The following is a 72,089-nucleotide window of genomic DNA, read 5'->3' as shown; positions in this document are numbered from 1 at the left end:
GGAGAGATGGGCTGTCGGGAAAGGAAGGAGAAGAAGAAGAAGAAGAAAGGAAAAATCGGGGGGGGGGGGGGGGGGGGGGGGGGGGCGGCGCGCGGGAGGGGCTAGGGTTCCCTTCTTCTTTTTTTTTAAAGTAATAATATATATATATATATATATATATATATATAAATTAAACAATAATAATTATTATTAATAATAAAATATTAATATTAAATAATTATAATAATAATAAATATTAATATATATATTAAATAAAAATAATAATAATTTATAATAAATATTAATATTAAATAATTAAAATAATATTAAATAATAATGTTAGTATTAATATTAAATAAATAAGAAATAAAAAGTTATAAATATTGAAACTAAAATAATAAAATACCTAATAATAATAATATAATTACTATTATATTATTATTTTATCGTTTTACAAAAATCTTAAATTTCCGAAAATTCACATGATTTACTAAAATTTACCTCGATCTTCGGGGCGTTACAGTTTGACTTAAAGTATCATTGCTATGTTCTTGATTGATGTAAAGGTAACGCGACCGTTAGTTATAGCTTGTGTGCCATCGGGTGTAAGGAATAGCGTACGGATAGGCACCGATGTCGGATGTTCGGTATGTTGTAGTTATATTAATGAGCTACGTTGTAGAATGGAATTGTAGGTCGATGGGCCTTAAAGTTGTACGGATAGGTACGTGGTAGCCTTCGATCGGGACATTGATCCTGGAGTTTGGTCGGGGAAAAACGGTGAGTCCGATTTTGATTGATTAGTTGACTGGGTCTAGGGGTTATCACAATGGTGTGCGAATTGGAAATGCGTATAACATCTGAGGATGTAGTTGTTTAAACCTATACTTTCTGACAGGCAAAGCCTATGGCGGAATTGTAATACGAATGTTGTTGGGGTATGACTTTTGTAGACGGTTTAGTATGGACCGAGGGGTAACGGTTAGCTTCATCTATGGGGTAGTGTACCTTACGGAAATGTGCATCCTTCGGGAGCACTAGACTTATATGTGCATCCTTCGGGAGCACTAGACTGATATGTGCATCCTTCGGGAGTACTAGACTGATATGTGCATCCTTCGGGATCACTAGACTGATAGGTGTATCCTTCGGCATCACGAGACTGATATATGCGTTCTACGGAACCACTAGACTGTTTTGTAGGGTACCCCTGATTAGGAAGTTAACTGTTGTTCCCTAACGGGCCCAGTAGTGGGTCCCTTACTGGGTATGTTTATACTCACCCTTTTTTTCTCTTCTTAAACTTTTCAGGTAAGGGCATAGCGAGGGGCAGACCGACGAGAAGCAGGAAGGATGCGTGAAGGCCATATGGACGCGTCTAGTTTTCTTATTGCTTCCGCTGATGTATTTTGTTAGAATATTTGGTTTTGTGATTTTGAGTTGATGACCTGAGTTTTTATTTGAAACTTTTGTGACTGTGATTTAAAATAGGGCCCGAAACTGTTTTTGTAATATTTCTAACGTTTTAAGAAATCGTAACCGGTCCGTTATGAATTTTGTGTTGTGTGGCCGAGTCTTAGTACTGAGTAGTGACCTCAGCTTAGTCTGGAAAGTTGGGTCGTTACACATTGAGAATGACATAATTAGTGGGAGTTTGGAACCACGAAAAGTGGAAATTCAAGAAGTTAGGGTGGAAATTCCTTCATTTATAACTTCTTGTCAAGTTTTTGTTCCTATAGTTATTGACTCTGTTAACAATCTACAAGAACAACAAATTAATAGTCAAACACCACATAATGATGTTGTAACAAATGAACCTGTAACTGAGGGACCACAAGAAATAGAGTTAAGAAAATCTGTAAGATCAAGAAGATTAGCTATTTTTGATGACTATTTGGTTTATTTGCATGAGTCAGAATTTGATTTAAGCACTGATAATGATCTGGTTTCGTTTTCACAAGCCATTAAAGAAGATAATTCTACCAAATGGTTAGATGCCATGAAAGAAGAGTTAAAATCTATGAATGATAATGAAGTCTGGGATCTTGCATAATTGCCTAAAGAAAGTAAAAGAGTTGGGTCTAAATGGGTCTTTAAGACCAAAAATGACTCAAATGGCAATATCGAACGATACAAGGCTAGACTTGTTGGCAAAGGTTATACTCATAAAGATGGCATTGACTACAGAGAGACATTTTCTCATCCCTCGAAAAAGGACTCATTAAGAATTATTATGGCTGTGATAGCTCATTATGATTTAGAGCTTCATCAAATGGATGTGAAAATTGTCTTTCTAAATGCAAATTTAGATAAAAAAGTGTTCATGGATCAACCAAAAGGTTTTATGGTTGAAGGAAAGGAACATATGGTGTGTAAATTAAAGAGGTCAATATATGAACTTAAACAATCTTCCAAACGGTGGTATCTTAAGTTTAATGATACCATCACATCTTTTGGTTTTAAAGAAAGTATCGTTAATCAATGTATATACCTAAAGATCAGTGGGACTAAGTTTATAATTCTTGTTCTATATGTTGATGACATCTTGCTTGCTACAAATGACTTTGGTTTATTATGTTAAACCAAAGAATTTCTTTCTAAAAACTTTGAAATGAAAGATATGGTTGAGGCATCCTATGTGACTGGAATTGAAATATTTCGTGACCGAATACATGGATTGTTATGATTGTCTCAAAAGGCCTATATTAATAAAGTTTTAGAGAAATTTAAGATGGACAAATACTCTTCAAGTGTAGTTCCAATTCAGAAGGGAGATAAATTTAGTCTCATGTAATGTCCAAAAAATGAATTGGAATGAAATCACATGGAAACTATTCCTTATGCATCTATTGTTGGAAGCTTATTGTATGCACAGACTTGCACTAAACCAGACATCAATTTTGTTGTGGGTACGCTAGGCAGGTATCAAAGTAATCCAATAATCGATTATTGGAAAGTTGTAAAGAAAGTTTTAAGGTATCTGGAAGGAACAAAGGATTATATGCTTACTTACAAGAGATCTGATCATCTTGAGGTGATTGGATATTCAGATTCAGATTTTGCCGGATGTGTAGATACAAGAAAATTCACTTTTGGCTATTTGTTCCTGTTAACTGAAGGAGCAATTTCATGGAAAAGTGCAAAGCAGTCTATTATCGCTGCATCCACTATGGAAGCTGAATTTGTAGCATGCTTTGAGGCTACAGTTCATGGTTTATAGCTACGAAACTTTATCTCAGGACTTGGAATTGTCGACAGTATTGTCAAGCAGCTGAGAATTTATTGTGATAATTCTGCAGCAGTTTTCTTCTCAAAAAATGACAAGTTTTCTAAAGGTGTTAAACATATGGAATTAAAATACTTTGTCGTTAAAGAAGAAGTTCATAAACAGAGGGTGTCAATTGAACACATTAGCACTAAACTTATGATTGCAAATCCACTAACTAAAGGATTGCCACCAAAGACATTCTATGATCACGTTGAACGTATAGGCATCAGTAGATATCATCATTGAGATCAAGATTATGTTATTTGACAATTTGAGCTTATTTATTTATTGTTTCTGATTTTATCTTATGGTTCTGTTCTTATGATTAGTATATACATAAAAGAATTATGTAAACCAAACAGGACATCGTCTTTGGTAAAGACACTTATTGTTGGACCATTATTGATTATCTTTATTATAGATCATCTTAACAGAAGAACTATTTAAGTGATACATGAAAGGGTGTATGTTAATGTAATGATGTATGACCGCCATGATCCTTTAGTAGTTTCTTTGACTTGACACAATATGTTATAAAGTTTAATTTTGTGCATTATGTTTATGAACATATATGGTAAATAATGTCAATGAGCCAAGTGGGAGAATGTTAGATTTATTCTTAAATATAATATTATCATTAATGTGGCTCAATTGCATTATCTATTATTTATCCCTTTTGGGCTTAATATTTTATTAGACCCATTAGGTTAAAAGATAATGCCTCAATTCAACATCATGATGGGTGGTGTCTATAAATAGAACCTTAGAGATTAGTCCTCTCACTGCCTCATTAACTATTTTATTCTTCCCATCAAGAAACCTAAATTAAGTCCTAAAGGAAGGCAAGTGAGAGAAACACAATTCCTCAAGAAGATTATTCATGGATCAAGGTATGTTGATCTTTAACTAATTTTAATTTGTAAAGTTATCTAGTTCAAAGATCTTGACACTTATCCTTATCTACAATGTTAGGGTTTATTGTATAATCATGAAACTAAAGTTTACAATAAAGGATTAAGTTAGGTAGGTATACTGTAGCAGTTTCCTTTTCCAGCGGTTTAACAAATGTTGCAAAGACTTATACAATTGCTAACACATTTGTTTTGAGACAAATTTTCTCATGTAGCATATATTGCTTTCTAATTTTTGTGTTCTTTCTGTCTGCTTTAATTTATTAGTTGTTTATGTTTTTAGGTTATCCAAATATGTTAAAAAAAATTAAAAACTCTGATAGGACATCTACAAAATCTTGAATAGTGAATTAAATTTTCCATGATTGATTTTATTCTCTCTAACGCTCTTGAACATGGAGTATATGTACAAAAACCTTGAATTCTAAAACTTGGTGGACTCTTTGTTTCAAAATTGGTCTGATAAGAAAATGAACATTCTTATTTTATTATTATTATTTTGTGTGACAAGGCATGGTCGTGCCATCTATTGAACAGTGAATTAAACTGTTGTTTGCCTTTTAAATAAACGAAAAACCTGGTGGGCATCCCCAAGCCTTTCGATCATGGTTTAATCCCCAACAACGCAACGATCTTGCACCAATAAGCTTTAGAACTTGATCTCCCGCTCAATAGTTCTGATCATTTCTTCTTTTGGTAACTTGATTTGCATCTGAATCAAAGAAGTGTTATCTTCCTTCTTCTCTTCCTTCCATATCACTCTTTTCAATAAATTTACTTTAACAAGGTTTAACAGATCAAGAGGTTGAGGCCATAATCTTCTTCTTCTTTCTTTTTAATTTTGAAATCATCCAACTAATTGATCAACCACAGAGATTTTGTTAAGAATTAAAAAATTTCGATTTTTTTTTTTTTTTTTTGTTACTAGATTTAAAGAGATTTAATGTAAATGTGAATTTAAAAATTACATAAAAAATAAAAGAAAAAGAAAAAATATATAATACATTTTTCATGGAATACTGCTGGGATAGTGAAAGTTGAGAACACTGATTTCATTACATTTTTTTAAAATATTTGTTAAATAACAAATGACGGCTGCTAGAAAATAAGTTAGGGTTTTATCTTAGTTAGGTTTTTTTTCCTCTTATTAATAAATTATCTTCCTTTTATAACATTATTGAAATTTGTCAGTAAAATTGACATTTGGAGAAATAAAATTATTGAAATTTAGAAACATATTTGATATTTGGAAAAAGAAAATTAATGATGTTTGGAATAAAATATATTTTGTGACAATTTAGGAAGAAATTTGATATTTGGGGAAAGAAAATTAATGATATTTGAAATAAAAACTATTTTTTTTATGAAATAAAACTATTGAAATTTAGAAAGATATTTGATATTTGGGAAAAAAAATTAATGATGTTTGGAATAAAATATATTTTGTTCAATTTAGGAACAAATTTGATATTTGAGAAACAAAACTATTCCATGACTTGATGGATGAGGCCCATTGTGTAGTTAGTACAAACGATGTGATCCTAAATCGTTCATGTAGAGACATGGGAGTGGGGGAATCTTATGTAAAGAGTTTGCATAAGACTGGAACCATGAAATAGTCACTTTTAAGTTATAACACCGTTAACTATATAAACTGACTATTTCGATTATGATAACCTAGCCAACTTAATCTTAATCCTGAGCTAACTATGAACTTCTGTTCAAATGGTATTATCCTTAGATCTATATAGGTGAGGGCAGCTCAATGGCATTGGCCTAATAAGCCTCCCATTTTAGGGGTAAAACCGGGTGGATGGCTAGGGACATAAGGTGCAAGATGAAATTCACTCCTACCCGTTTTAGGGTCAGTGGATAGGTTATTCCCTTAAGGATTGAATCCAAGTCTTGAATTGGTCCAAAAGGGATTCGGTTTATAAGTTGTACTTTAAACCAAATGTTCAATAGTGGATTAGTGGGACTTAAGGAATAAGACGTAGTCTCGGGGGTAAAACGGTATTTTGACCCAGCCGAGGTTACAAACAACCTGTCAAGGATTAACTTACTGATCAGGGTTATATCAGATGGACACAAATATATCTATAGAAAAAGGAGTGCAACTGCGGATTTTAGTTGAATGACCCGTTAGTTAACGAATGTTGATTAACTAGGTCTAAAAGAGTTTAGCCAGTTAATCTCAGATCGTTGAAGTCCATGATCTATAGATCCATTAGGTTCTCCTACTAGCTCATATGAAATTAACTAAGAACAATATATTAGAATAATTCAAATTGTTCGAATTAGGTAGAGAGACAGAAATCGATGAATATATGTGATATAGTCATCGGTTATAGAGCTTTATAGTTTAAATGTGATTTAAATATTAAAAATATAAATATGGATTCATATTTGAAAGCTCGAAAATGGAGGAAAAAATCAAAGTTCTAAAAAGTCAAACTATTGACTTTTAACTTTGTAAAGTCAAACTTTGACCGACCTTATATTCAAATGTGATTTGAATTTCAGAAAAATGAATGTGGGTTCATGCTCGAGAGGTCAAAATTAGTCAAGACGAACAAAATGGTAAAAAGTCAAAATGTTAACTTTTGATTTGAAAAAGTCAAAGTTTGACTTTGACTTTAATGGTCAAATCACCAAAATGCCCTTGGGCCAAGTTAGTGGGAAAATCCAACATTTTTTTAGATAATCCCACTAGCACTTAGTTAGATAAGTGGCTACATGAGATGTAAACACCTAGGCCACTAAGTTTCATTAATTGTTAGTGGATTATTAGGTGTTGAGATTTAATAAACTAATTACATACAATTTTGCATGTAATTAGTCTATAAATAGAGTATTTTTCATATTGAAGCAAGATTTTGCCAATTTTATAATTTTGAATTACAAAATAAACTAATTTTTCTCTAAAATCTCAACCTAATCTACTCCTCAATATAATTTTCATCTCTTTCTCAAATTCCTTCCCTTAACGGGTCCCACAACCCGGTTCTTAGTCTGGAGGATAGCGGGTCAACACTAGTGGTAGTCCCGGTTCATGATCATGAGAAGTTTTGGAGAAGTTGGGAAAAGCTTTAAAGGTAAGAGAGAGTTTAGTTGCATAAGAGTAATTTTTTTATCATGTTTTCTAATGCGTTCATTTGCTTTCCATCATCTTGCAGTCCTCTATCCATAACGAAGTGCATTCTTTCGACATATCAATATCTTTTCCAAGTGTATTATTCAATAGTTTGTACGTAGAGGAATGATCGCACAACCTCTTCCAATAATGACTCCCAAGTGACTATTAGCTCTTGGATTTTGCTTTAGTACCTTGGGTCTAAAAGCTATGATAAGCCAACCACATGGAAGCAAAAGAAGACGTCGCGCTCCAAATCTACTCAAAACCTTGATGGTTCGAAGATTCAGGCTTAATAATGGTCCTCTAGGGAGAACATGTTATTTGTAGAACTTGGAATCAAGGACGATCTAAAGGATGAAACGTGTTTAGCTACCATTTTATCTTTCTGGTTGTGCCTTTTCGTATTTCCACAGAAAGGATCATTTCTTCGGCCCGAAGTATTTAGGATTGCAAGTTTAATGGTCATTGAAGCTATCTATAGTCTTGCAGTTACAGTTTTGGCAAACATATATTATGGGCTAAGTTTGATAGCCAAAGCCTCCAATTTAATAGGACGTATGGGCTTTCACTTTTTCATGCATTACGTCCATGGCTGGTTAGCCCATTATTTTGGCACGCATTATCCACTTCCTACAAAAGTTTGAGGTCTCAAGATGGCTAACTTTTCTGGGAAGGCGGGTTTATTTATTTTGGAGAATATGAGGCGTGAGAGCTGATCCATAATGGTGCAAGAATTTAGTGGCACGCTAGCCTTCAGAACAGGAATAAACATAAATGCATGGCCGATACCCATGATTCATCGTTTTTGCAGACTTCTTATTTCGTGAGCATGTGTTCCTGCTACTTGTCATCTCGCTATGGGAATACCTGGATCATAACATCATATAATCCATATCGATTTGGACTACAATTTGACTTTTACCAGCATATCCTTAATGATATAGGGGGCATGTCACCTCCAATCACACTAGATAATATATTACATCACGAGAGGATATGTACAATGCGCAACATTTTATTTGAGTTATACTTTCATGTTCGTTCGTTAGAGCCTTGCAAGCATATGACGCATCGATTTAAAAATTGGTATGCCACGAGGCACGAGACCTATTTTGAGAATAACAGACACCATTTGGTAAGCAGTGTCATTCCTCCACCTTCACAACTCAAACTACCGAAGAACCGAGGGAGCAATCTAGGTGGTAAACAAATTTGCTTGGTTGAGGCGATGGCTCCTACCCTCGAAGGAGAGGTGAAAGAGCATGAAAATAAGAGCGATAGTAGCAAAAGTGATCATCATTGGAAGAGACCTTTGAAGAAAGGGAAGGTATCAGGTGATGATCCTGACGAGAGGGGTTCAAGTGCTATAGGAGTCCTGATGTTCCACCACTGGTTTACACATTTTCCTTTCTAAAATTTTTGTTTTTGTTCATCTTCTTCATGAATGATTTATTCGTTGTTTACTTCTGCAGTCAACTTTGAACGATCATCTTGAAGGACTTATAGAGCTAGGTAGTGATGAATCTTTGACAGGGCCTCATGCAGTTAATCCATCGAGGCAAGATGAAAATGAGAGGAAAAGACATTGAGAGTCCTCCATCCAAAGGAGATGCTTTCCCTAAAGCGCATTTACCGAAGGTCAGATCGACACATGCTCCTCTTAAGATTTATGAGCTGCCTTTAGACACTTATAAGAGATAGACAACGGAAAACCCTAAGCCTTCTCAATGGATTGGTGAAAAGGTGGTTTCAAACTTCTTCTAGAAAAAAAATTCTTATGTATATGGGAGGATATTCAAGATAAGATCATGCGTACTCCTTTTGAATATATCCCAAGACTTAGGCCAGAAATAGCAACAGTTCTCTTGAGGATTGCGAAGATCCATGTTGACGACTTTACTCCTCTTGAAGAGTATCTAAATAGTTACCTTAAGAGGGTACACAATTTCAACGATGTACAATCTTCATATTTTGAATAGTTGTTGTCAACAGATAAAGCTCGTCAATTAGATAAGAAGACATCTGCCATTTTTAACGGACAAACTAAAAGGAGATTTTAAAGTCATTCATGAGAGAGTTGTGCAATTATCTTTAGAAAATAAGGAACTAGAGAGGAGACTTTAGAGCTTGAATGCCGAGTCTGAACAACTGTCGATCTTATCTTGTGAGAAAACAAAGGTCATAGACCAGTAAGAACTAGAAGTTGTCAACCTCCAAGATAAAGTCAATACCCTTGCAAGCACCACTGCTATTACTGAAGAAGTGATCGAGGCCCTAGCTATGGTTCGTAAGAGCATAGAAGCTACATATGAAGAATTGAAGAACTTCAAGTGGAAGTTTTGATTTTGCCCTCTTTGCCCCCTCCCCTCCCCCCCCCCCCTTCTTTTGTTGCAATCCTTTAAATGTAAAAGTTTTCTTGAATGATAATTTTATTATGGCTTGGAATATAAAGAGAAAGTTTGAACGGGTCCACAGTATTGTGTTTTGATGGAGTTCGCAATCATCTCTTGCAACTACTAAACAGAAAACGATGCAATTGAGATCGAATTTTGTGGTTGACTTTCTTGCATAATTTCCTTTCCTCTGTCAACATTCTTGATAGTGTGTACGACTTGATTTAGCAGCGTAACAACTCTCGATGTGATTTTTCAGCGATACAATCTCGAAATCCCTTTCTTCAACCACCTTCATGAGCACATTAACATTTTTTTCGAGCTTTGCCATTATGTCTTCGCTGGTATCCACGTAAGTCATCATAACTGATATTATATTTGGATGAGGCACCTCCTCATTTGAGCGCTCGGATGACGAGTTGTGTTCGTCAATTATAGGATTTTCTTTGATTACAATTCCACCTTTTGGTGGCTTAGAGATTTATTCCCAAATATTCCTAAATATTCTTTGCGACTTCAAAGGGTGGCATATCCTCAAATGATTGAATCTCCCTTCAGTTGCTACGAGTATTTGGCCGCTTGTTGATGTTGCTGAGAGCTTTGAAAGTGTTGTCTTGAGATGTCATGATTTCTTTAGATGTTCTTCAAAAAGAGAAAGAGATGAAAGGTAGAGATTGTCCCATTGGGCGTGCCAAACTGTTCACATGAGATTTTAGGAGAAATGTAATTCGTGGAATTTAAACTTTGTATTAATTGATATAGTGGATACAATAATCTTTAATGTTTACTCCTTTCATGCTTGCTCCCGAATACAAGATAAATCTTAGATTTCTTGGCTTCGATCTTTAGAAAGTTGCGGTCACAAGCCAATTCGAGCTTCAATCTTCTGGAATCAAAGGAAAGTTTAATCTTCTAAGTCTTCAATCTTTCAGAAGATGATGATCACGAGGTTGATAAGAACTTGCACGTCTTGAGAGCTTTCAGAAGTTTGAGTCGTCAATTCTTAAGAGCTTCAGTTCTTCCTTCAATCCAAAGATCCCAAAATGAATGGCAAAGCTCTCTATTTAAAGAAAAATTTCATGGGCTTTTGGTGGGCTTTGGCCCATTTGCCTAGTGGGCTCAGGCTCATTTGCTTAACGAGCTTAGCTCTATTATTTCTTTGATCCAACTTTTATATTTAGGGTCTGAATTGGGTTGAGTAGGAGAAAACTTAATTATTTAAACCCAATCAGAATATGACTACTTTAACGAGGTCGAAGAGGTTCCCGGGTTGAGTAGTACGGTTAAGTTTAAATATTAATCAATTTTCATGAATCATATTCTACAATTCCAAGTTATTTTTTCAATTTTCTTCAAACCTAATTTTTCTTTTCTTATTTAGTATAATTGAACTATTATTGCTCATTTGTTTTTATTTGATTGACATGCGATTGTTATCTTATGGTGGTACCTGATTTTTATCTAATTGCCAAGTGATTTACTTTAGATTTTATGTCTATTCGATTCATGAGATGTGATTAATATCTGACTATCATATTATTGTTATCATATTTTAATGTGATTTTTATTTTTATATTTGATGTCATGTGATTATTAGGAGTATTGATAACTAATTTCTATTTGACTACTATCATTCGTATTATTTGATTATCATGCGATTATTATAAGATTTGTATAGTTGTTTGTTGTTTTGACATAACTACAATTGTTACTATTTTAGTGTTTTTTTAGTTTATCAATGTATTTCTTTTTGAATTTTTTAGTGTATCACATGTCGATCAATTAGTAATCATGCAACAATCAAATAGCAATTACTATCATTATTGTAGACACTAATAAGTATGTGTCAAAAAATAAAAAGTAATTACATTGCAATTAGAAGATAATCAAGCAATATAAAAAAAATAATAGCTAATTGACAAATAAAAAAAAGTGATCAAGTAATAATTAGAAGGTAATTATCTAATGGTTATCAAAAACGTAAATTAATTGACAAAAAAAGATTAATAAACATACACCAATTAGATATAAATCATAGAAAAATCGTATCATAAACAATCAATATCAAAATAGTAATAAAAAGCAATTAGATTCAAGTAACAATCAGTTACATTGACAACCCATTTTAGATATTAACAAAATAATAATCAGATAACAATCATTATCATTGACAACCAGTATCATAAATTATTTGATAACAATCGATATTATTGATAATATATTACAATCAATATTAAGTAACAATTAGTATCATTAAGAATTAGATAGTAATCAAACAATAATAAGATAGTGATCAGCATAATTTGCAATTATATGGTACTCAGATAGCAATATGATAGTAATAAGTGGATAATTAAATCTAATCAAACTTTTTTTCACTCTAAGGAGCATTTTAATTGGATTAGGCTTAAGAAACTTTGCCGTTTTTGTAAAATCATTAAACTTTGTCAATGGACTTAATTTTATTCAAAGCTCACGAACCCACAATAGAAATATTCAAAATGCCACAGTCAAACACGCGATTAGTTAATCGACCACACGGGCATGTAATTCTTCTTCTAAACGATCGTGATCAACAATCGTACAGAAAATGGCACACTACCTTGTAGGAAATGTGATCGTGTAGGTAGTATCAACACTAGTCACATGAGTGCGTGTAATTCTTTCTCTGAACGATCATAAACTAAGATCATTTAGATATTGGTACACGATTGCATACCAAGAGCTAAACAATCGTGGACAAAATCTAAACAATCTTGGTTCACGATCTTGTACCAAGATCATTTAAATTTAGTACAGGATTGTGTACCAATATCATTTATATTTAGTACATGATCGTGTACCAAGATCTAAACAATTTTTATTCAAGATCGTGTACCAAGATCTTTTATATTTGGTACATGATTGTTTAGATTTGGTAAAGAAAATATATAAGAGATGACAAAGATCGTTTACCAAGTGGAAAATTGAAAAAGTGAGAAAAGAAAGAAGTGAAAAATCAAAGAATGAAGAAATTCTAGAAAAGGAGATGAATAAATCACAACCAGAAAGAAAAGGAAGTGAAAAATCATCCAAAATCGTCTGCAATATTCAAGGGAAAACTTGGAATTTATGAAAATATCATGGGCTTTTTGATTTTGTTACACAAGCCATAAATATTTTGGTGTTTTGTTATATTTATGAAAATTAACCAATTTTTTCATATAATCAAGAAAGAAAATAAAAAATCCAATTTTACACTAGAAGGTTTTGAGTCCCTAGTCCTTGTGGTTGTAGTTTTTGTTTATTGTTTTACCCTTAAAAAGAAGGGGAGTTGTCACACCCTATTTTAGGTTTTTCCTTCTAACCTAGATCATAGCATGAAAACTGTCATGTCCCGCACGCCAAATGCTACTTCATGCGACCAATATGGGCGTGCCGTCTCAACATCCACCGCGTACCTCACCAAGCGATGACGCATTGAACGCCTAGTAAGAGGAAGAACTTCTTTCACCTGTCTCATCGGGAAGCTCTTACTTTGAACTTTAGAGACTTTCACAACTTATCGCAGTGGAAACAAATCTCAAACTTAACTCTGTTTCCTAGTCTTCAATACTTAGCTCAAATTCGATTACTAGGGTACAAGTACAAATAATAATGCAACGGAATAAGCATAACTTCTCTTTATTAACTTAACACTTTACAATTACATTCCTTTTCTCGCAAGGCACTAAAGTAAAACCTAAGTTCTACGCTCCACGCCTTCCTTCATTTACTGGGATGCTACTTTTCACGTCAAGGTGTTCAATGATAAGAACCCCGTTTTCATCTTTCTCTCCTTAATCGCTCAGATCCTTTGAATGTTATTTAAGGTAAATGACATAAATGGATTGTGAAAAGTCCTTATTTGATGTTGCCTATTTATAGTGAAGTTTTGCACGAAAATGAATGACACATTCAGCTTCCTTAATCCACCTCTTAATTTCCATAATCCACCTCCACCTTGGCTGCAAAAATGCATGAAACATTGGTAAGACTTCTGGATTTTCTCTCAACCTAATGCCCTTAACTAGCCACGTACCATGATATAACGCATTGCTAACCTCCATGGCCTTCCTCACATGCAAGACTCCATTGCCTAGACCTCTCAACCGCCTAGTTTTCTCGCCTACTATCCCCATCACATGTACGTCACAAAATAAAACAATCTAATCTTAAGTTCAATGAACCTTACAAAAATCTAGTCAAACTTCTAGCAAAATAGGTAGAGATTTATTAGGCACCGGAACTGCGATCTCTACCTGTAAGGGAAATAAAACATTGAAAGAATGAGCTATAAAGTCTTATGAGTGACAACTTTTAAAACAAGCATGATAATGAAAACTTTGAGCAAAATATACATAAACATAGCAAAGAAAATTTTCTTTTCAAACTTAGTTTTTAACTTTCTCTTTTCTTTCTTTCTTGCTATACCTTGAACTCTTCGTACCTACAGGATGAAACTCTAGGGTGGAAGTCCTATCCTTAGATACAATACCTGCAAGATGAAACTCTAGGCACCAGTAGCACCTTTCTCTTTATAGTTATCATGAGATGGAAAATCTAGGCCTCCGTAGAGGCCCTCATCTCTTACCTAGCCTGTGTGATGGAAACTTTAGGAATCTACTAGATATCCTTATCACCCGATCTCTGTGCACAGGATAATTTCCCTCATAAGATTGCTATGAGATCAAGACATCTCGGTATACACTTATGCATGTTCAGAAATCTCATGTTAAAACTTTAACTTACTTAAGTTAGCATGCTTATGAAAACTCTTGCATTAGGCATGTTTCAAATCTAGCTTTGCTTTAAATGATCTCCTTACTCAGATATTTGCAACAACTTAGCATTCAAACACATTCTCATAAATCTCATGTTTTAAGAAACACTTCTCAATTTGAATGCTTTAGAAACTTAATTCAATCATGTTTTCTCATAACTCATTTTTAAACATGAAACTCATGCTTTATAAATAATTTCGTAAATTTAGCATATTCAAATGCTTAAATTCAAAGCATGCTTTAAAACATAAATTCTTAAATCAAGCCTAGAAATTCATTTCAAAATCATTTTAGTCACTCACAACTTTTGCTAGATTCTTGGTTTATAGATTAGCCCTATTTCCTCTTGCCTTGAAAATAACAACAAACATCAACAAAATCTTTGGTTCCAACTCAAGGAAGCTTCTTCAGCTTCTTACCTTCTTCGTTTCTACTAAAAAACTCTTTATTACTAACCTTGATTTTCTTTGAACTCCTTGGGTGGTCTTAGCTTGCTCAATACCGGTTCTTCAAGTTTTCCCTGACTCCACACAAGCTCCCAACAGATTTAGAGCTTAAAATAACAAGCCCTAACTTAGGAAACTTGCTCTTAAATTCTTAAACGAGGAAGAAGAAACTTAAACTTACTTGGATCTAACCTCAAGCTCTACTCTTCCTCTTTGGTTCAAACTTGCAAACACCCTTGTCTTCTCAGATGTCTCTTGAACGAACACCCAACTGAAACTTGGAACCAAACTACTCTCTTACTTTAACTTCACTCTCCCAAGGAAACTCAACTTCTTTATACGTTGCTCTTGAAGTGAAAATGGTGAGAAATGAGAGAAATGAGGGTCTTTTGCATTTAAAATGCCTCCTTGCATTTGATAAATAATAACCTCCCACAATAGAATTTGTTGGAAATCTATCTGTCACGTGTCTATAAGTGATCTCGACCAAGATCAGCTCGAGATCCCCCAAGATTTGTACTTTTCTCGACCGAACATGTCTGAAATCATGTCTAAGAATCCTAACAATTTCCTTTTTTGCTTCCAATCCCGACTGAACACAACCTCGAGATGGCTCAAGATCCATCTCTACAACCCTTTTATTTTTCATCTCGGTCTACCATAGCCCCAAGTTGGCCCGAGTGCATATCTCTAAACCTTACTATTTTTCAACTCGGTCAACAAGCATTGAGATGCTTCTAACTTAGCACTAGGATTTCTCTCTATTTTCCAATTTGCCCGAGTTCTCACTTCTGTCTTTCTCTGCCTTTTCTCTAGGTCGAGCAAGACCGAGTTTGAACATTCTGTCTTGAGATCTTGGACAAATCTCTTAGCCTCTTCTCAACTTTTTAGCAAGTAAATAGGATAGAAGATACAAGTATTACTATGAACTATTCCCACGCGTAGACTATTATGATAACGCATCATCCTCCGCATCTCCAGAGAATTTTACTGGTTCATTTTTCTTTGCTTAAGTTGTTGACTCAAACCCATTTGGCCAACTTCTCATTATCATGTGGTCCACAGCACCACCAAGGTTGCCTTTACTTATTATGTGCGCACAAATAATAGTAGCTCATTAATAGGAATAAGACTAATGGTTTACTCACATACAAGCATCACAATCATCAATCAAGAAACATTAGTTTTCTTCTTTCAAATAACGTCAATATCAACAACACAATATATAGATATATAGAACACGTTATACATTACAAGACTTCGAAAGAATGCTTTGAAACACACTTTTTTGTTTATAAAATCACTTGTAAAAGACTTGTTTTGCTTACGAAGGTCACTCACAAAACACTTGATTCCCTTCTACTCAAAACACCTACTTCACTTCTTCTTGCCTATCACTTCCTTAACAAGTAGCTCTATAGTTAGCACTGCCTCTGCAAATTATCAAAATAACAACACCTTCTTTAATTTTTTTCAATCCTATTTATACTAATCTTTAAATCCAATTAGATACCACCAAGCCTCTCTTAGCTTGCTACCTCACACTTTCACTTTACACGTGTTAGCTTTCTATTCATCAGACCATGCAACCAGCCTATGTTTAATACGTAGCCAAGTTAACTCACGATTAGATATTTCCATTGAAATGCTAAACCTATCTTCTTAAGTTACTAAACTCTTCCTCGTCTGCCTTCATCTTGCCTCAAACATCAAATGCAAACTCTTTTCGCCTGACATTACCTCGAGTTACCAAATCAGAATTCCTAACTCTTAGCATTGAACATGTACTTCTTATTGTGTTGCCATGCTTCAACGCCAACTACCACTCAAAACGCAACCTTCTTCGTGAAATGCCCTACTTTACACTCAGCCAAAATAACTCTTTTTAATTTAGGCACTTCTTCAACAGGACTCACCTATTCTAGATTTGAGCCTCACAACAATGCATAATATTAGATAACAAACAAATAGTTAATAACAAAGAACTATACAGTTCTCATAGATACATACCAGTTGAGGTTCTTCATTTACAAAGAAAATTAATGGTTGAACATCGTGAATTGTCAAAGGTTGTTCCTTACACGATGAAAATTGATGGCTAAACAATTTGAGGTCTTCGATTATGCTTGTTGGTTGTTGCTTACAAAGTGGAAGTGATTGGCATACCAATAAAAGATTTTCAACCATCATTGTCAGTTCATCTACTGTTCAGTACCGGTTGTCATCTTCTTAACCATTTCATTTATATTGAAGGGCAATTGTGCATCATTGTCATCTACATCAATGTCCCCTCCCCCCTTGACTTTTAATCTTTATGTGGTGCTAATGTTTCTTTTGGTTCTTCAGAATGTGACCCTTGAACAAATTGATCCTCATAAATGATTACATGATCTTCTTGAGTTTCAGTTGGAGTATTTTTGTTTATTTGATGGTCATCTTCCTTGTCCACATTGTCATGATCAACATCGTCATGATGATCTTCATCCATGTGATAAATATCATCATTTCCTTGATTTTGATTCTGATAAATAAAGAAAAAGGAAACAAAACAAATGTTAGTAAAGGATCGTGTACAAAATCTAAACAATCGTGTGTATAATTGATAAACGATCGTCTAGATGAGATAAGCGATTGCTTATCTAACATACACAATCGTTAAGCTAAACAATTAAAAAACAAAACACTTTTTAAATCAGACTTTACCTAAACCAAACTTTGGAGCATCTACTTGATTTCTGACAGCTCCAATGCCCACTTTCTAATTGTGTCATCCACCTTACAGACTCTGGAAGTTGATGTGCACATGTCCTTACGAACTTTCTTAATCTCATCCATTAGTCATCCATAAGATTTTGAATGACTGTGTTTCGACTTGCAATGTCTACTATCATCCTTTTGGTTGTTGCTAGAATGTTTGGTACGGAGCACTGTTGGTCAATAATTGTTTGTCCTTTTATTATTTATGGTGATCATTGCACAAAATAAGGAACCTCAACAACATTTGGATTGGACTGAAGTGCAGGAAGTAAGGATGATTCCATATTATTCAAGTCATCATGATTAGATGACTTATTCATCCTATTAGCAGAAGTATCATTGTCACTATTGCTACAATCTACTTTTGATCGATCCTTCTCAACATCCACGTTATCATCTCCTCAAATCAGGCTCTCCATAAAAGCTTTCTTCTGGGTGATAGCTTCAGTCTAGATACAACAACAGTCTACAACTATATAATCAATTAGCTGTTAATACATTAGTTATTTACCACAAGATACACGATCAATTACCATGTGATAGACGATTATGCATTAGTGATACACAATCGTGTAGGATGTATACACGATCGCTTAGAATTTACACCTGTAGGATGGAGCTTTTTTGTTATGAAATATTTTGTTATCCACTATTTTGTAGGATGGAGCTTATGTATGACTCCATCTCAATATTCTATAGATTTCTCCCTTTCTTATGTTTGTAGCTAGGTGCTCACTTGCAATTGAGAGTGTTTCATAAGCCTACACATACAACAGATAAGCAAATATGCTAATGTTAATGTTTAGTTTGCATTTAACCAAAATATATAAATAAACAAAAATCACCTAAAAAGAAAGTATATAACCCTTGATGTTATAGAATTGGAGTACATTGGGATTACTTGCCCTCTTTAACTCGTATGCATCCTTCTTTCCCGTAGAATTGTCTTCGAACTCTAGAGAAACGATAAAAGAAAAAGATTGATCAATCATAATTCTTATAAACCTCTTGGTCATCATCTCTTCCAAACATGTCCAAATCTAACAATGTTTTCTTATACTTTCTCACCATCACAGTTTCGATAAAGAGGGCCAAGGCAACCTTCACAGCATCTTCATTATTTGTAAAATCAAACTACTTGAAGGTTTCCTCCATGTCCAAACATGTCTTTTTCTTCTCCTTCGGACATTTGGTCTAAATAAGAGCTTTCGTAGTAGTTGACCATTATAATTTTTATCAACTTTTACACTGGTTGGCCACAAACTGGTTACAATGTTGAGTTCTCTTTAGGTGAAACAAACTTTCTTCCCCAATATATAGAACACATTTCCATTCACCCGCCTTCACTAGGTATCTCTCTCAACAAGAAATGATGGTTCAACTGGCCATTGAAGACCATGTCCACATTCAGTAATGGACCAAAATTTGTTTTACGTAACATTTAAAATTATTCTTTGGTTAGTTCTCCTTAATAAAAGTGTCAATCTTGTGGACTTGACACGATACAATGGCAAAAAAGTATTTCTCCTCAGGTATAGTCATCCTAAAAACAATTATCATAGAATATTTCAGTTATGTCCACGATCGTTTAGAAAATCCTAAACCCTAAACCATAAAAGTAAACTATAAACCCCAAACCCTAGAATATGTTCACGATCGTTTAGACACAACTAAACGATCGCTTAGACTAGGTTAAGATATTGTTTACTTTGGCATAACAGATCGTTTAATACAAAAAGTAACCACATGTGATAGATATATTAAACATACATGCGTAGATTAGAAGTCAACGAAAAAACCTATTTTAGCTTATTTTAACATGAAAATGAAGAAGAAAAGACAAAAATGTTTAATATATAAAGAAGACGAAGCATAATATGATAAAAAAATCAGTTATAACATAAATAATCAACAAAAAATCAACTTTGCACAAACATACATTTGATATTTAAGACAAAAATTGAAACATTTAAGAATTTGAGAGGAAAAGTTTAAGGGAATTGGAAACAATAAAGACGACAAGCGTAATGACATTACACGTTTGAATAAAGTGAGCGAAAATAAAGAAAACGATAAGAATTTGGGTCTTTGATACCAAAGGGAAAATGGTCAATTAGCATGTTTTTAAACTGTCAAATCAATTGTTATTAACATGTCAACGTGTTTTTATAAATGATAGATGTAAACGATCTTTTAATAATCTACACGATCTCATAATATATGTTAAACGATCGTGTAGTTGACTAAAAAAGATCTTGAACTACATCTAAACAATCTTGTCATTACATATAAATGATCTTCTAATAACGTACATCTAAACGATCATGCTGTTGAATCTAAACAATCTTGTAGTATACCATAAATGATTGTGTAGTTACATAAACGATATAGTAATTATATTTAAGCGATGTCCTAATTACATCAAAATGATCATGTTAATAAATCTAAATGATCGCGTTATTATATCTAAGTGATCTTGTTATATAGCTTAAACAATCATGTAATTAATTCAAAATGATCTTGTAATTACATCTTGATGATCTTCTAACTAAATCGAAACAATCTTCCAACTAAAACTAAACGATCATGTTATTAAATCTAAACAGTCTTGTTATACATTCTACACGATTGAGTAGGATATCAAAGGACAGATAATGATAGTATTCTATCTCTATCTATCTGAGACGCTAAAATTAAAATAGGAAATAGTTTGTAAGCACAAAGATCATATTTAATAAGAAACTTACAAACTACAATAGAAAGAAACTTACAAATTACTAAAGTATAAAACAAAGAAATGTTCAAAAGATAAAATTTACAAACTTGAAGCTTTACAAACAGTATAAATTGTTTCTTCCACTATTGAGAAATGTGTAGGTCAAAGAATGGAGCATAATCAAGGTATTCTTAAGTTGACATTCTTCTTTGTTTCTTCTTGTTTTGAGATTTATTGTCTCCATAGCGTGTTTGAAACTTTTAGCTTTTTTTGGTCCCCCCATTTTGTTCATTTTGATTTTCCTTTATTTTTCTTTTATTTTCTTTTGTTTCCATTTCTTCTTTTACATCTTCTTCACTACTACCACTAGTAATCTGTTCTTCAGCTTTATTATCATCATCAACAACTTGTTTTTCCTTTTGTCTTCTTTTCCACTACAAGAAGAAGAGGGCCTGTTAAGGCAAGGATGTGTCAGCAGAATTCAGGGTTGCGTTAAGAAAGTCTACGTCAACACAGAAAAGAAGAAAAGCACCTCAACTTACATTAACCACTGACGTCGCCAAGCACCTCAACGTGGTTATTACCGACGTCGCCAAGCACCTCAACTTACATTAACCACTGACGTGGCATCGACAAATCTTCTAATGATGACGCGTTGGTAGAACAACCATTTGCGACGCATAAGGTGCATCACGAAAACCTTATTATAATATTTTTAAAAAATTATTTAATTTATTTTTTCTTTTTGCAAATCAGAATCAAATTTGATTTAAATTTATTAAAATACTAAAAACAATTAACATAAATTTAATAAAATACCAAATGAAATTTATATTAAAGATAATTAAAAAATACACATTCGTCGCTCAGAAATTATATGAATAATGAAAACTAAAAACTAAATCTAAACACATAATCTAAAGTGTCGGTGTCCCATGAAAGTTCCACATGCCTTCGAACCTACAATGGTACGAAATTAAGTTTAAATATATATAATCAATAATATGAAATTAAAAAACATAAATTGAAAATTATGTACCTTAATGAAATCAAAGTCTTCCTGAAGCCCGGGAGAGTTCTTCAATCATTTTCCTCATTTCTTCCATTTGCCGAGTATGTGCTTGAATATGCCAAGTTTGTGCTTCTATCAAGGGAGCACTTTCTTCGTGCTTTCTGTTATTCTCTTGTTATACTACCTCAAGATGATTTTTTAGCTCGTTTACCTCCTTGGCATGTGTCAGCTCTCGCTCGAAAGATGTAGACGAAGAACTGCCAACAGAGTGTCAAGACTTTAGCCTAGGGTCTCAACCAAGACCTTTTAAGTAGTCCAATCATCTACCTAAAACTGTCTCGCATATCTCGTCCTTAGAGAGTGCTTGAGAACCCTCTGGGGTAGGTTCGGACTAGAGTTCCAGCATTTGATTTTGCAAATAAAATTTTTATTAATTAAGCAAAACGTGTAAATTAACTGTTGTGTGAAATAAGACAAATGACAGCTTATAAACTTACATGCACATCTGCAGCGACCTACAAAATGAACTGGCCACCTCGAGTACGTGTTTCCTTAAGTAACTCCATATGATCGACGATTGCTCATACATCCAAACAATCAAAATATTGCATAAAAAAATAAATGAAGTACCATTTAATCTAAGTGTGAGGTAGTGGTCACAGAGGAAGTGCCAATTTTGCAACTGATTCCTCAATTTAGAGGGTGGGTCACCACGAGCTTATTCAGGATCATCGAACTTCTCAAAATGGTGGTGGTTCTGCCCCCTGAACTCCTTCCACACAATGAGCATTTGATTCTTAACAGGTTAAGTGTTGGATCAGTGAAATTTAGCACGGACCATTACTGTAAAAGAAAAGTACACACAGATTAGGAATGAGTCTATTTATATACGTATAGGCAACATATATGTACGAGTGATTTAAAAACATATCTGTAAATCATCCTTAACAAGCTCGATGTATGCCAGTGTCACATCAGCCCATTTAAGAAAGCGAACTGGAAAAGTATCTCGTGTAAACACGTTAATTGTATTGCTAAAGCGAACGGCGTGTGGCGAGATAGGCTTATCCTTGCCTAGAGCGATAGATATGGGGATCTTCCCATTTTGTCAATATATCTATCCAACTCCAGGTTCATGGAATGCACACGTCTCCTAGGACTACGAGTAGTAGGTTGAGAGGCATCTACGAAAATAGAATAATTTCATAAACATAACAAAAAAGCTTATGCAAATAATTGTTTATGTAACGATGACTAACTTGATGTGTTACCAACCGATGATGTGCCTAAAACGACATTAAACTCCTCGGCGTTAAAATCAAAAAGATCATCGTTCCCATTAAAAACAGCAGGGAAGTTAGACATAGTACCTGAGAACATATAAACCAAAATTAATTAAACATATGAGAGTATTTGAAATTGAATATATAAAAAAACAAAAAAAAAAATCTATGAATATGTGATTCGTTAGTTATTGTTCTTCGTCATCGCGAGATTTACTTTGAACGGATAATTGTTTATGATCATCGTTTATAAAGTCGTCAACAACATGACGCACAACAATCTTTCCTCCACTGTAGGATCAATGTCGACTCTACACAGAGTGTCGTCCTCAATGTGATCAGCGACATGATGACCGACAACAATTTCGGGTACGTTCAATTATTGATCCTCAACATAATCCACTTCAGGTACGTTCCTCATACGTTTATTTTGGACTACCTAAATAACCTTCTAATTGGCACCATTTTTTGGGTTGTCAATGTAAGACTTAATGTGCTTGGATTGCGAGAATGACTGGTTCTTTGGGAAACAAAAAACAAAATATGTTGATAGATCTATACTCCAATTCCACGTGTGTTGTGCGTCGAAAATCATGATCTATCGTGTTAAATCGTACCCTACCCACGATGCATCCAATTTAGGATCAAAAGTCAAGTGAAGGTCTCATCGCAAGTGCGAAAAATCATGCGAAAGGTTTTCCCTCTCACGCATTTCGATGACCTAAAATTTTTTTGTTAATGAATATATAAGTTTGAAATAAGCCTAGGAAAATTCCAAATGGATTTATTGTAACGACCCAACTCTTTATACTAAGCTGAGGTCGTTACTAAAAAGAAACAATGACAAGAGGCACTTTTTGAAACGAGGGAAGAATAAATTTTCATTAAAAACGGAATATTAAAACACTGAAACATAAACGCGGAAGCAAAACTGGGTCCCCATATGGCATGTCACGGATCCTTCTCTGTCGCTCGCCAGCTTTCCTCTACCTTTACCTTCGCCTGAAATGTTAAACATAGAAAGAGTGAGTATAAACATATACTCAGTAAGGGACCTACTACTAGTCCCGCTAGGTGTCTGTTAACTTCCCATTAGAGTCCTGAAAATGGTACCCAATCTCTGGCACGTTCCCGAACACGTGCAACATGCGCTCCCGTAGGAACGAAAATCTGGTCTTCGGTGTCCCGAGGGAGCACCTAGGACATGCTGGTCTATAGTGAACCCGGGGGTAACACTAAGACAATCGGGATGCGAGGACCCCGTCGAATCACTCGAATCATATCTATATCCATGCTAGACTGGCGTCCCGTCGGACCACACAGTCCTAAATAGGTGGTGATCCCGAAGGACACCCATGCAGGTACGACTCTAATAGACAAAGTTAACAGAACACCCTATCCATAGCATGTAGCATAACATAACATCATAACATGGCATGAATATTAATCTTAACGTCCTTAATCATGTGATTAATATATCATGCATTAACAATCATCAACAGTCATCAACAACATACTACCGGTCATTAACATAACATCAGTCATCATCATCAATCATCAACATAATAATCTCAGTCATCATCATCAACATCAACTATCATCATAATCTCAGTATAATCATTATCATCAAATTATGCATTTTAGCTACCATCAATGCATAATCATAATTACATGCGGTCTCTTGAATTCAGTTCGAAGGTCTAGTAGGAGAATCTCTTACCTGAAGATTTTAGCCAAACAAGGTACTCCCTAGTTGACAGTAAAAATTCTCCAATTAACTTGATCCTAATCATAAAAGGAAAACTTAGTATCTTAATTAAATGAAATTAGCAATTGGCTAACATCCAAAAATTCTCTCAAATTAATTAACTTTCTAAAAAAAAGAGGTTGAAACCAATTCAACCTTGATTGGGAAAAATCCAAGATTTAGATCTTAAAAGTTTAGCCAATTGAACCTTTTACAGAAAACCCAAATAGATCCAAAATTAAATTAATAAAATATTAATTTAATTTTATTGGCTTACCAAGGTTACTCAGATGGAGGTTGGAAAATCCTCTTATCCTTGATGAAAAATTCATCACTTTAAATCCTCATGCTTCCAAAGAGACCAATCTTAACTTCAACTGAGGCGGTGACAGCAGAGGGTTATCTTAGAGAAGAAGATGAAGAACTTTTTTTTTTCCTTTTACTTTCTAATTTAAGCATTCCAATGCTATTTATAGACCCAAATAATAACAATAATATTTATTATTATTATTTCCTTTCACTTTTCCTTTTAGGATATATATATATATATATATATATATATATATATATATATATATAATACCAAAAAAATATACATATATCTTTATTCCCATTATCTTTCCTAAATAAATGCCTTAATCTTAGGCATTTATAACCATTAGTAATAATAATAATACTTCTTTATTATTACTATTTTTCTCTCACCAAAATCTACAATAAATATATATTTATTTAAACCATTATTCTCTCTTATAAATATATATCTTTTTCGTCCAATCAAAATCAACCATCTCTCTCTTCATGGATTATTTTCTTTTCCAAATAAATATAATTATATTCCATAATATAATTAACTACACTTTTCCAAATTATTAATTAAATATATATATCTATATATATATACTCAATTAATTACAATCCCACCAAAACTAACTTTTCCCTCCAAAATCTCAAATTAACTTAAGTCCTCAATTAATTTAATCAATCAAATCTTTTCTAATAAATCACTTATAACTTCCAACATGAATTATCTTAACTCAACCATAACAACTTCACTCCATAAACAATATTTATCTTTCTACAGAATAATTAATTATTTCCCACAATAATTAATTATTATTTATCTTCCTCCAAAATAATTAATTATCTTCTACAATAATTAATTATTATTTATCTTTCTCCAAAAATAATTATTAATTATCTTCCACAATAATTAATTATTATTTATCTTTCTCCAAAATAATTATTAATTATCTTCCACAATAATTAATTATTATTTATCTTTCTCCAAAATAATTATCCTTTTACAAATAATTATATTTTCCCAAAATATAATTATTTTACTTTTTCTCCCTTACCAAATATCTTTTCTCCAAAATACAATTACCTTTTCCTTAAATAGTTATATTTTAACAAATATAAATATCTTTTCCTTTAACATAATAATTATATGTATATAACTTTCAACATGAATTATCTTAACCCAACCATAGCAACTCCACTCCATAATCAAGATTTATCTTTCTACAGAATAATTAATTATTTCCCACAATAATTAATTATTATTTATCTTCCTCCAAAATAATTAATTATCTTCTACAATAATTAATTATTATTTATCTTTCTCCAAAATAATTATTAATTATCTTCCACAATAATTAATTATTATTTATCTTCTCCAAAGTAATTAATTATCCTTTTACAAATAATTATATTTTCCCAAAATATAATTATTTTACTTTTTCTCCTTTAATAAATATCCTTTCTCCAAAATACAACTATCTTTTCCTTAAATAATTATATTTCAACAAATATAATTATCTTTTCCTTTAACATAATAATTATATATATATATCCACGTATACATATAATTATCAAATCTCCAACAAACTTTCCACCCTACGGTTTAATTAAATAACGTCCATAATTATTTAATTAAATTCAACTTCAACAACACTAAAATCCACAACTTTACGTAATCCTCTTAACCTACCATTTAATAAAAACTCAACAAACACCACGTGTCAAAACCTCTAATTAATTAAATATTCATCCAAGAAATATTTAATTAATTTTAATTCCCACCTAAATCAAATAATTCTCATTAAATGGATTCAAAATAACGCCCGATAAATTAAATCTAGATAAACAAAATTAAGATAACTGACTCCAAAATTATCTAAATTTTTGGGGCATTACAATCTTCCCTCCTTTAACAACTTTCGTCCTCGAAAGTTCTAATCTTTGAACAACTTGGGATACTTGGCTCTCACGTCTTAATTAATAACAAATTCTACCGAATTCCAAAATCTTTAATTAAATATACACACCCATGTATATATATTTAATTAATCCAACACAAAACACCAAATACATTCCTTAACTTCGAAGTCCAGTTTTTGTAATACCCATAATAAGTTCCTTAAATTTATTGGGTGTTACAATCTTCCCTCGCTAAGAAACTTTCGTCCTCGAAAGTTTTAGTCCTTGAACAATTTCGAGTATCGAGCTCCCTTGTCATACTCTTGTTCCTAAGTAGCCTTCTCAACTTGGTAACTCTGCCATAAAATTTTCCTAAGTGCAACTCTCATGTTGCGCAAAGCTTCGCTTCTCTTGACAAAATATTACTTTTCTCAAACACTTTTCTTTCCTTTACACTTATCTAAGTGAAACTTAATTCATAACTCTTCAAAAACTACGTTCTATTTTCCAACTTCGGACTTCCACCCTTAATAAGGCATTCTCCACCATTTAGCAATCTTTAGAACTCACTAATTTCTCTTTTCTTGTTTGATACAGTTCAAACTCTTGTCCAACTATTGGCTTTCTTTAATGACATCAACTTAGCTAGTTTATTCTAAAGAAGTTCGTTATTTCATCACTTGTACTTTAAACTAGCTATAACTTATCCTTCATAGTAAACTCAAAACAGTTTCTTGAAGTCTCATCAAAATAACTATGCACTAAAGTTTGCTTTGTTCCTTCTCCAGCAACTCAATTCTAAACACCATCAAATGTGTTTGATATACTTGAACTTAACCATGCCTTTAGTTTCCTTTAAAACCACCAACATAACTAATGTCTTAGATATCCAGTCATAAAGCAGTTCATCACGCTGAACACATCCAACTCTTTTGCCTACTCAATCACCCCTTTGAGCACCACTACGTGGCAACATTTTTCTTAAACTTCAACACCAAAACCATCACCATTTAAATCATAACATTCATGCAGTTCTAGTTTAATACAGGCAAGGTCACGTGCATATTCATAATCATGTATCATAAAATACATACCTGGCGAGTGACGAAGGACCGTAATAGCCATATATAGAGACAAAATCAGAGACTCACATCGTAAGTTAGTCTACAGAACCTAAAAGCTGACGCTCTGATACCAACTGTAACGACCCAACTCTTTATACTAAGCTGAGGTCGTTACTAAAAAGAAACAATGACAAGAGACACTTTTTGAAACGAGGGAAGAATAAATTTTCATTAAAAACGGAATATTAAAACACTGAAACATAAACGCGGAAGCAAAACTGGGTCCCCATATGGCATGTCACGGATCCTTCTCTGTCGCTCGCCAGCTTTCCTCTACCTTTACCTTCGCCTGAAATGTTAAACATAGAAAGAGTGAGTATAAACATATACTCAGTAAGGGACCTACTACTAGTCCCGCTAGGTGTCTGTTAACTTCCCATTAGAGTCCTGAAAATGGTACCCAATCTCTGGCACGTTCCCGAACACGTGCAACATGCGCTTCCGTAGGAACGAAAATCTGGTCTTCGGTGTCCCGAGGGAGCACCTAGGACATGCTGGTCTATAGTGAACCCAGGGGTAACACTAAGACAATCGGGATGCGAGGACCCCGTCGAATCACTCAAATCATATCTATATCCATGCTAGACTGGCGTCCCGTCGGACCACACAGTCCTAAATAGGTGGTGATCCCGAAGGACACCCATGCAGGTACGACTCTAATAGACAAAGTTAACAGAACACCCTATCCATAGCATGTAGCATAACATAACATCATAACATGACATGAGTATTAATCTTAACGTCCTTAATCATGTGATTAATATATCATGCATTAACAATCATCAACAGTCATCAACAACATACTACCGGTCATTAACATAACATCAGTCATCATCATCAATCATCAACATAATAATCTCAGTCATCATCATCAACATCAACTATCATCATAATCTCAGTATAATCATTATCATCAAATTATGCATTTTAGCTACCATCAATGCATAATCATAATTACATGCGGTCTCTTGAATTCAGTTCGAAGGTCTAGTAGGAGAATCTCTTACCTGAAGATTTTAGCCAAACAAGGTACTCCCTAGTTGACAGTAAAAATTCTCCAATTAACTTGATCCTAATCATAAAAGGAAAACTTAGTATCTTAATTAAATGAAATTAGCAATTGGCTAACATCCAAAAATTCTCTCAAATTAATTAACTTTCTAAAAAAAAGAGGTTGAAACCAATTCAACCTTGATTGGGAAAAATCCAAGATTTAGATCTTAAAAGTTTAGCCAATTGAACCTTTTACAGAAAACCCAAATAGATCCAAAATTAAATTAATAAAATATTAATTTAATTTTATTGGCTTACCAAGGTTACTCAGATGGAGGTTGGAAAATCCTCTTATCCTTGATGAAAAATTCATCACTTTAAATCCTCATGCTTCCAAAGAGACCAATCTTAACTTCAACTGAGGCGGTGACAGCAGAGGGTTATCTTAGAGAAGAAGATGAAGAACTTTTTTTTTTCCTTTTACTTTCTAATTTAAGCATTCCAATGCTATTTATAGACCCAAATAATAACAATAATATTTATTATTATTATTTCCTTTCACTTTTCCTTTTAGGATATATATATATATATATATATATATATATATATATATATATATATATATATATATATATATATAATACCAAAAAAATATACATATATCTTTATTCCCATTATCTTTCCTAAATAAATGCCTTAATCTTAGGCATTTATAACCATTAGTAATAATAATAATACTTCTTTATTATTACTATTTTTCTCTCACCAAAATCTACAATAAATATATATTTATTTAAACCATTATTCTCTCTTATAAATATATATCTTTTTCGTCCAATCAAAATCAACCATCTCTCTCTTCATGGATTATTTTCTTTTCCAAATAAATATAATTATATTCCATAATATAATTAACTACACTTTTCCAAATTATTAATTAAATATATATATCTATATATATATACTCAATTAATTACAATCCCACCAAAACTAACTTTTCCCTCCAAAATCTCAAATTAACTTAAGTCCTCAATTAATTTAATCAATCAAATCTTTTCTAATAAATCACTTATAACTTCCAACATGAATTATCTTAACTCAACCATAACAACTTCACTCCATAAACAATATTTATCTTTCTACAGAATAATTAATTATTTCCCACAATAATTAATTATTATTTATCTTCCTCCAAAATAATTAATTATCTTCTACAATAATTAATTATTATTTATCTTTCTCCAAAAATAATTATTAATTATCTTCCACAATAATTAATTATTATTTATCTTTCTCCAAAATAATTATTAATTATCTTCCACAATAATTAATTATTATTTATCTTTCTCCAAAATAATTATCCTTTTACAAATAATTATATTTTCCCAAAATATAATTATTTTACTTTTTCTCCCTTACCAAATATCTTTTCTCCAAAATACAATTACCTTTTCCTTAAATAGTTATATTTTAACAAATATAAATATCTTTTCCTTTAACATAATAATTATATGTATATAACTTTCAACATGAATTATCTTAACCCAACCATAGCAACTCCACTCCATAATCAAGATTTATCTTTCTACAGAATAATTAATTATTTCCCACAATAATTAATTATTATTTATCTTCCTCCAAAATAATTAATTATCTTCTACAATAATTAATTATTATTTATCTTTCTCCAAAATAATTATTAATTATCTTCCACAATAATTAATTATTATTTATCTTCTCCAAAGTAATTAATTATCCTTTTACAAATAATTATATTTTCCCAAAATATAATTATTTTACTTTTTCTCCTTTAATAAATATCCTTTCTCCAAAATACAACTATCTTTTCCTTAAATAATTATATTTCAACAAATATAATTATCTTTTCCTTTAACATAATAATTATATATATATATCCACGTATACATATAATTATCAAATCTCCAACAAACTTTCCACCCTACGGTTTAATTAAATAACGTCCATAATTATTTAATTAAATTCAACTTCAACAACACTAAAATCCACAACTTTACGTAATCCTCTTAACCTACCATTTAATAAAAACTCAACAAACACCACGTGTCAAAACCTCTAATTAATTAAATATTCATCCAAGAAATATTTAATTAATTTTAATTCCCACCTAAATCAAATAATTCTCATTAAATGGATTCAAAATAACGCCCGATAAATTAAATCTAGATAAACAAAATTAAGATAACTGACTCCAAAATTATCTAAATTTTTGGGGCATTACATTTATGTACTCCACATACATATCTGATCTATGAACTAATCAAGAAATACCGATTGGTGTCTTTTTGAATAAGTCACAGCGCTACTTGTCTATTGACGTATCAACCTCAAGTGTTTTCTAGAGTTTATTGTTGTGAGTTTATGATGACTATAACTTAAGAAAATATAAAGCTCTAGTGAAGTATATAAAGTTAAAAGTATGTACTTGTGGTACTCCGCACTTTTATCTACATTGTTCAAAATGTACCAATGGATTGGTGTTTCTCTTCTTGTGATAGAGATCTTGAACATGCCATGCCTAATGGTTATACCTTCTGCATAACCACTTTAAACTCACCAACTATCTTATCCTCGGGAATGCTATCATCATTTCATTCAACTCGAGAAAATCGAGTTTCAATTCCACTTAAATATCTCGAATAGAAGGTACTTAATTCATTCATGATATATGCTTTGGCAATAGATCCTTCAGGACATGCTTTGTTTTGGACATATTGCTTCAGTGCAAAATCCACCATTATGTTGAAAAAGGCAAGTAGAATATTGTAGGCGATACTCATATACTTAAAAGGATTGAACCCATCAGAAGCTAATCCCAAACGAACGTTCTGTGGATCTAAAGCAAACTCAGAAAATTCAAAATCAAAATGCTTTCATCCCTCAGCATCTGTTGGATGTCTCAACACGTTATTTGTTTCAACTCATTTATCCTTATGTCATCTCATTTCATACAAGTTCTCTTGCGATACAAACAATCTCTGAAATCTTCATATTAATGGAAAGTGTCGTAATACCTTGCATGGATTTTTTTCCTTTTGTTAGGACTAGCCTTGTATCGAGACTCACCACAAGTTTGACAATATGTCGAATCGGCAAACTCCTTCTAATACAACACACAATCATACTTACACGCATGAATAGTCTTGTATCTCAAGCCCAAGCCATGCAGTTTCCGTTTCGTTTCATAGAAAGAACTAGGGATAGTAGTACTACATATTGGAAACCCACGTTTTAACAGTTGTAATAACATGCCAAATGACATGTTACTCCAACCGCTTAGAACCTTCACATGCATCAACGTAACCAATAACTTGAGGGATGAAAATTTCGAACATTCGAGGTATAGCTCACGACAAGCTCGGTTTAATAACTCCTGAAATATATTCGTTGTTTCCTCTTTTACACCATTATTGAACAACATGTCATTCTCCAAACCTTCCTCCGCTATTTCTTCTTCGTGTTCAATTCGAGCTTGTAAATCATGCAGCATTCCCACATTTCATTGTTTTCAGAAAACGGATTACTATTGGTTCCTTTAATATGAAAGGGGTCAGTCATAGTTCTTTCATGGAAATGATCACTACTGCTTCCTTCATCAAATTTTTCTATACCTCTTGACAACTTCACTAGCTGTCCATAATACACCAACTCTGTGTAGGAGGGGCACATTCCAATGGTTAATAAATATCTCTCCACACCCACTAATAACTCCCTCTCTATACTCTACCAATAACTTATTCCTAATGTTCATCCAACTCTTGTCCATCGTTAAAGACCTAGAACATCAAAACATGTAATTATCATAATTATCATACACTAAGGGCAACCATAGTTCTAATTAAATAAATGCTACCTTACTTCTAACAAACAACTTGTGTTCACAAATAATAAACCAGAAGCTACCATAACTGTAGGATAGTCATAGCACATCAATAAAAAGGTGCTTCAAATTCTTCAATTTCATCAATTTCAAAAATTTAAAAATTTTGATACAGTTAATAACAATCATAACCACAATTTCAATCATTATTATCATAATTTCAATAATAATTATTCTCTAACATATTAAAATTGTTAAATTTTTATTCATACGTATAATTTGGTTCTTAAACAATTAAATATATATTATAACTAAAAAACTCTAACAATTTCAATTTACAATTTAAATTACAAAGATATTTACTTATTCAATCTACAGTCTACGAATACAATACACATACAATATTTATACAATATACAATAATACGATATATAATATATATATATTAGAAACGAAAAAAAGAACCAAATACACTACTTTTATCGGTAGAGGCGACGAACTAAGTGGACGACGATGGCGACGGACAAGAAGGCAATGGACGGCAGCGAGCTCTCCTCTCTTTTCTTTCTTTCTCTTTTCTCTTTTCTCTTTTCTCTTTTCTTCGTATGGTTCTATATTCTGTGAAACATAGAACTAAAATGAGAGAGGATCTCCCAACATAGCTTGAAAACATCGGGAGAACCCCCACTCGGGACGGTGTCATTTATGGCGTCGTTCATTTCTCCAAGAACTGTTGACACTGCCACTTGGCTTCATGAGAATCTTTTCAAAAGTAGTCAAAACGTCATATATCTCCCTACGTTATCTGCCCTACGTCGGCAAAGGATTGACCTCTCAAGATGCCATGCATTTTTCCGTCATGGAAAGGTTGTCATAATTTTTAAATGTTCAACCTTTTGCTAACGCAGTCAAATAAACATTGGCGTTGCGTGACCACTATCGACGCATTGAAAGGAACATCGGTAGTTGTGGGGGCAACGGCTACGTGTACATGGATGGCGTCACGAAAAATGTATATTATTATTTAAATTAAATGTTTTTATGACGTCTCCTCGTATGGTTTCATGGAAGCCTCATCCTCTATCGACATCATTCGTATGACGTCGGTAGAGTTCCACAATATCGATGCCTTCTTCACAGCATCGTGAAAAGGTTCTTCTTACAACGTCCTTTATCCCGATACATGTTTCTACTTCGACAGAGCTTCGATTTTTTGTAGTGTTTGTTGTAAATAGAATTTCTTCACTATCAGTATTTGAATCTTCTTAATTTTGCTCCCTTTCGGCTTTCTCATCCTCTTTTTCTATTTTATTTTCTTCAATGACTTGTTGCAAGAAATTATTGAAGTTAATATGAAAAATAATGAATGGTAGACAATCATATTTATTTATTCTTCTTAGATAGACAGAGGTTGTGGACTATTAAAATATTACATTTTGCTCTTGGCTTTGTTTTATTTTGTTTTCCCTTCTCATATTTTCTCCTTCATCACTTTCATATGATGATTCATTATCTTGTTCGCTTTGTACTTTAGTTTCTTCTTCTCCATCTTTATCTTCTTTATCAGTTTGATCTTCATCTATCTGAAAGTAAGAGAAAAAAACAATGTTGTATAAATACTCGTGCAAGAAAATGTAAACGATCGTGTAAAAAGGTAAACGATCGTGCAAGATAATTTAAACGTTCATGCAAACATCTAAACGATTGTGTAAATGTTCTAAACGATCGTGTAAAATATTCAAACCACCGTGCAACCAAATGTATACAAAAAAAACAAAACCTGGGTCAACACTTATGCTTTTGGTGTCTCTAAATTTGTAATTTTGATATCATCTTCTTCTTCATCTGTCTGCAAGCATGTAAAGTAAGAATGTTAAAAAACATCATATAGATGTTTAGGATTGCGCATCTTATATAAATAGATATAGAGGATTATCTTTGACCATCACAGAGAGACAGAGATAGAGTACTATCTCTGTTTATCCCAAATAGTATATAATAGATTTATTGTTTGCAAAAAAATTAAACTTGTCGCAACAATTGTGTTTTTGGTGTTTATAAACCTATAGTTCTTATTGTTTCCAAATCACTTTTTGTTTTAAGGACCAAAGTTCCTTAGATAATAAAAACAAAAAAACAAAATTGTTGTTTATTTAGAACTTAAACAACTTTAAACAAAATAATGCAGTAGATAATAAACTAAACACTAACTGTGGAGCAATATGTTAGTTGCATAATCGACCATTAACCTTCTTCATCTTCTTCGAGAAGGCCAAGATCACAAGTAGGTGGTTTATTTTTCTCCACAACTCGTCGATACCATTTTTCTTGATGTTTCTGTTGTTGGGGAAGATTTTCTGATGGTAGTCCAACATTCAAGCTTCTCAGAACCAATATGAACATACTTCTTATTTCTTTTAGGCCTTTTCGTAACAAAATTTGTTCTGCTTCTATTTTTTATTTTTAATTTTTCTAATTTCACTTATTTCATTCAAGATTTTATTTGTTTATATTATTTCTATGTTTGTTTCCATTTCTTTCTCTGTTTTTTTTTTTTTTCATTTTTGTTTCTCTTCCCATTCATTTTTCTCCCGCGCCTCAATCTCTTTGAAATATTTCAAAATTGTTTGAGATTCTTCTTATGTTGATTCTAGTGGTGATATAGAAAACTACAAGTAAAATGATGTGAGATGATTAGTGAAAAAGTAGCAACAATATTGGTAAATAGTGATAGATTTTTATCTATGTCTATTCCAAATAGACATGGATAGAAATCTATCATTACATGGATAGAAATCTATCATTGTCTATATAGATAGACATATATAAAACATGTTGTAATTTTACTTACATCCTCATATTAATAAATGTTCATACTTAGAGTCCTCTAGTCACTTGATTCCAAACAATTCCATGTCACAATTATCTGGCCTTGAATTCCAAGCTTTCCTACAAACTCAATAGACTAAAGCTAGGGAAAATCTTTAAAGGTATACAACATCCTTACCGCTATATGATGCGTTCTTGAAGAATTGATATGTTAGGATGTAGGATAATCTTCCCCATGGATAGTCTTTGAAGGTTTCTTCATGATCAAATATGTTTAGATGTTGGAGATTGATGTGGTTGTGTTGTTGTTTGGGAATTAAAAAGGCTTCTACGATATAGAGATTAACTAATTTTTCTTTCAATGAGTCTTCCTCATTGCATAGTGCTTTGAAAGTTCTCCCCATATCTCTTCTCGTTATAAAGTCATCGTGAGGGAAAAGGAAATTTTTTAGATCATTCTCTTTTCTCTCTTATATTCAACTTTGGGAATTTGTGTCCTTTTAATCCCATGACCAAATAGAATTCTTTCAGCCGAAATTCTGCTATATGTCCATTGAAATTAAAAGCAAGAACATTGAATCTTTTTGTACAACATTTCTTCCTTATTAAAAAATTCAAGAATTGTGTTGGCATTTTGGCCATTTTAATGTTGAAGGAAATGACCAAAAGGGCTGTTCAAAATTCTAGAAAGAATTTTTTGGTCTATTTTTTATTTTATTAGATTTAATGTTTCTAAATTCATCTTCCCTTAATTATGTCATTTGGATAGTGTTTGACATGTGGAAAAGAAATAATAAACAGTATGTTATAAACCAAGAGCTAGCGCTAACAGAAACACAAATATAGAGCGCATTGATATTGACAAAGATAGAGTAATCACAAAAAGCTAAGGTAGACAAATATAGACAAAGGACTATAGAGTACACATTGGCATTGTATTATGTTACCTTCACGTCATTTTCTTTCTTCATTTATTTTTCTTCTGCCTTTCTTTTAGATTTCACTGCTTTGCTAGTTGATTCTGCTTGCTTTTTCCTCACCATCTATTTACAAAAAAACAATTAGGGTTAAGTTACATAGAATAAGAATGGTTATTAAACTAAATAAAACAAAGATAGAGTCAGACCTTTTTGTAACAGAGATAGATGGAGATAGTTTTGTTGTGGAACCAAAATATTGAGCAACGAATAGAATGCCTAGAAAGGAATTTCGGAAGATAGATGGAGAACAAAATGTGGAAGAACAACATGAAGAAGAATTTCAGAAGTTTAGTTGAAGAAGGTAAGTGAAAATGAACAATTAAAAAAGAAGATGCACGATGAAAATAATGTGAAGAAGACGAAGCAGTGTGAAAAAGAGAAAAAGTTTGAAGGATAGGGTTCACCTTTTTATATTGCGTTGGTTTGGATGGTATTTTTATAATTATGTGTGATTGAGCTTTGCTTCTATTGGACTTTTCAAAGATCATTTATCCTTTCATTTGTTTAGAGTTTATAATTCGATCGTTTAAGTTTGAAACCTTTTTCACCATTGTCTAAATTTCACTACACGATCGTGTTGCATTACCTACACGATCTTGTATAATCTAAACGATCATTCATATCTGAAGCTTTCTTGCCATTGTTTAGAGTTTACTATCTAATCGTTTAAATTTGGAACTTTTTCGCCATCGTTTAAAATAATCTACACGATCGTGTATCATGATCTTCTTCTTGAATCACAAACGAAACTACATTATTTTCCTTTTATACTTTCCTTTTTTTTCGATGTTTAACTATTTTCCATATATGTATTTCTTTTTTATATATTTATTTTAAAAACCATAAGATCAAATGTGCAAGGGTGTATATGACATTTTGACCCAATTTTTATGAAATATTGTGACCCCTTAGGCCATTAGTGATAAAAATGGTAATTATAGACTATTAGTATAATTGGATCTATTTAACTAGGCTAGTAATGTAGAAAGCCCTTTCAATTTTCAATCCTACTTTGCATTTCTTTATTAATTTTCTTTACAAACTCACTTTGCTACTTTAAACAATAATTTTTAAGCAAGAGGGCTACTTTTTTTTAGTTTTACGAGGAGTAGAACTAAAGTTGGACAATTTAAAGTACGAGGACCATAAAAGGACAAACGTCAAAATATATAAACTAAAATGATATTTTAATCAAAAATTTACATAATTATTAGTCTGTAATATTATACAATTTATAAAGCGTTACATAATAAATAAAGGAAAACTTTCTTAAATGTAACAAAATATCAAACTATTTATGGTCCGTGTAACAAAGCCTACAAAGTATTTTTTAAATATTCTAGGTTTGCCCTATTTTTTAAATATTTCAGGTTTGACCTTCCATCTTTTTTCTTTTTCTTGGATTTCTTTTGTCGTCTTCCTCCCAATTTCTTTCATCGTTTTTCTTCTTTTTCTTCTTTTTTTTCTGCTGCAATTCCTTTCCATCGTATTTCTTCTTTTCCTTTTTTTTTTTTTTGCTGCAATTTCTTTCCATCGTCTTTCTTTTTTTTTATTCTTTTTTACGTCGTTTAATCTTTCTATCGTATTTCTTCTTTCCCTTTTTCTCTTTTCCTCTTTTTTTTACGTCGTTTAAATTTGGTAACCAAATCTAAACGACCGTATACAAAAAATAGCAAAATCTAAAACATCGTGTATAAAGAATTTCGAAAAAAAATCATTCAGATTGGAGTAGCCAAATGTAAACGATCATGTAAAAAAAGTAAACGATTGTGTAAAAAAAATAAAAGATCGTGTATAAACAATCTTGAAAATAATCATTTAGATTGGAGTAGCCAAATGTAAGCGATCATGTAAAAAAAAGTAAACGATCATGTAAAAAAAGGTAAACAATCGTGTATAAAGAATCTTGAAAAAAATCAATTAGATTGTAGTAGCCAAATGTAAACGAACGTGTAAAAAAAAGTAAACGATCGTGTAAGAAAAAATAAAACATCATATATAAAGAATATTGAAAAAAATTATTTACATTGAAGTATCTAAATGTACACGATCGTGTAGAAAAAAATAAAATATCGTGTATAAAGAATCTTGAAAAAAAATCATTTAGATTTGAGTAGCCAAATATAAACGATTGTGTAAAAAAGTAAATGATCGTGTAAAAAAAATAACTAAACGATCGTATACCAAATTTTGAAAAAAAAAATCATGTACCAAATTTTGAAAAAAAAAATCGTTCCCAAATCTAAACAATCAACAATCAAATTTAAACGATCCTGTAACCAAATTTAAATGTAACCAAATTAAACGACCGTATAACAAAATTAAAAGATAAAGTGTAGTCATATCAAACAATCGCGTATCAAACAATAACCAAATCTAACGATCGTAAATATATTATGCGCGCATTGTTGACGGCATGGTTCACGGGACATTTTTGGTATTTTACACGGTGAGCCTCTAGGCTTTTCTGTTTTTGAAATTGTTCTATATAGTATAAATATTTTGCCGTTTTGTTATATTTTTTAAAAGACCCCGTAAATAAATAATATATGAGGAACTTTTAAATACAATAAAATAAATTAAAATATTCACAACATATAACAAAATTTTGGATTTTATCGATGATAGACACTAATAGACTTCTATTATTCTCTATCAATATGATTAATAAAAATATATTAATAATTATCATTGATAGTAATTAAAATTTTGCTATATTTTTTAAATATTTTATCAAATTAATCATTTTTTAAAATTTTCCTAAATTTATATATATATATATATATATATATATATATGCACACGTGATTTATAATAACCTACCTATTACATTTCTAAATATTTTTTATTTAATATAATTTTGCATTTTAAAAGTTAAAAGTTAAAATTTAAAAACTGACACAATAAAAACATAGAATTATTGTTTACAAAATTTTCCCGGATCACATAATCCAAAACCAAATTTTAGAAGCAGAATATGGATTAAATTTAGTGAATCTGAAAAACAAAATATGGATTTACAGAATTTGGATTCTCTCATGTATTAATTTCCACGAAATGCAGTCGGAGCTGGATTGGAATTATCAAAACACAAGCACTTGCCCGAATCAACAAATTCATTTGCACGGATGTGAAGAAACAAAGATCCATATTTTCTTCTGCAATCAGTTGTCCATATTTAGTACAGCGATCCAACCAAATATTGAGTCAACTGTTACATAATTAAGAGCAGATAAATCAACAAGAACAAGTTGCTTTTCTTAACTTCTTTTAGCAGCTCTTTTGAACAATTTTTTAAAAAAAAAATCATAATAATGTGGAGAAAAAATCTTCAATTTGGAAGAAACATCTATTGTACCCTTTACAAGACAAAACTGATTAGATAACGCATGTTAGGCTGTACAAAAAAAATTTCTTCAGCAACTGAGCCAAGTGCCAAAGAGACCCCAATCAATTTCTGAAATTGACTTCTTGGAAGGTAAATTTCAGTCGATGAATTTAATGTTTTGCTTCCTAAAATTTCATTAACCTCGGAAATTTGGTGTACGGTTAACGAAACTATGTGCGACCATACCTCACTGTTTGTGCAAACTTCATAAACTCCCATTAGTTTTAAGGATTTGTCAAAGCAGTCTCACCAACATAAAGAAGGCTGTTCGACAAGAGCTTCCTCATTCCACTTGGATGGAACAAGGCTCAATTTCCGTTTCTCATATGGTAAAGCAATGCTTCCATTTGACCTTTGTCGTCATGCGTCTTTTTTGTCTTAGCTTTGTCAATACGAGCCTTGCGCACTGCATGTTGGATTTGTTTCTCGTGCTCTTTTAACATTTCCTCAAGGTTACCACCAGGAGGCATCAATGGTCCTGAGTAGTGAATTCTCTTCTTCGGAGCATAAGACTGATGAAAGATGAAGGATGAAAGGATATTCGTAAGTTCCAAAAGCAATGATTAATTAAAAAGGATTATAAAGCAGAGTAAAATGTTAATACCACTGGACAATTTACCATAGTAGACTCTTTTCCAGATGACTGATCATCCATCTTATATGAAGATTTTGGCCTGCCAAGTAAATGGCGAGACCATTCATGCTTTTCTGAAGATTCCCCACCATTGAAATGGTTATATGACACATTAAAACACTCTTCTGGCCAGTGTGAATTAGCACTACTTTCTCCACCACAGTCAAATCGTGAACCACCTCGAACTGCAACAGAATTGGAATACCGAGATAACTGTCCAGCACCATGCTGCATAAAAGACCGCTGTTTTCTAAGTTCTGCACCTTTTGCTCCAACTGAAGAACCTCTTTGATTATCACCCTGATTCCCATTCATGTTTTGTGAAGAACCTAATCCAGTTGGTTGCATTTGCATTGCTTCTTTGCGTGGCTCAATGCAAAAGCCTGAGCCACCGTCCTCTTCGTGATTATACTTTTCACTGACACTTGTAGGATTCTGCTGCACTTGTTTCTTCTGAATTTCACAAACGAACTAAATTGTAATTCCTCCATAAAAGGTTATATACTTATATTCTACTAAAAGACAACAATTCTATTCAAATGCATCTGGAATCTTCTAAGTACCTGTATGGATGCATGCAATTCAGCATTTGCATGTGGTGCAGGAATTGCTTTCGACTCTCGGGGAAACTTATAAGCTGCTTCATGCTCACGTGCAACACTGATAGGAGCTCTTCTTCTGGTTTTTGAAAATAGAAGAATGTATGCTTTCAGAACGAAAAGCAAGGGACCAGCTCAATATATAATTCTCACCACTGAGGAAATCAATAAAGAATTTACCTTCGAGCTTCCTCATCTCGAAGTTTCACATCAAACTCCTTGCATGGTGGGTACTTTGGCAAATCAGAGGGATCTGAGGGAAGCGGTTTGGTGGTAAAGAACTGAGAGACAATAAAACATAAGAATCAAGCACATGACCATAGAAGGGATGAAAATTGTTTACACAACATTGAATATTCTGAGAACTAAACAAAAATATGAAATCTATACTAAAATACCATTTTGGTCTAATTCAATCGTTGTCCTTGTACTTCCAAGTGTCTAAATTTAGTCCCTGTTTTTTACATAAATCTTAAAATTAGTTTATGTACTTTCACTAAATCTTAGATCTAGTATGTTAATGGAGGTTGGAGGAATAAATTAGCTCTTTCCAATGGTTATCCACTCTCTATTTTAAGGTTTAACGGTTGGTTTGGCTCCTTCATTAAGATAGATTACCTAGTAAGAGAGTTGTTGGCTCCCATTAATGGTGCCAGTTGCTTTTTAGCTGCAAAATGCAGTGAGTCTTATAAAAGCATTCCATAACTTGTTCTCCAGCAGAAATCAGTAGACAGCTTGTTCCCCATTGTAGTCACGCTTAACTATTTCCACGGTTGACTTAAGAAAAAGAAACAGAAAACTATTTCCAAAAAATCTGTTCTTGTTTGATATCATTTTTTATCCAAACGACTTGGCCATCAACCTTGGGTTCTTTGAAGAATTTTTGGTTCAAAGGAGCCGTGAGGAGGGACTTGAAAGTTTCCATGATCCATCAAAGGGTGCGATAATGAAAAGGCCTCGCTACTAGTGGACCCTGTTAGCTGAACATGAGAGTCACGGGAAAAAGAGTCAAACTCTATCAAGAATGTTTTCTTATCAGAAATCACTCTAGTCAATGGTGGTCTAGGCATGAAGGTGGACGATGGTGAAGTTAGGGAAAAAGTTGATGGTTGCAGATCAAGACGGGGTAGAGAGAGATGGAGAGCGAAGAGACAAGGCATAATGAAAAACATGATGGCTTCCCACTGTATCTGAGTGATAGAACACCAACTACGAATGTTCTTATTCAATTGGTAAATTGAAAGTAGTACCAATTGAAAGTAGTACATTAGAGAATTGATGAATTATCAATTCTGAAGTAGAAATGCTAATCGAGAAAGAAAATAGAAACTCTCCCTGCCTCTCCTCTCTCTAAAGGATGAAACAGAAAACTCAACCAAAAGATGGTTCCCCCCTTCTCACTGAGGCTCCCCCCACTATTTAAACCTCCCATTCCCTCCTAAATGACTGTGGGCCCCAATGTCACTCACACTCCCTATTACACGCGCTTTTCTTTTTTTTTTTCCTCTACTACTATAATGTAATATTATTGGAGGTCTAATATTACTCTCCTCCTCTAAAACCACCTTGTCCTCAAGGTGAAAATAAGGGAATTCATGCTGAAAATCATCACAGTTCTCCCAAGTCATGAGGCAATAACCTCTTCCAACTAACTAAGACTTCCCAAACTCCTGTTGAAGGATTTTTACAATATCCAAAAACCTCCTCCGGCCCAGCCACCCACTCATGATTTTCAGATATGTAAGAGTCAACTGATGTACCTCTTTGTGCTCACCTATCACCTGTTTTAGCTGAGACATGAAATACCGGATATATGGAAGCTGATATAGGTAACTCCAATTTGTATGCTACTGGCCTGATTCTCTCCAGAACTTTATAAGGCCCGAAAAATTTTTGGTCATAACTTCTCATTCCTCCGCTTCCTCTACGACACTTGTATGTAAGGTCGAATTTTCAAAAACACCAAATCACCAACCTGAAATTCCACATCTTCTTTTCAAATCAGCATATTTCTTCATTCTCTCTTGAGCAATTCTAAGATGCTCTCTTAGTGCCCCCAAAGCTACATCTCTTTCTTTAAGTTGCTAATCAAGGGTAGAGTTGGAGGTTTCAGTCTCACCATAATAGATCAAAGGTGGTGGTGAACGCCCCTATACTGCCTGAAAAGGAGTGATTGCAATGGATCTTTGATGAGTGGTGTTATACCAATATTCAGCCCAATCTAGCCAAGTAAACCACTCCTTAAGTTTTCTCCACAAAAGCAACGTAGGTATGCTTCCACATTGCGATTCACCATTTCTATTTGCCCATCAGATTGTGGATGATACACTGAACTTCTGTTCAGTTTAGTGCCAGATAAACAAAACATCTCATGCCAAAAATTGCTAAGAAAAACCTTATTCTGATTTGATACTATTGATCTAGGATACCAGTGTAGCCTGACTACTTCTTTAACAAACACTTCAGCTACAGATTTAGCTGTGTAAGGGTGTTTTATCTTCAAAAAATGTGCATATTTGCTCAGCCTATCCACAACTACCAAAATCACATCAAATCCTGCAGCCTTTGGCAAACCATCAATGAAATCCATAGAGATATCGTCCCACACTGCATCTGGAACCCCTTCTTCTTCTTTCTCTAACTCAGCAATGAACTCACTCAGTCTGGGATCATTTTTAACCTCTTCCTTGATGACAATGAGATCTACTAAAGCTGGAACTGTCAAGTGATTCAAATGCACCGTAGGTGGTATTCTTGATAAAGCATCAACAGCTTTATTTTCCAATCCAGGTTTATAAACTACTTCAAATGTATAGCCTAACAGATTGACTATCCACTTCTGATGTTGTGGGTGAATTAATCTTTGTCCAGCAGAAATTTTAGGGATCTTTGATCCATTTTAACTACGAACTTCCTTTCCAAAAGATAAGGTCTCCATCCCTGCACAGCTAGAACAACTGCGATTAATTCTCTTTCGTCGACCGGTTTAGCTCGATCTCTTAATGATAAGGTATGACTGAAATAAGCAATGAGCCTCTTTGCTTGAATCAACACGGCCCCAATTCCATAGCCTGATGCATCAATTTCAATTTTAAACGGCAAAATAAAATCAGGCAGAGCTAGAATTGACAGAATTGGCAATGTCATCATCGCATTTATCAACTTTGCAAAGGCTCCTTGCACTTCTTTTGCCCATTTGAATGCTCCAAGCTTCAGTAACTGTGTCGATGGGGCAGCCACTTCCACAGTTTTGCACAAATCTTCGATAGTATCCCGTGAGGCCGAGAAATCCCCTCATTTCTCAAACGTTAGTTGGGGCTGGCCACTCCTCTATTGCTCTTATTTTCTTAGGATCTACTTCCACTCCCTTTCCTAATATAATGTGCCCAAGATACTCTACTCTTTCTTGCTTGGCAAAATTGCACTTCTTCGTATTAGCATATAACTCATTTTCTCGCAGAATCTCCAATAATAAGTCCAAGTGTTGTAGATGTTCTTCCAAGTTTCGGCTATAAATCAATGTCATCAAAAACCACATCCAAGTTTCGGCTATAAATCAATCTCATCAACCCCATACAGTTCAGCAAATGTCATTCCTCCCTTTGGGGCCTGCATTCCATTAAGAAACCTAGGTCAAATGAAGACCATGATTTCATCATACTCTTCAAGCTAACCCTTGCTTTAGTTAAGCTAGGATCTCCTCTTAATATAACCGTGTGACCTCTTATGTGAAACATCATAGTCATGTTTCTCCGATCCATCTTTAGTGAACATGAATCCATCTTAATGACCCCCAACAAATGCAACCACTGCATTCCTAAAATCGCATCCACTCCCTCTAACTCCAAAGGCAAGAAACTATAAACCACCTTTCACTCTCCAAACTATATTATACCACCTTCCACTCTCCAATCCTCAACTCCACTTTTTTACAAATTCCCTTTCCTTTTATTGTTGTCCCAAAACCAAGTATCACTCCATAATTCGACGCTTCCTCCCTTGGTAGTTTCAATAGTAAGACCAACTGCTCTGATATAAAGTTGTGTGTTGCACCGTAGTCTATCAACACTATTACTGTTTCACCATTAATTTTCCCTTTCAATTTCATGGTGCCTGGAATTAGATAAGCCAACCACAGAGTTGATTGATAGTTCAACTCTTGGTTTCCATTCATCTTCCATCTCAAGCATTTTCATCTCTTCGTTTACTTCTTGATCTTCCTCTACAAATACTTCCATCTCCTCATCATTCTCCCAAACTACTAATATTCTCAACTCTCTTTATTCTTTGATTTCATATCGATGGCCTGCATGATATTGCTATCAACATTTAAAACAGTCCCTTATCTCTCCATGCTTGGAATTATTCATCAGTCAGTCTCTTCACCAAACCTTCACGTCTATTTTCCACTATCGTCATTCCTTGCAGTGTTATTGTTCTCATTGGAATATTTCCTCTAGTCTTAGGTGCATTTAAAATGTAAAAGAGTTTGGGCTTTACCTTCCGAGTTCTTCAGGCCTACCTCCCGTCTGGTTACCTCCCGATTCTCTACATGTTGGGCCAACTTCATCATTTGTGCAAGCCCAATTGGTCCCCAGCATTCCACTTCTACCTTAATCCACAGGCTAAGCCCATTCATAAACGTCTCCTCCAACTTTCTTTGGCAAATATGGTAGTGGTGCTACCAGTTTATCGAACAAATTCCGGTACCCCTCCACCGTGGTTTCTTGTTTAATCATCTAAAACCTTCCACAAATTGATCCCTCCCTCACTGATCAAAATCGAATTAACAACCTCTACTTTAGATTCGCCCAATCTTTAAACGGATCACGTTCTTCCTGTGATCGGTATCAGTCCAGCACTGCTGTATCGAAACTAATAATGGCTACAGTTAATTTCTCAAAACTGATTAGTTTGTGGATCTGAAAATATCGATCGGCTCTGAACAGCCATGAATCTGAATCCAAACCACTAAACACCGACATTTCAACTTTCCTAAATTTGCTACAATCATTCGAATTCTCATCTCCTTCAGATTTCTTTGTTTTGCCTTCAATCTTAATTTCATTCATCGTAGTTCCTCCTCCTTCGACAGTACTTTCAATCGTTTGCCCTCCTTCGGCAATTTCTCCTTCACCACTCCTACATATGTCAACAACAATTGTTGTTTGTCCGCTTGGATTCCCAGTCGTTCAATGTTCTTCGCTTTTCTTCAACCGTCGGCAACTTATGAAGTTCTACTCATATTTCGGAGATCTCTTGATCGAATGTTTCCAGTTTCTCTTCGATCCATTTCTACGCCATCTTCCTTCCGTTTCCCCAAGTAAAAATTGCTCTGATACCAATTTGATAGAACACCAACTAGGAATGTTCTTATTAAATTGGTAAATAGAAAGTAGTACAATAGAGAATCGATGAATTATCAAGTTTGAAGTAGAAATATAGTAAATCCAGAAAGAAAATAGAAATTCTCTCTTCTCCCATCCCCCCTTCTCACCGAGGCTCCCCCCACTGTTTAAACCTCCCATTCCCTCCTAACTAACTGTGGGCCACAGTATTAGCACTCACTCTCTCCATTACATGTGTTTTCTCTTTCTTACCTATCCTACTATATTGTAATATTATTGGAGGTCTATCGGTGAGCAACTTCTATCTTCCTCAAGTTCTTCGATAACTAAATATTTTGAAGCACAGATTTTAGTAGTTGATCTATCAGATTAGTCATTTTCCATTGGGTCCGTGCTGAATGGATTTTCCAAGTTGGAAGAAAAGGTAATCACTTATTCACGTCTCTCTTAAGAATTCAACTGGTTTTGAAGATGCTACAGCTTGCTGTTTACTGATCATCCTTTGAAGGCAACTAGAGAGAGCACCTTTGAGCTAGTTATCAGAGCTGTACTGAGGAAGATTCGAGAAGAAAGAAACTTCAGAGGAAAGAAGATCCCAAGCTTCTGGGGTTCTTGAGTTATCTATTCTCAGTGCTCTTGTTTTGGCGAAAAATTTAAAGCTCCTAAACAGTCTGAGTTTAAATCTTCATGTTACAAATTGGAGAAATCATTCGCAATCCCAATAAATGGGCACCTTTTTATCTCTTAGGATACTTCATTCAACCAATTAAATATTTTATTTATAATTGTTTTTATACAAAAAAAATAAAAACTACATTAAAGTCGATGCAATATCCACTAAAATCTGCTTCTTGAGGCAAGCTATATAATCAACAAGGTTATTTTCAGGTCAGGTATGAGAACAATCATGATTCCTGCACGAAACAGCAAAAGAGGCAGGATAGTCTTTTGGAAAATGATAAGAGACTCCATCTCAAACCAAGATGAGATTGATTTGCAACCTACGAGTAAAGGGATTCATTCTCAGATTTCTTACGCTATGGTAAAAATGAAAAGAAATGTCGTAGATGAGGCACCAAGTAATTGGCAGAGTAACATACTAGAAGAGAGAAGGAAGGTGGTGAAGGAAAAGCATGAATCTTGGGTTAAGAAAGAAGCAGTAATGGTTGTAATTATGGGAGAATACAATGGTTATCACAAAGCTATGTGCTCAGGATGACTGGAAGGATGCCTCTTTGGCTTTGAAGGAGAAATTTTTCTCAACAATGTGGTATTAATCCATTCATGGATGACAAAGCCCTAAGGAAGCTTGAGCCATCTGTAGTTTATTGAAAATCTCATTAGTTGGATTTTTCAAATATTTTTGGAACTGGAAGCTTCGTATATAAAGGGCTTTTTGTTTGGAAGTTCAAATTAAAAGGAATTTTTCTTTTCCTTTTTTCTTTTGTGGAAAGGGTCCACACTTTTCATTAAGAGAATAGAAAGAGAACAATGCTCCAAGATCAATATTAACATAAAGAAAAGATCAAGACATATGCTAAAAGGAACCTACAGCTTTATTTTGAATTCAAGTAGGTTGGACTCGTATGCTAAAAGATTCAAGAAATTCAAGTCTTGTTACTCGATCCCGCTTGGTATCAATTTTGTTTTTAGTTTTTATATTTTAAAAAAAAAATTATGGTTGCTTTCTTCTAAATTTTATGGAATGGTTTTCACATTTCTTGAAGAAACACTAGAATTCTTAGTCAAGTTAATTCCTAAGTAGGCGGCCACCATGGATTGAACTCTTGACTTCTTAGCCATTTTAACGAGACTATGTCTCCTTTTTAGCACTAGGCCAACTCATGATGGTTATCTTCTTGGGTGTTAATTGGAAGAGCTTATAATAATCTTCCTGAAACTTCCATCCCCATCATTTGCAATTTCATTCATTCAGCTCTAATTAAACTGTTCGACCAGGTTTAATGTGGTTCACAAGATAATTCATCAACATGCTGCAGAGTTGCTGGACAAGTTAGAACTGTTACAAACTTGTCCAGTACTTGGAATGTTTAAGCTTTGTCCAGTACATGGAATATTTACAAATTTTGTACAAGAGGAAGGAAATGATTTAGTTCATTTCCTTTTTTCTTTTATTTTTCAAATAAACATATTAAATTACACAAAAAAAAAAATGATTACCTCACTTCGAAGGGCAGAGGATGCTGTTCCACGGCCATCAGGTTCTACGGCAAGAAGGACATCCAAAAGGGCCAATGCAGAAAAAGGGAAGTCTTTGAATGTCTCAGCAACACACCGCTTGTAAGGATGTTGAGGTTTAAAAATGGTGGCATGAGGTAATTTTGACTTTTTCCAGTATTCTTCAGACGGGGAGCCACAGAGTTTGAAGATCTTATGTAGTTGCTCCACCTACGGTGACACATTTAGTAATACAATTTTATGTATCCAAACATAAGGGGTCAAATTGCTATGTCAAAATATCAATGTCATAAATAATTTACAAGTATGCATCAAAGGCTTGCATGCAGAACTCAGATAATTCTTTATGGAAAACGTGAAGGGGGGAAAAATAGAGAGGGAGAAAGAGACAAAGAGAGAACTAACAAACTAGGTAATTTTACAATCTAATCCTGAAAATCAAGATTCTTAAGTAGATTCATGAACTAATTTAAACACCAATCAAAGTTCAGGACACAGGATTATTATAAACTTCAAACTTGAGCACTTAAGAAAACTTTATTTTTCTTTTATTTGGTAAGAAATAAACACTAAACCCCAAAGGCTTTTGTGAATAAATCCTCTGATAAGAACTTCTGTTGCTCTGATTCCTTTATAAGAAGTTGTTCATGCTCCTAACTGCAAATATTTATAATTGAATCTTCATCATGACTGAGAGAATAAGGCTCTTACCGAATGCCTGAACCAGGGACAAGTTAACGAATTGCTTAAAAGACATGACAGGATTTGAATATTGATGTTGCTTTGAATGCTCTAACTGGAAATCGATAGACAAGTCCAGGATTTTTAAAAAGACACCACACTTTTCGTTAAGAAAATGAAAATAGATTGCTCCAAAATACAAGATACAAAGAGAAAAGAGAACTAGATGACATAAAGTTAACAAAGCAACAGTAAACAAGAAGTAGAATAAAGAAGCAAATGCAAATGTAAAATATCCCCATTTTATTTTCTTCCCCAATTCCTCTAAGATATGAGAAGAAATTTGAACTTTGGAGCACAGAGAAAAGAATTCCTTTTTCGTGCTGATAAAAATATGTGAAAAAAATGGGTATTCTCATCCTCTTCTTTAATCCACAATAATTTACATTTCTGAATCAAATTCCTTTCTTCAGACATATAGAGATCCATTAATTCTTCTTGCGCATTTGCTTACAAACTGAATTACTGCGCTCTTAGACGAATACAAGATTCTAAGTATCAAGATTACCCTTTGTGCACATGGGTATAACAATGACTTGTTTCTACGAGAATAAGTTAGGAACCAAGGTGGTTATGGGATGCCTTTGTCCCACATTGGTTAGAATGGGATACCAATGTGGTACTTAAGTGGCTTGTCTCTCCCACCTCAATAGCTAGCTTTTGGGGTGTTGTAGGAACCAAGCTGGTTATGAGATGTCTATGTCCCACATTGATTAGAATGGGATGACTGTTGTGGTACTTAAGTTGCTAGCCTCCCTGATAGACCCCTAATTAGATTTGTTTACAGCAGAAGGAAAAGTTAGTTATACCAGCTGGAGTTTGTTACATTAGTTTGTTATGTTAGTTGTAATAACACTCACACGTGAGTTAGTTAGAGGCTGGCAAGATTAGTATAAATACTAATAGAATTTAGGAGGAAGGATATGAGAATTTTGTAAGAAGATTTACTGTAATTTCTTGAAAGAGAGAAAGGCAGTAGAGAGAGAAAGGAATTGAGTTACTCAATTCCAGAAAGTACCCCTTATCAAAATCTAAATAGAAGAGGAAATTCATACCAAAAGGTGGTGTTCCATCAAATTGGTATCAGAGCGGTGAATCTTGGGAAGGAAATCAACAATGGAGCAAACGCAAATTGAAGAAAAACTGGAAGCCTTTGAACAAGAAGTGATTGGGATGAAGAAAGAATTAAGCAAAATTCCGGCAATTGAAGAAAATCTGAGATCCTTAACAAAGAGCCTTCGGCTGTTAAGAATTCAAGCCGAAAAAAATCAACAATTGTTGTTACAATGCGTTGAAACCATGGTGAAAGAAAAATCGATAGTGAGTGAACAAACAGTGAGTGAAAGAATCACAACAAATCTACCAGTGATGAAGAGTATAGTTGAAGGAGGAAGTACACCTATGAAAAGAATCGAGACCGAAGAACAAAGGAAGGAAATCGAAACTGAAGAGAAGGTGGGCGAAGAACAAACAAAGAAGATAGGAATTGAAGAAGATATAAGTGATCAAAACAAATTCAAGAAGGTAGAGTTACAGAGGTTTAGCGGCAAGAAGTTCAATTCATTTATTTTTTGGATCGAACGGAATTTCCAAAAATATGAACTGATCAATTCTGAGAGAGTAAACGTTGTTGTAATCAAATTCGATGGAACCACATTAGATTGGTCTCGGTCGAAGGATGAACACGATGCATTCAAGGATTGGTTGAGATTAAAACAGAGGTTGTTACTTCCTTTCCAATCAGTGAGGGAAGAACTTAGCCGCGGGCGATTTCTAGCAAACAAATCGGAAATCGTGGAAGATCGGCGAGAATTACCGGCGAGACCCAAAACGAAGATCCAAGTGAAAAAAAAGTTGCAGTTCGGAGACGCTGGAAGTGACTGGTTTCGATGGAAAAAAAAGAGACCGGAAGTTGACTGGTTTCGATGGAAAAAGAAGACGGCAGCAGTCGTGTGGATGAGAAGGAGGAAGAAAATGCTGGCAAATAGTGGTTGTCCGAGAAGGCGATACGGAAAGCGGGAGAGTTGCGAAAAGAAGGAGATGTTGCCGTGATGCTGATGACGTGGCAGAAAGGGATAGAAAAGGAGGTTAGAGGAAAGAAAACTAAACCCTAAAATTGTCGATAACAAACCAAAAAAAAAAAAAAAAGGAAAGAAAGCTGTAAACACACCTTGAGGACAAGGTGAATCTGAAAGGGGGGAGTAATGATAGACCCCTAATTAGATTTGTTTACAGCAGAAGGAAAAGTTAGTTATACCAGCTGGAGTTTGTTACATTAGTTTGTTATGTTAGTTGTAATAACACTCACACGTGAGTTAGTTAGAGGCTGGCAAGATTAGTATAAATACTAATAGAATTTAGGAGGAAGGATATGAGAATTTTGTAAGAAGATTTACTGTAATTTCTTGAAAGAGAGAAAGGCAGTAGAGAGAGAAAGGAATTGAGTTACTCAATTCCAGAAAGTACCCCTTATCAAAATCTAAATAGAAGAGGAAATTCATACCAAAAGGTGGTGTTCCATCACTCCCCCACTCCAAGAGCTGACTTTTGGGATGTGGTTCTCCAAGGTGCTCAAGTACGTAACAATGGTATCAAAGTCAAACCGTAGGTTTGAGAGATGAAAAATTCCTGATAATTCCCTTTGAATGCTTGTTTCTTCTAGTGACTCTTCTTGTGCAAAAGTCTCATCAATAGAAGAGAGAGAAACAGCCACATTACTTTTTTATCGATGTTAAATCCACTGAATTTGAAAAGACTTTGAGGGATGAATAACATGAAGTGAATTTAACGAACTTCAAGTTTCCACATAAGCCAAATCGCCAGATCAAAGAAAGAATACGAAGATGACCACCGTCCTTGACAACAATTTTGGCTAGAATGAAGCCGTAGTTTTCTTTTTTCTAACTTCAATTAGAGCAGCTAAACAATCTATGGAATTAAGGGTTTGGGAGGAAATGCTGACCAAACTGCCTATATTTTTCCCTATAGCTTCAAAGATGATTGTTTCCAGTATTCCAAAGGTCAACTTTTAATTGATAATCATCCTCCATAACTTTTAATGAACCCCGAACAAGAGTGATTCTTCTTAGACGTTGACTCAATTTCAGATGAATTTCTCTTAAAAGCTTCCAATTACCCTAAAAATAGAATTAAAAAAACAACATAAATCTTCACTAAAGGCCCAATCATCGAAAAAGGATTATTAGAAACTTCGGACCAAAAATAAGCTTAAAAGGAATTTGAACATCCTTCCAAGACTAGTGTGCAAGCATGAGATACCAACAAAATGGAGTTAAAATTCAATTCCACCCCTTCTTTTCCTTTCCTTACCCCAAATGAAGAAACCTTTGATAGTAAACTTTGGTCTTCAAGTCTAATGAGTAGCAATTTTGAAAATAATTTGAGCTATGCTTGATCACTTCCACGTAGCTTCTTAAAATGTGCTTGTGCTTAACCAACCCATCTTGAGAATTTCCGGCTAGCTTCAAATGACGAAACATTGAGAAGTTATAACACTTTTTATCGGTTCTAGCAGAAACTTGCACAATCTTCCTTCCTCCCATAGAAGGCCAAATAGAATGTGAAATCTATCTCAAAATACCAACCAAAAGATGATTTAAATCTAAATAATCGAATGACCACGAGATCAACCTTAAATTTCTTCTAAAAACAGAATGAATTGGAATAGCAGTAATTCAACCATAAGAGGAGCAGAACAAGGAAACAAGCTAATTACTTCCACTTCTTCCATTAAAATCTTATCATTTTCACCCCAAACCCAAATACTGAAGATATGTTTCAAATGCAACTACATTTCATATCCATGGAGGAAAAGTTAGATCTACAACGAGCATGAGAAGGCAACAAAAACCAGAAGAGATAAAAATAAATTAATTAATTAATTAATTAAAAAAGCTATAGGACAAACAGACTCCAGTGATAGGTGACGATGAAGGATGCCACCATGGCCACAATGAAGAAGAACGAAATGGAAGAAAAGGTGGGAACTTTTCAACATCAAGAAACTAAAATAGGGAAAAGGGAACATCTGACGAACAATGACGAAGGACTGGTGGCTTTGTAGCTAAGTCTGCTGACAGGCAGGGCCAGGGTTAGGTCGAGTGACACTGAGTAAGGTTGGATCCATCGGAGAGAGATAGCAGCCGGGATACATATCTGTTTTGGAATACTTAGAAAGTTTCCAAAGCTTCCCAAGAGTACTCTACCAACTTCAAGCCTTGCATGGATAGAAATGAAATGTTATTGTGAATGTCAGAAACAGGGACATTAAAAGTAAGTGTGTAAACCACAGGGAGGCCATGAGGAAGATAACAGGCAGCAAAAAGGTGGTGTTTAAGTATAGTATGAGATCCATGAACCCACATGCAGAACCTTTGAGTCAGAAAAGTGCATTAAAAACCACCTTATATTCTGCATATGGAACAGTCCATTTTCGATTCTTCCCTTCTGATTCTTAGCAATATGTACCATAGCAAAGAACCATAAGTCTTTCATTTTGATGCCAACAGTAGCAGATTACATGAGAAATAGTTCTAGAAAACCATTTGATCCACATTCATGGCTCTTGAATTTCTTTTGCAAAGCAGAGGTCATGCATTTAAAAGTATGTAAAACTGATAATAGGTAGGAACAAACATTAATCAATTTGAGGGGCAAAGTAAATCCATATTGGTATAAGTTAAAATGCAAGAAATGTCATTACTAGATAATACCTCTGTTCTTCCAGGCATGATAGGCTTTCCAGCATATAGTTCTGCCAGAATGCAGCCAGCACTCCACAAATCTACAGAAACTCCATAGTCCGTTGCACCAAGCAAAAGCTCAGGTGGCCGATACCACAAAGTTACCACACGACTTGTAAGAGGCTGCTTTTGTCGGGGACGGAAAAAGGTTGATAGCCCAAAATCACCTATCTTTAAATTACCATCATTGTCAATCAGAAGATTTGAACCCTTGATGTCACGGTGCAAAACTCCCTGTGCATGGCAATGTTCAAGGCCAGAAAGCAGTTGCTTCATATAGCATTTTATCTGCATGTCAGATTAAGTCGAGCTTATCGGTCTAGATACAGTCTAATTGTATAATTATCGTTACTATACAAAATGAATTGAGCATACAACAAGTTCATTTCAAGATTTCTCTTTTTCTATCCACATATCATATGGCTCAAACAAGTCCAAGTCCACATTTTCATAAGCAGTTGAACTTTATGAGAAGGCCCTCACCACTCTTTCTACCACCATGAATGTATAAAAATTGTATATCAAGAAACAATGACAAAAGTTTATTGTTGTCGCAGGTATAAGCATGGGGTCTAGTACGGATCCTCGTACTTTAATATGTAAAGCTAAAAGCTTCACTTCCTATCAATGAGAATAATAAACGTATTCACATTTAAAGCCTTCATCCTTACTGGCAATATTTTTTCTTTTTACTTTTTTCCTTTATCCTTTTCACACTTCGAGAAGTTGCATGAGACAGTTTATATTTAAATGAAATTAACATTCTTCTCAGTTGGTCCCCTTCTTTTAGTTGAGGTGTTTTTTGTGGGCTGGTTTTTTTTCTTTTTTGTATGCCCTTGTATTCTTTCATTTTTTTCTCAATGAAAGTTGTGATTCTCATAAAAAATATATATATATTTGAATGAAGTCAATGATGGATTTATTTTAAAAAAAAAAACATAAATAAAAGACTAAGAGAAATGTGCAGGCTGAGGCACTACAGTGATCTTTTACTATTTCACTTGAACACAGGATAAATATATGACCATAGGAATTTTGAAACTTATATTTCACCAAAACACATTCTTGTGAGCACCATGCACATGCAAAAATAACTCAACTTTCTATACATAAAAGAATTCTATCCAGATAGGCAATATTTAAATAATTATCATCCGAGGAAATAACTCTCACTCGTTTGTTGCTTCCAATTGAGATTTCCATACATCGCTATTCCATAATAATCTAAAGTTATCACACTAGTTGAGAAAAGTCAATCACCTGTGCTTCAGTGAACTTGATCCCTGAGGTAGCTACCAACCCTGCAAGATCATGTTCCATGTACTCAAATATGAGGTATAAACTGCCTGACACCCTTGAAGTAATAAGACCTTCAAGCTTCATGACATTGGGGTGGTCAAGCCTACGCAGGATAAGAATTTCCCTGGCCATAAAACGAACACTTTCAGGATCCATGTTAGCAAATCGCACCTTCTTCAATGCAACAATCTTGTTTGTTTCAATGTCACGGGCCCTGTACACACTGCTGTACGTTCCTTGTCCAATCTACATTCGAGTTATTCAAAACATAAGCAGTATAAACTGAGTGTAAAGGCCAAGATATATATGTTAATGAAAATTAGTGTTATATTAAATTCAATATTTTCTTTAGAAGCAAGAACCACCATGGAAAAATATGGGCTCAAATGTAAAAGAGAATAAAACGAACTTACTTGAACAAAACCTGTTCTATAGGTTGTACATCTGTGTCCTTGAGTTCTAATGTAAAAGAGAATAGATGACAAAGAGAATAGATGACAAAGGAAGACCCTTTGAGGTATCGGATAAGAGGTGGTAGTATTCAAAGTTGTTTAACTTGTGAATCAGTGCAGCATCAAAACTAAATTTAGAGTATTGTAATAGAATTTTTTGATTAACAATTGAAGTTAATATATGTACAGTTAAAAAACAACAGAAATTAAGAAAGGAAACCAAAGAGCATAATCCCAGTTTGAATTTTTTAATTAAAAAATAAGCCTTCAATAAGAAATACGAAAGAATGTACAAATGCAAACCTACCAAAAGGAGCCGCCCACCCTAATTAAAGAATGGATCCCAATGTAAAAAACAGACCAAACCGGTAATTAGAAAAAAATAAATAAATAATAATAATGGGCGTTACAATGAAGAATTATAAATTTAATAATCTTTCTGAGGAGCCAAAGGAAGGGATATGCCTCGTTAATGCAACAGATCTCCATTTATAACTCAGAATCCAATGGTGTCATTAGTGATGATAGAACTACTTACAAGGAGGTCATTCTCAGAAAAGCAAGCATTAATAAGGTACAGATAAGAGATCACCTTCCCCACCTTTAACTTAAAAACCCAATCCGTCCACCACCAACAGAAACTAGCATGCTCAGGTTAGCAATAGAAATTGCCCTTTCATATCCTCTGATTCTGAAACAATCATTATTGTACTGAGGAACGCTTCCACAAAAAATGGTGTAAACTCGTGAATAAAATTTGAACTTCTATTAGGAACCTTAAATTCCAGATATGATTTATCAAAGAATCACCAATCTACCATGATTTGGAGACAAAAGAATTATAGATGATTTGAAGATGAAGTTTTTGGACGTATACCCCTTCCAATCAATTGGTCTTCAAGTTGGCTAAGGCTTTGTTTTTCGAATTTTCCAACAAGGTTCAACTATTCATCAGGCTACCTAATCAAGAAGTTTTCTTCTCAACAAGTCCACATCCAAGTTGTATTCATCACAAATATCTGCCACTATATGGCCTTCTGTGAGAGAGCTGAGCATTCCAAAAATACATTTCCTATCCACCAACCCTCTTAAAAAATACATTTCCTTTCCCTCCCCCACACCAAAACAAACAAAGTGAGAGAAGGAAGGGAACTCGAGGAGATATCCTTCCACAAATTTCACTGTGCATCTTTATTCCCACCCACCCACCAGCTACTCAAAAGTGTGAGACCTGTACTTACTCCCGGTTATCCACCACCACAGAGAATTAGACTCGAGGGATGCCAAAGCCATTTCACCAACAGGACTTTCTTAACGGTCCTTGGATTTCCAAGTTATAGCCCTCTTGAGTTCACAAGCTTCTCAATCACCTCCTAGCTCACAAGGTGGGAGCCTTTTCCTTCACTGTATTTGATAATTGGTTAAGGTTCAACCCAAAGTAGCACTTTGCTTCTCCCCATCAACATAATTGAAAATCATTACAATTTCCCTATATCCAAAGCTTGGGGTATGTCTTCTGGGAGTTGGGCAGACAATGCTTATTTTTTTATAGGTGGGATGCCAAATCCATTCTTGTCTGTAATATTCATTATAGTAACTAAATTTTGATCCATTTTCCATGAAAAGGATTACAAACGCATGTTTATCTTAGGGCAATAGATTTGATTTAGAGTACACACCTACAAAGCAATAGCCAGCCCACAAATGGCAAAAAGATGTCTATTCACATGGTCAGGAGAAGTAAAACCACTGGTTTCAAAAATTAAAAAAGAAAAAAAAGGAGCATACAAACACCACGGACTATAAATCTACGCCTCTAAGAAGAAGTTTCTATTGTGCCCAATTCAGGTTACGCTCATATCATAAAAAACACCACAGACTATAAATCTAAGCCTCTAAGAAGAAGTTCCTAGTCTGCCCAATTCAGGTTACGCTCATATCATAAAAACAAAACAAGTGCATATGTAAAGAAATGTTGCAGAAAAGAGTGCAGAAACAGATCAATAAATGTAAAACTACTAAAACTAACCTTATCCAACTTCTGAAAAGAGTCTGCCTTTCTAGGAACCCATCCATTGATTGCTTCTCCAGCCACAGATGTCAGCCAAGAAGGCCATCCAGCAATAACCAAAGCCCCCTTTTCCCCAATTACAACGCCGATTATTCTAGGTGTTGCATTGTTATTATGTACTCCTACTCTCTTTATTCCATCCTCCATAGTTGGCCGTTCTTGACGCAGGGGCTTGGCACTGCCAACTTTTCCAATGGATGTTACCTTCTCAGCACCATCTGATTCCGTTGTTGATCCAGCATTCTCTTCCCCAGGTTGATTCAGTATCAATCGCGCCATTGCATCACTTTGCCCTCCATCAGAATGTAACACGGATTCTTCTTTCCTCAATGAAGTCCCATGTCTGGAAGATCTATTAGACTTCAAATGCCTCTCTTTGCAATGATTCTCAGCAACATAGTCGTTTGCTGGAATTCCCTTAGAGCAAATGCAGCCCATACTCCCACCACAGAGTCTCAATAGGAAATCAATCCAACAAAATTATATACCAAAAGTCCAAAATAAAACCCAAATCCTTCACCCAACAGTCTCGATGGCATAGAAGATAGAAATAAGATCCAACCTTTAAACAATCATGTATTACTTAGAATCAAAATTTGCCCCAACGATTCGCTGCATGCATATACAGCATGGAAAAGTTGAAAAAATCTCAAAAACTTAAAAAGGATGAGAAAACCCAGATCCCCAATGGAAACAAAATCAACAAGATCTTCACATAAAACTAGAGGAACCCAATAAACAAACTTCCCAAAAAGAGTGAGAATGGAAATTACCTCGAGGAAGGTAATGAATCCAGTTCCAACCAATGCAAAGCGGAAAGGAAATTCCTAAATGGGAAGCATATACTCCACCCCATCAAAACGGCAACCGCGAGAAATTCTAATTCCGGGGATGTGATCAGTTGGACAGCAGTTGAGGTCCAACTCAGGGAAAACTAGAACACCCAGAAACACAAAACACACAAAAATTAAAACTGCTTACCCTTTTCGGATTACGGGAAAACGCGTGAAAGACGAGAGAGAGAAATTTTCGGGGGCAAATGGCTGATTATAAGAGGAGCACGGAAAAGAGTCGGGATGGTTTCTTTTTCATTCTTTTTTTTTTTTTTTTTTTTTCCTTCTTCTTCTTCTTCTTCTTTCTTCTTCTTTCTTCTTCTTCTTCTTTCTTCTTCTTCTATTTATGCAAATGTTACTTGTGGTCACTAGATCTGTGAGGTTGATGTCTATTTAGTTAAGTTTTAAAATGAACATATTAATCCTTGAATTTTGAGAAATAGTTCTAAATGGTCTCTAAAGTTATTTTGACTATAAGTTGACATCCCTTCCTTGTTTCATTCTCTCCCCCTCCTCTCTTTTTATCCAAGTCGATCTTCATAGAAAAACGAGACATGCACAGCGGAAATATGAATCGAAAATTATTCTAGATGCATCTAAACTCTTTAGAGATTAATATGCTTCAAGCCCTAATTAAAATAAATTAGAGTTAAAGGAATACTTACATTTGATGACTCCCGTTCTTCAATATCTCCTCACAAATATGAATCCAGGACCACCACTAGAGTTGACCCACTATACTTTAGACTTAAAACCGAGTAGTGAGACTTGTTAAGTGAAGGAAAAAAACGAGAGAGAGAATGATGGAAATTGTAGGAGGCAACCAACTTTTGGTTTAGAAGAGAGAGAGCTGAGACAATTTTGTTAAAATTTTGAATAATTTCTCTTAAGATTATTAAAAAAAACTTAAAAGAACTTTTAAAAGCAATTTGATAAAGAACTTACATGCAAAATGCATGAAAAAGATTCACCAAAAAACACCTCATTCTCCACTTAAATTTAATGGGCTATGTGTTTATATCATATGTAAGTACTTGTTTCACTAAGTGTTAGAGGGATTATCCAACAAAGTGTTTGAATTTCCACTAACTTTACTCTAAGGGCAATATGGTCATTTTAACTATTCAAGTCAAAGTTAGACTTTGACGTTTTAGAGTCAAAAGTCAACATTTTGACTTTTTTACCATTTTATTCGTCTTGACTAATTTTAACCTTCCAAACATGAATCCACATTCAGTTTTTTTAAATTCAAATCATTTTTTAATATAAAGCCGGTCAAAGTTTGACTTTTCAAAGTCAAAAGTCAACATTTTGAACTTTCACAACTTTAACCATTTCCATCAATTTCAAGCTTCCGAATATGAATCTATTTTCATATTTTTAATATTTATATCACATTTAAACATAAAGCTCTATCTCAAACTGATGGCCGACGTCTATATCACATATATTTGTCGATTTCTCTCTCTTTACCTAATTCGAACAAGTCGAATTATTCCATCATATTGTTCTAAGTTAATTCCATATGAGCTAGCAGGAGAACCTAATGGACCTATACATCATAGGCTCTAACAATCTGAGATTAACTAACTAAATCCTTTTAGATCGAGCTAATCAACATTCGTTAACTAACGGGTCATTCCACTAAAGTCCTGTAGTTGCACTTCCCTCACTATAGATATATTTTTATTCATCCAATATAATCATGATCAGTAAGTTACTCCTTCGCAGGTTGTTCGTAAGCTCGGTTGCGTCAAAATATCGTTTTATCCTCGAGACTACATTTGATTTCTTAAGACCCATTGATCCACTATTGAACAATTGGTTATAGGTCTAACCTATAAGTTGAATCCCTCTAAAGCCAATGAAAGAGTGGGGCCCCTTGTTCAAGCTTGGATTCAGTCCTTAAGGTTCTACTAACCCTAAATCAAGTATGAGTGAATTCTATTTTGCACCTTATGTCCCTAACCTTCCACCCGATCTTACCCCTGAAATGGGAGGCTTATTGGGCCAGCGCATTTGAGCTGCCCTCACTTATGCAACTCTAAGGATAATACCGTTTGAACAAAAGTTCATAGTTAACTCAGGATTAAGATTAAGTTACCTAGGTCATCATAATCGAAATAGTCAGTTTATATAGTCAATGGTGTTATAACTTAAAATTAACTATTTCATGGTTCCAATCTTATGTAAACTCTTTACATAGGATGCCCCCAATCCCATGTCTCTACATAAACGATTCAGGATCACACCATTTGTATTAACTATAGAGCGGGCCACATCCATAGTGTTCCCAAAATAAGACATCCAACTTTATTCATGCACTATAAATTGTTTAGGCTATATACTCGAGCTTGATCCACATTTATGTCTCTACATAAAGTTCAAGTCTGCACTAGATAGCCTCAGGACCTTAGTTTATTAGATTCAAGATTATAATATTTTATTTTCACTAATAAATCCCCAATAACCACTCTATTAAATAGAATATAATTTTAAACTACAAACTACGAGTTTTAGGACATAAATTTCAATAGATGTTCAATCTTTCATTTTTTTTAATCTTCTTCCTTTGTTCCCAAATAAATCCCAACTTCCATAGTTATCTATCTTCTTCTTTGCCATGAAATTTTCATTTTAATTTGATTGACACAACAAATGTGGACAACAGTCATGCAGTAGACATAATCACAAGACTACGAAAGAATACATGTAACACCACATTTAAAAAACATTTATTTCCAATATGATGATCATAAATACAAACGTTTTCATTACAACACCGATTCATTCATACATAAATACTCTTTTACTTTATGAAGAATCATTCACAAATATTTATTCATAGACTCGTATTCAAGCATAGAAAACATTTAACCACACATAACAATTTAGAAATCACATTTGAAATCTGTTTTGTCACTCACAAAAATACTTAGCATTAACTCCTTCCTTCTCTGCTTTTGAATTCCTCTTCTTGCCTTGCGGTTCCCACAACCGACCGTTCAGCACTCAGAATTTTCCCTTGTTATCTTTATCAGAAAATCTACATTTCCAAAACAAAACTCTCCTTTTTCCTTTGGTCTTTGGTCTTTGGCCTTATTTATAGTGACCTTTCACATTCAATGGTCACTTCTGCTATTTATTTATGTCACCTTACTGATTTGTGGCATCATGTAGCCAATCCAAACTCGACATGTAGGCTAAACGTTAGCGGTGATTAGACATTTTCTTGAGACTCACACCTTATCTCTTTGGAAAGGTAAACTCTTTAATCGTCTGACTTGTTGGAATTTATGTCCTAAAACTCGTATTTTGTTATTTGATTCAATAAAGTTTATTATTGAATACTATAATCTTAAAACCAATAAGTATTAAGGTCCCGAGGCTATTTTACTAAGTTTGTCAATTTACTTGAATTTTATGTAGAGACATAAACATGGATTAAGTTCGAGTTAATAGCCCAAATAGTCTATAGTGTATGAATAAGGTTGGACGCCTTATTCTGGAAAAACACTATGGATGCGGCCCGCTCCGTAATTAGTACAAACGATGTAATCCTGAATCGTTCAAGTAGAGACATAGGAGTGGGGGCATCCTATGTAAATGGTTTGCATAATACTGGAACCACGAAATAGTCACTTTTAGTTATAACGCCGTAAACTATAAACTGACTATTTCATTTATGATGACCTATGTAACTTGATCTTAATCCTGAGCTAACTATGAACTTCTGTTCATTTGGTAGTATCCTTAGATATGTATAGGTGAGTGTAGCTCATCATCGCTGGCCCAATAAGCCTCCCATTTCAGGAATAAGATCAAGTGGATAGCTAGGGACATAGAGTGCAAGACAGAATTCACCCCTACCCACTTCTGGGATAGTAGATAGGTTGTTCCCTTAAGGATTGAATCCAAGTCTTGAACAAGGGGTCCCACCTTCTCATTGGTCCGAGAAGAATTCAGGTTTATAGGTTGGACCTTAAACCAATTGTTCAATAGTGGATTAGTGGGTCTTAAGGAACAATATGTAATCTTGGGGGTAAAACAGTATTTTGATCCAGCCAAGATTATGAACAACCTGTGAAGGATCAACTTACTCATCATTGTTATATCAGGTGGACAGAAATATATCTATAGTGAGGGGAGTGCAACTATGAGTCTTTAGTGGAATGACTCATTAGTTAATGAATGTTAATTAAGCTAGGTCTAAAAGAGTTTAGCCAGTTAATCTCGAATCGTTGGAGCCCATGATCTATAGGTCCATTGGGTTCCCCTACTAGCTCATATGGATTCAACTAAGAACAATACGTTGGAATAATTCGAATTGTTCGAATTAGGAAAAAGAGAGAGAAACTGACAAGTATATAAGATATAAGTCGGTAGATATAAACTTTAAGCTTTATGTTTAAATATGATTTAAATAAATATGAATGTAGATTCATATTTAAAAGCTTGGAAAGTTTTGAAACGGTCAAAGTTGTAAAAGTCAACATGTTGATTTTTGACTTTGAAAAACAAAACTTTGACCGGATTTATATTCAAATATGATTTGAATTTTAGAAAAATGAATGCGGATTCATACTCGGGAGGTTAGAATTAGTCAAGACGGGTAAAATAGCAAAAAGTCAAAAAGTTGACTTTTGACTAAGAAAAGTCAAAGTTTGACTTTGACTTAATTGGTTAAATGACCAAATTGCCCCTTTGCCTAATTTCTTAATTAACTAAAAGTTAGTGGGAAATGTGGCAGCTTATTGTGAATTAGAAGCCACTAATTTCATTAAATAGTTAATGGATTAATTAAGTGTTGTGATTATATGAAATAATTTTCGTGCAATTTGCATGTAAATTTTATACATAAACTTCTCATTACAAAATGAGAAGAGGTTGATGTTTTCTCATAAATTACCTAAACGATTCACCTACCTCCTTCCTTCTCTCAAAATGATTTCCTTCATAGAAACGAGTCCCACAACTTGGTTCTTGGTCCTGAGATTAGTAGGTCAACTTAGTGGTTGTCCGTTGCTCGTGATCTTCAGACAGAGAAGTTTTTGGAACGAAGAAGAAGTTGTGAACTACAAAGGTAAGCTCATCGTTTACCTTTTATACTCTTCGTTTAGGTCTTTCCTGTAGTAGTTGCATGTTAATTTCTAAATCATTTAGATGCATATAGAGTAAAGCATGTTCCTTAGTCTTCCGCTGCTGCATGCTCTATGTTTTTATTCCCAGCATGACTCTCTTTATCTTCTTGGAAAGCAACAAACATTTACTTCTCTCAGCAAGTTGTCAAGTTATCTCAACAGGACACCTACTTCCTCGCCTCATTCCCTTGGGCGTAGGTATTGCTCTCCGTTTTACTACACTAAATGTCTAACTCTTGACATCCAACACAAGTTTCTTCCTCGCCACTTATTCTTTTTGCATCGCTTACCTTCACGTAATAGAACCTAGACTTAAGCATTTGTCTTCTCGTCGCTTGTTCTCTTTTCACATCTATTCTCGCTGGATGTCTCATACTTACACTTATCCGAAATAACTTTCCTATAAGGATCCTCTTGGACAGGACTTTCTTTTTCTAGATCAGGACCTCATAGTTTGAGACATGGCTAGTATTATATTCTTGCGGTTCCGAACAATTTGGATCCTGAAAAGACATTGCGTATTTCCAACTCTTTTATTTAAAATTACATAGCTAGCCATTTCTTGATTTCAGTTAGATAATATACATCATTCATTACATGTTTATAAGTTAATGAATCCTTTAAGTCATCATCAAGTATGACGATTTGGTTTTCGAAAGAAAAAGTAACGGCCAAGTTGATGAACAACCCTCTCATTTCTTCGAGGCACTCTCAACTTTTACGAAGGATGTGATTAACCAGGTTCTCTAGTTTTATGAACTACTTTAGTGGATGAACTAGGTCTATTTGTAACGTCTTTGGAAATCATATTCAATACTAATATACTCTTGGTTTGATGATTCCTATATTGGAGTTGCTTTTCTTTTCCCCAAGTAACGTTTGAGAAAACTAGAAGGGTATTCAAGACCTCAAGACGCCGAACAAACTTACTTCTGGCAAAGATTTTAGAAGCACAAGGGAACTCTTGGCCAAGGAAACTAGGGTAAGAAGCTAGTTAACTGCGACTATGAGTGGTTTTTCCTCTTATAAATGTTTCCAAATAAAAGGGATTTCTGAAACGTGTTTGAATCTTTTCCACTAAGACCATGTTACATGAATTTTCTTATGATTTCCAATTATTAAAATGCGTGTGATCTGTGAATGAATTGAATTGATTGTGCAACTGAAATTAGGTGATAAACTATAAAAGGAAGTGCCTTATGATTGTACTTTCAAATGAAAAAAAATGTATTGAAAACGATTCCTGTAAGCACCTTGAGGTAAATATGTTAAAACATGTGGCACATGTTATTGATGATGTTGGTGTTATGTGAAAATAGAGAACCAATATTTCGTGAAATAAGACTATCTTTATACCCTATGTGATATAATACCTTACTCTTGTTATGTGATATGGGATAAGATGTTCTATTTATGCTGTGTGATATGGAATAGCATTCTCATACTTTTTGTGTGAGCTGGTATGAGATGTCTCATACTTGTTTTGTGAACTTGTACACTTGTTGTTTGATCTAGTATGGGATGCCCTTTGCTTGCTATGTGATCTGACATTGGACGACGCATTGTGTGCAATGGAATTGATGGTACTTACTGAATGCATTAAGTTTTCTCCGCACAACTGCAACTTGACAAAAAAAAGTGTGGCAAATGCTTGAGCTGAGGAAATGTTACCAAGAAGTAATAAAATATGCAGAAAGATTATACAAGTTGGATGTGTGGTATGCAAGAGGCATAGATGCAATATGAAATGTTGATAATTGCGATGATAGAAAAATGTTGACCTTTGGAACCAATGTTTAAACCTAAAATGTAATAGTTGAATTACATTTTATTTTAACATCTGTCTTGGAAACGACTGCGCAATAGGACAATTTGATTTATTTAATGCGATTGAGAAAAGAACCCACTCACTAGACGTTTTAGTCTAACCTTTCAAATATTTTGTTTTATTCTCCTCCCCTTCCCTCCAGATAGTGAAGCACATCTAGCATTGAACTTGCAACCTTGATCGCCTACCCTACCTTCCTAATCGTATTGTTTTGGTAGTGGCCATTGTCTACTCGCATAACATATAGTAGTTAGGTGAGAGAAGTCCAAGTCTTGTCTTAAGTCATGTGTAATGATTTTGTACTAAATGTTGTAAACGACACTGCTTATTATTTAACCTATGCATAAGTTTCTTTCATGGATTTATCATGTTGGACTCTAAGGTGAGCGACTTAAAGTCGAATGAAAGAGGTTATGCGTTAAAAGGTGCATTTCTATCCATGCATTGCTAGCTTTTCTAAAAATATGCATGTCGTGCAAACTTTCCTCTCTATCACCCAATTACAAGCAAAGAGAAGTTTCTTGGTAAGTCCAGGGTCGAACACAGAAAATTTAAGCTCCTAATTATCTTATCGCATCATTAAGTCATGCGATATAACTATACAGTAAAGATTATGTGCAGTATATTCTTAATCTACTATTTACACTAAGGTGCTTGGCGGTGCAAGTTGGTCATGGTAACATGGTGAGAATGGCAATTGAACTTATCTTTAGGCATGACGATGAGGGAATGGTTTAATTATCTAAATGCATTGAATTGTGCTTTAATACCTCAAGGCGATACAAAGCATAAATTAACTTCGAATTAGGGCGAGCAGCCATTCAGCGCCTTTGCCATACTTGCTCGCCTTTTGGGATCTAAATACACAAAGTTAAACTATGATTTATATTTGATCATCCTGAATTTTCCATTAGTAACTTATCCTTAATTAAATCAAGCAACCTCTTGGTGTTATCGCCACACATATTGGCCTTTCGGTAATGTATGCAAAGGATGAGTTTGGCGATAATATCGTATTGCCACAATTTTCTTGCCACTCGCTTAGCTAAATGCGTGTTCTCACTTGTCAGACGATTACAACCTACATCATTGTTCTTCTCTCGAATGTACAATGCTTAAATATCTATGTTTAACTCAACAAAACTCATAACACATACATTCTGATTCTCTATATATTAAAAGCACATTTTGTTGCTCGCTAGCTAATCAAACATATTGAACATGGAAAGTATAAGAAATATGGGAGAATGAAAGAAGAAATGCATTGATTTCACAAAACTAACTTTAGGCATCTCCGCCATAGTATACATCTTACAAAACAATACAAGAAAAACGTAAACTGGAATACAAGAGAAGGTGTTACATCGTAAAGTCTGATTTCTCATGCTCTTTGGCTATGATTTTTTCCTATTGATGAAGGGGAGGATGAAGGGGATAAAATCTCTCTCTCTCTCTCTCTCTCTTATTCTAAGCTCTCACCTAAAACTCAAGGGAAAGGAGAAGACGGATGATGTATGAACTTACTCTCCGGCCAAATGTGCACACCTTGTTCTGAAGTGAAAGGCTCTACTTATAGTCGAGGTTTGATGTTGATAGGACATTTCATGCGTCATTAATGCCTCTAAAAAGCTGCATCGGCACCACACAGACGTCCTTTTATCCTTTTCTGACATTTGCACCAACCAAATTTGTCTGCTATTGTATCATGTTGCCTAGCTTGCACTGTTTATCACCACATAGGTTGAGCATGTCTTCTCACGTAACCATTTTATCACCGAGCATCACTTCTTTCCTACAATTAAAGCACTAAGACACTAAAGAATAGGGATAAGGTTCTTTTATACCATGCTATTTGTAAATTAATCAAATCATATTCTTTTTCCTCTATTTTCTTCTATTCTCATGCGATAAGATCTCATTATTTTACATAAAAGGCTATAATAATTTGTATTTCTACAAGTTATCAGACACTAAAGGTGCTTGAAATAAAAGGGGGGGAGGAATCAATGAAGTTCTTGTCCAATTTTCACGTTAAGTTTCTTTGTGATTGCATTTTATTCCGCTTACTAGGCATTTGGTACGTTACTTCGTGGAGAATATTGTAGTAGAGTGTCTAAGCGGTCGCGTCTGAAGAAAAACAAGACATGCATACCAGAATTATGGATCAATTTTACTCTAAAGACATATAAACATTTTTAAATATTAATAAACATGCCAAAACTACCCTAATTAAACGAAATTAGGATTAAAGAAATACATACCTTTGAAGATTTCTCAATCCTCGTAATCTCCCATGAACTCGAAGCTGGGACCATCACTAGAGTTGATCCACTATTCTTCAAACTTAGAACTCGATTGTGGGACTCAGTAAGTGAAGGAAAATGGGAGAGAAAGATGGAAATTGGAGGAGTCATTAATTAGGGTGAGATTTTCTAAAGAGAGAAAAAAATTGGTAAAATTTTTGTAAAAACAAAAATACAAATTTGGCCAAAAGTTTTTTCTAATTTGAAAAAGAGCCTTTAAATAAATTAATTACATGAAAAAATGCATGTAATTAGTACACCAAATCTCAACACTTAACATTCCACTAAGTATTAGTGAAACTTAATGGACTAGGTTTCTACATCTCATTAGCCACTTATCCCACTTTGTGATAGTGTGATTATCCAATAAAATGATGAATTTTTCCACTAACTTAGTTAAAAGACAATATGGTCATTTGACCATTCAAGTCAAACTTTGACTTTTTCATCAAAAGTCAAGATTTAAACTTTTTACCATTTTGTCCGTCTTGACTAATTTTGAATTTTTGAGCATGAACCCACATTCACTTTTCTAAAATTCAAATCACATTTGGATAAAAAAAAGGGTGAAAGTCAACATTTTGACTTTTTATAGCTTTGACCATTTTCATCAATTCCGAGCTTCTGCATATGAATCCATATTCATATTTTTAATATTTAAATCATATTTAAACATAAAGCCCTATCTTAAACTTATAACAAAAAATTATATCACATATATTTGTCGGTTTCTCTCTCTTTTATATAATTTGAACAAGTTGAATTATTAAAACATATTGTTCTAAGTTAATTCCATATGAGATAGCAGAGGAACCTAATGGACCTATAGATCATGGGCTCAAACAATCCGAGATTAATTGGCTAAACTCTTTTAGACCGAACTAATTAACATTTGTTAACTAACGGGTCATTCCATTAAAGTCATGTAGTTGCACTCTCCTCACTATAAATATATTCGTGTCCATCTGATATAACCATGATGAGTAAATTCATTCTCTATAGGTTGTTTGTAACCTCGGTTGAGTCAAAATACCGTTTTGCCCCGTGACTAGAACTTATTCCTTAAGCTTCACTGATCCATTATTGAATAATTGGTTTAAAGTCACTATGAGAGGGTGAGGTCCATTTTTAAAGACTTAGATTCAGTCCTTAAGGAAACAACCTATCTAGTAACCTTAGAGCGGTAGGAATGAATTTTTTCTTGCACTCTATGTCCTTAGCCATCCACCCGGTTTTACCCCTGAAATGGGAGGCTTATTGGGCCAGCGCTGTTGAGTATCTCTCACCTATGCAAACTTAAGGATAATTTAATGTGAACAGAAGTTCATAGTTAGCTCAAGATTAAAGTTGAGTTATCTAAGGTCATCCTTAATCAAAATAGTCAGTTTTATACAGTCAACGGTGTTATAACTTAAAAGTTAATTTATATTGTACAGTGATCGAAGACCTACATTCTTTAATACATTGCACGTTTATTCCTTTTCAATCCATCATGTCTTTACTATTCATCTATCAAAGTGTTATAGGTAGTTTAGGCTTGTGATAAGTTCTTGATAAGAAGTCTACCTTATAAGGTTTATCACATTAGTGAAGCTTAATCCCAAAGCTTGGCCAACGTTTGTCGCAACTACTTGGGAGAGTAAGTAACAAGGACATAGCTGATGCACACAGGAGGGAGTTTGGGAGCCATTTATATCATTGAGGAACGAAAAGAAATTAATGTTCTTAAACTCGAGGAGTTAAATTTGCGACAAAGAAAACTAAAAGCGTGATGAATACATGAAATTTCGTGTTTGCATTGTAAAGGATATAAATGAAAGATAATACAAATTATATAAGTAAAAATCAAAATTACAAAAGAAGATGTTAATAAAACATATACACCCTCAAATTTATGGTTAACGCGGAAGTTAAAAAGGTTATCCCGACACGTACTTTAGGGTTATGCTTAGTGATGGGTCATTCTAATTTAGACGGGATTTCAAGTACAACCATATTGATAAAAATAAAACATGCACGACGAATACATGATCAAAATTCTACCATAATTGCACTTAATTAGCATGGAACCCTAAACCGAAAAATACTTTGAAATTAGGGGTTTTTTTTACATACTTACATTTGAAGCTTCGATTGTTGTTCGAACTACCACTAAGGTTGACCTGGAATCCTCTAGACTTAAAATAGAGTTGTGGGACCTGTTGGATGAAGGAAACAGAAGAGAGAAATAGATGGAAATAAAGAATTGTGCTTGAAAATGTTTTTTTTCTTTACTTTTTTTTAAGTAAAGAAGAAAAATAAACAATTTTCTTATGAGAGCCCAAAATTTCCAACCCATCAATTAAGTTGCTTGGCCCTATTTATAAGTGATTTGCATGCAAAAATGCATGTCCATGCAACGCTAAAGCCCAACAACTCAAAGTCACTTTCTCTAATGGACTTTTTGTTTTCATCAGAAGACAACACCTGGCCCACTAGAGTTAGTGGGATTATCCAAAAAAGTCTTGGATTTTCCCACTAACTTTGTTCAAAGGGCAAAGTGGTCATTTGATCAAAATTCAAACCTTGACTTCTTAAACTAAAAGTCAACATTTTGACTTTTTACCATTTTATCTGTCTTGATGAATTTCGACCTCCCGAGCATGAATCTACATTCATTTTCTAGAAATTCAAATCATATTGGAATATATTTTCAGTCAAAGTTTGATTTTCAAAGTAAAAAAGTCAACATTTTAAATTTTTACAACTTCGACTATTTCCATCATTTTTTAGCTTTTAAGTATGAATCCGCATTTATATTTTTAATATTTAAATCTAATTTAAACATAAAGCTCTATCTCTAATCTGACGGCTATGTCACATATACTTGTCGGTTTCTTTCTTCTCGCATGATTCGAACAATTAGACTTATTCCATCATACTAGTCTAAGTTTATTCCATATGAGCTAGTAGGGGAACCTAATGGACCAATAGGACATGGGCTCTAACGATCCGAGATTAACTGGCTAAACTCTTTTATACCGAGCTAATCAACATTCTTTAACTAATAGATCATTCCACTAAAGTATCATAGTGGTACTCCCATCACTATAAATATATTTGTATAAATTTGATATAACCATGATCAATAACTTTATCCTTTACAGGTTGTTCGTAAGCTCGACTAGGTTAAAATACCATTTTACCTCGGAGACTACATCTTACTCCTTAAGTCCCATTAATCCACTATTAAACAATTGGTTTAAGGTCCAACCTATAAACTGAATCCCTCTCGAGCCAATGAGAGGGTAGGGCACCTTGTTCAATACTTGGATTTCATCCTTATGGGAACAACCTATCTACTAACCCTAAAGCGGGTAGGAGTGAATTCCGTATTGCACCTTATGTTCCTAGTTATCCACTCGATTTTACCCCTAAAATGGGAAGCTTATTGGGCCAATTCTAATGAGTTGCCCTCACCTATACAAATCTAAGATAATCTTGTGTGAATAAGAGTTCATAGTTAGCTCAGGATTAAGATTAAGTTACTTAGGTCATCAGTGATCGAGAGAGTCAGATTTAAACACTAAATGACGTATAACGTAAAAGTGACTATTTTATGGTTAAGTCTTATGCAAACACTATAAATAGGATGCCTCTAGTTTCATGTCTTTACATGAATGATTCAGGATCACCTTATTTGTACTAACTACAAAGCGGGTCGCATACTATAGACTATTTTATTCACCTATACAAATCTAAGATAATCTTGTGTGAATAGGAGTTCATAGTTAGCTCAGAATTAAGATTAAGTTACTTAGGTCATCAATGATCGAGAGAGTCAGGTTTAAACACTAAATGACGTTATAACGTAAAAGTGACTCTAAACTCTGAATAAGACGCCTAATGTTTATTCATATACTATAGACTATTTAAGCTATATATTTGAACTAGATCCACGTTTGTCTCTACATAAAGTTTTAGTTTACTTAAAATAGCATCGGGATCTTAGTTTATTGGATTTAAGATTATAGTATTCAATTTCTCAATAACGACTTTATTGAATATAATATG

General features: G+C 34.0%; 2 protein-coding genes across 9 annotated transcripts; one reads left to right on the top strand and one right to left on the bottom strand.

The window, feature by feature from the left end:
- Nucleotides 1-2,803: 2,803 nt before the first annotated feature.
- On the top strand, nucleotides 2,804-3,199 carry LOC127151160 (secreted RxLR effector protein 161-like). The gene has a single exon (XM_051090579.1). It carries the CDS (start codon nucleotides 2,804-2,806, stop codon nucleotides 3,197-3,199), a length of 396 nt encoding a protein of 131 aa, XP_050946536.1.
- A 36,155-nt stretch (nucleotides 3,200-39,354) lies between these two features.
- LOC103496770 (probable serine/threonine-protein kinase At1g09600) lies at nucleotides 39,355-59,068 on the bottom strand. Of its 8 annotated transcripts, none has more exons than XR_007823983.1 (10): nucleotides 58,705-59,068; nucleotides 57,890-58,543; nucleotides 55,370-55,654; nucleotides 54,080-54,397; nucleotides 48,588-48,815; nucleotides 41,239-41,339; nucleotides 41,023-41,137; nucleotides 40,430-40,912; nucleotides 40,012-40,337; nucleotides 39,355-39,648 (listed from the first exon to the last, which is right to left on the bottom strand). XR_007823983.1 is itself a non-coding variant. In XM_051090655.1 (10 exons), exons 3-10 carry the CDS (start codon nucleotides 58,367-58,369, stop codon nucleotides 40,134-40,136), a joined length of 2,214 nt encoding a protein of 737 aa, XP_050946612.1. In that variant the 5' UTR covers nucleotides 58,370-58,543; nucleotides 58,705-58,810; nucleotides 58,913-59,065; the 3' UTR covers nucleotides 39,673-40,133. The 8 variants fall into 8 exon arrangements, 6 of the variants coding, with proteins under 6 accessions (XP_050946612.1, XP_050946613.1, XP_008456983.2 ...); XR_007823984.1 differs by having other exon boundaries at nucleotides 39,355-39,595; XM_051090655.1 differs by lacking the exon at nucleotides 39,355-39,648 and having other exon boundaries at nucleotides 39,673-40,337; nucleotides 58,705-58,810; nucleotides 58,913-59,065.
- Between the last annotated feature and the right edge of the window lie 13,021 nt (nucleotides 59,069-72,089).

This window comes from Cucumis melo, chromosome 10 (genome assembly GCF_025177605.1).
Source record: "Cucumis melo cultivar AY chromosome 10, USDA_Cmelo_AY_1.0, whole genome shotgun sequence".
NCBI classification, from domain to species: domain Eukaryota; kingdom Viridiplantae; phylum Streptophyta; class Magnoliopsida; order Cucurbitales; family Cucurbitaceae; genus Cucumis; species Cucumis melo.
The sequence above is the reverse complement of the archived record's forward strand: the minus strand, read 5'-3'. Positions and strand labels throughout refer to the sequence as shown.

Coding starts and splice junctions, on each gene's coding strand:
- LOC127151160 (XM_051090579.1), top strand. CDS start 2,804: ATGGAAACTATTCCTTATGCATCTATTGTTGGAAGCTTATTGTATGCA.
- LOC103496770 (XM_008458761.3), bottom strand. CDS start 58,369: ATGGGCTGCATTTGCTCTAAGGGAATTCCAGCAAACGACTATGTTGCT. Junction 48,816..54,079: donor TCATGCCTGGAAGAACAGAG/GTATTATCTAGT, acceptor GTGTCACCGTAG/GTGGAGCAACTACATAAGAT. Junction 41,340..48,587: donor CCTCTGCCCTTCGAAGTGAG/GTAATCATTTTT, acceptor ATTGTCTCTCAG/TTCTTTACCACCAAACCGCT.